The sequence below is a fragment of the Mercenaria mercenaria genome, chromosome 15 (genome assembly GCF_021730395.1).
Source record: "Mercenaria mercenaria strain notata chromosome 15, MADL_Memer_1, whole genome shotgun sequence".
Classification (NCBI taxonomy): Eukaryota; Metazoa; Mollusca; class Bivalvia; order Venerida; family Veneridae; genus Mercenaria; species Mercenaria mercenaria.
Window position 1 is genome coordinate 32,055,610 of NC_069375.1, and position 72,089 is coordinate 32,127,698.

Sequence of the window (72,089 nt, forward strand, 5' to 3'; positions counted from 1 at the left end):
TATGAAAGCAATATCTCAATGGACTTTGAAAATATTTGGGGTGGTACGCAAACTTTAACATTTATTCTAAGTTGAAAAGGGGCCATAATTCAGTCAAAATGCTTGGTAGAGTTGCCTTCTCCTTTTTATAGACTGGGGTCAAGATGGTAAACAAGTATGCAAAATATGAAAGCAATATCTCAATGGACTTTGAAAATATTTGGGGTGGTACGCAAACTTTAACATTTGTGTGACGCTCACGCTCACGCCGACGCCGGGGCGAGTAGGATAGCTCCCCTATTCTTCGAATAGTCGAGCTAAAAAAGTGTTGAATAGTAAAGTAAGACATTTTCAACAAGGTGTAAGTAAGAAACTGGCAAAATTACGCTCTACTGGTCCTAAACTTTTTAGGGTCTATTAAATAAATACTCAAGTGAAAAAAGATACTATTTCCAAAATTTCTAGTCAGGTATTTTATGAACATTTTGTGAAATTGAACCAAGACATTGATAATGCAGATGAGGTTGTCACTGGTGGTTTGGATATCGATTCTTTGCCTTGTAATAATGAAATGTTAAATGTTGATATTACTTTTGATGAAATCAACAAGATAGTTAAAAGCTTGAAAAGTAAATTAACAATATACTGAACGAGTACTTAAAATATGCGAATAACGAGAGATTTTTGTTTCTTGTATGCCAGTTGTTTAACATTGTATTGGATTCCGGAATTTTCCCTGATGTTTGGAGTCGTGGAGTTATTTTGCCAATATATAAAAATAAAGGTGACATTCATGATCCCAACCATTACAGAGGCATTACTAGCTGTTTTGGCAAATTGTTCACAAATATTTTAAATGAAAGACTTAATAGTTACTTAGAAGATTACAATTTACTTAGTGAAGAACAGACAGGCTTTCGAAAAAATATATGATACTTTTTCTCTAAAACTGTTGATTTTTATTTAGGGTTTGAGAGAAAGATGTACTGTGCCTTTGTTGATTATAGAAAAGCGTTTGACTCGAATGTTTGTTTGTGTTAGGTTTAACGCCGTTTTTCAACAGTATTTCAGTCATGTAACGGCGGGCAGTTAACCTAACCAGTGTTCTTGGAATCTGTACCAGTACAAACCTGTTCTCCGCAAGTAACTGTCAACTTCCTCACATGAATCAGAGGTGGAGGACGAATTATTTCAGACACAATGTCGTTTATCAAATCGTCACGGAGAACATACGCCTCGCCCGAGGATCGAACTCACGACCCCGCGATCCGTAGACCACCGCTCTACCTACTGAGCTAAGCGGGCGGGTGAATCGAATGTATCTTTGGCAAAAATTGTTATCGCATGATGTTGATGGAAAATGTATAAGAATTATTTATAACATGTACACCAAAGCCAAATCTTGTGTCAAAGTCAACAATGTGTTATCTAACTTTTTTTAGTAGTGAAACTGAAGTGCGTCAAGGTGAAAATTTATCGCCAATCTTGTTTTCAATATTTTTTAATAAACTCATTTTCAGTATATGTCAATAAAATTTGAGGGTCTGGCTTCAATGTTTATGGCTACTTTTGAGTGTCTTAGTGATGATGATATGGAATTTCTTGTTGCTATATGCTGATGATACAGTCTTACTGGCAGAAAGTCATATAGAGATACAGATAGCTTTAAATGCCATGCATGATTATTGTAGATTATGGGGGTTGCAAGTTAATGAGGATAAAACCAAAGTGATTGGTTTTAGTAAATCTAAATTGAAACGCATTCCGGACTTTTTCTATAATGACAAAAGACTGGAAATTGTTGAGGATTTTTCATATCTTGGTATACTTTTTAATTATAATATGGCAATTTTTCTAAAGCCAAAGCAAAACTTGCGGAACAGGCAAGACGAGCCATGTTTTCGATTATTCAGAAATCCCGTAAATTCAATCTTACTATATCTATGCAGTTACATTTATTTGATACCATTATTGAACCAATTTAGTTGTATGGAAGTGAGGTCTGGGGTGTTGAAAATCTTAAGGTTTTAAAACAGTTTCATTTAAAATTTTGTAAATTCATCTTGAACTTGAAACCATGCACGCCAAATTGTATGGTGTACGGTGAGTTAGGTATTATGTTATTGGAGCAAATTAATAGCGAGTGTAGCTCGCGAGCAATTGCGCGAAGCGCAATTGCGAGCGCGTAGCTCGCCTTACGGCAATGTGTAGGCGAATATAACAAAGGTGTGCCGAATGGGGCAAAGTGATGTAGCTGAAAAATTTTCCTCTCGTCTGGGCGCCGCCATTTTGGGTGCCGCCATTTTGTTCTACTTCCGTCAAAGTCGGGAAAATTGTTTTTTTTTTTTTTTTTAATTTTATATTTGAGTTACAATCTCTATGTTCATTAGGTGTCTTTATTTTTAAAAAAGTTATATTATGGAAATAATTTCAATTTTGCTTTTATTTACAAAGTGCGTGTCCCTAGAGGACAGGTGCTCAAAGGGAATGCTTTAATTGTTGGCAGTGAATACAGAACTTCATTTGATTGCTGAATATTATCCATCACTCAAAAATAATGCAAGAAAGATTTCCATTTGGTAGAAAAAAAAATATGATTTTCTTTTAAAAGATCAAGCATTGGCCAGAAAATGGGATAAAATGTCATAAATAAGCATAAAGGCATAAGAACGCCACAAACAGGTAATGACGTCACCGTGACACCGGCTTTCCATAAATTTTGCAACGTATGATATTCGCTGTTACAGGTATAATGACACTAAATTTTTGTTTCTTTTCAAGTGAAAAGGTTCTCGGAATTGTTTTAAGCAGTGAATAGTTTCTTTGCCGTTTAAGCTACGCTCGCTCAGAGGCTTTGCCTTTTTCATATTAGCGAGCTCGAAGAGCAGGCCCGAAGGGCCTGCTCGAGAATCGAGCTTTACGGTAACGCAAGTATACTTTCACACTTGGTGATGGATTTCAAAAGTTTCGTCGGAAGTTTTAAAAAAGCGCACCCTAGCGGACTGGTGCTCACAGGAAGTACTTCTTTCCGGAGTGAATACAGAACTTCATTCAATTGCTAAAAATTATTCATCACTCAACAATAATGAAAGAATGATTTCCAGTTGTTTGAAAAAAAATTATTTGCATTGAAAAGATCAAGCATCGGCCAGAAAATGGAAAAAATGTCATTAATAAGCAGAAAGAAACGGGAACGCGGCGGTAATGACGTCACCGTGACACCGGCTCCCATAAATTTTGCAACGTATGATATTCACTGTTATAGGCATGGTGACACTAAATGTAGACTTTTTCAAGTGAATAGGTTCTCCTGAATTCTTGTGACTAGTGAATAGTTTCTTTGTGACAAATAAATGATGCATAATATTTTTAGATAAATCCGATTTCTTTGAGCTCGCTTTGAGGCTTTGCCTTAGTTCATATTAAATGCTAAAGATAATAAAATTTGTAAAATATTGTATAAAACTATTCTGTACTTGCATAATAGCAATATACTTACTTCTCCTTGGATATCTTTTGTTAAGACTAATCCTGATGAGCTTGGTTTGTCTGAATATTTTATTAATCAAAATGTTGCAAATTTGAGACTAGATTGAAAGATCACTTTGTACAAAATTGGAATAACTCCGTTGACATTTCTCCTAATTGCCTTGTATATCGCATGTATAAAAACGTACATTGTTTTGAAAGCTAAATTTAGAACTATGAATCATTCTTTACCTACTTTTGTTGAGAAAGGGAGACATTAAAACATTGAACGATGTGAAAGAAAATGTGCACTTTGTGACAAAAATTTAATAGGGGATGAATTTCACTATCTATCTGAATGTGACTTTTTTTAGTGTCAGTAGAAAAAAAGTTCATGCTAAAATATTATTTTAACCGCATCCTAGTTCATTCAAACTAGATGATCTTAATTATGAATTGCAAAATTAAGGCAAAAGTTATTAAACTAGCATTATTTTGTAAGATCATTTTGTCTCAGTTTAAATAATTTCATTATCCATAAAATATACTGATCTACTGGATGACATGTGTAACTTCTAGAAACAATAACATAATATACAGTTCTATTCTTAGATATACAGTATGCTGCATTGTTGTTTTGTACACTTAACATTGTCTTTATACTGGTTCAATATGTGTATCAATGTTTTCATTAAATGCATATTATATGCCCAGATGTGAAAAATCAACTTCAACTTCAACTGTCTGCTGCCGATAAATCGTTGACAGGCGCTGTCAGGAAACAGTGATTACGTGCAAAATAAAAAAAGATAAAAGACCCAATGTATACAGTTAAAAACAGTAGATTATAGTATTTAGAGAGAGTGCGCGTCCAGCCCGCTGACAAATGTCTGCAAACTGGAGCTGGACTTGATACGGGTTGGTATTACCGTAAACTCTACTGTTACTGTTCCATAGCCTGATAGTCCTGGGGAGAGGTAGATCTACAAATTCTAATGATTAAGAAGTTTAAATTTCGTGTCTGTGTGAGATGATTATGGTCCACAGCCACTAATTCATTTCTTATCTTATAGAAATAAGAAATATATTGAAGAAATATGCCACCATATTTTTTAACAGAAGTAAAAGCACTGTAGAAGGTCAACGTGACACCCGTGTGGAATGACTCATTGCAACTGTACTAGTTTATGAACTGGGACAGCCTAGAACTTCATTTACGGATTTGTCCGATCTTGCTCTCGGATATTTCCGGCTAACGCGACATGGTACACGGAAATGTCCGTGTATTTGGCGGAACAATGCGCGGTGCATTTCGTCGGCTATTTACGTCAATTCTTACTCCATTCCCTTGCTTCTCTAGTGTGGTCGCCATTTTTAGTTCATTTTCTACTGCGTAAATAAATGATTACTGCTCTGTCAACTGTATTTACTGTTATCTGCTTAAACAGACGGGGCCAACCGGCTTCCAGTGTCGAGGTCGAAGCGAAACAGTGAAGGACGGTGTGAGATCAAGGTCATGGCCGGAAGACAATGTAAACATGAAGGCAGTATTCAAAACAGAAAACCGTTCATCGTAGAGTGCAATTGTCTAATCTCAGTAAGTGTGTCATTAGGTATAAAAGGATTTTAATTAACATATAGAAATCTACAGTAATTCAACAGTTAACGAAACTTTGATGGCTGTTTTGAAGAGAACACTCGAATAGCAAAGCTTTTGTCACACCAATTTTTCTTTTTCGCAGATTATTAGCACAATGCTTGAAGGGGCTTCTGAAAAATGGATGATTACTCAAGGTGACAGAAAATTAATGCACCTTCCCTTGCTTTTCTTTTTTCAGAAATGTCAAATTCGAGTGATGTTGGGATATCTCCTGTGCTCCTTCAAGCTATAAGTCAATCACTGAGTTCCACAAGTAATAAACCAGGTGCTGCGATTGGCACTAAAATGGAGAGCTCAAATGGAACACCTGTCGGAAGTGGTGCTGCTGATCAGAACCTTGCAGACCGACTGCTGAAACAACAACAGGGGAATGCTGCCAGTGTGATACAGTCAACAAACGAATCCAGTATACCCATACAGACGGATACCATTAAGACTATGTTAAAGATAAAAATGGCAGCTAATGCATTAACTAAAAGTGCTTTGCAGAAAACACACAGTTCAGATTCTATTAAAAATGAAGAAAAAGAGACAGTCAGTAGCTCTGCATCAGATATTGCCATGGCTAATGTGCTAACAGCCCTTGCATCTCAGAGTGGTAAAACATTTATAACTCCTAACACCAACAGTGGTACTGCTTCGACAGTGGCTGGACAGAACGGTGGTGCATTACAGAGCCTTTCTAGTGTGTCAAAAGAAGCAGAGTTCAGAGCAGTCCAAGTTGGTGATAGAAAAATACTTATCAGAACTAAGCCCGGCGCTGGAGGATCTGATATTGCTCCACAAGTTGTAACTTCCTCTGAAAACAATAATTCCGGGGCTAGTGCTAATGAAACAGTTTTCACAGTGATCAAACCAGAACCAGATGTAGTAGAAAATGTCGAACATGATCAAGTTCAGCCAGATGAATCAGATGTTCTAGTAACTGACTCAAATTTGAATACCAGTATTACAATAGACCATACTAATGAGACAATTGTTACTGGCAAGTCTAACATAGTAGACAACAGTTTATTACTCTCTGACACACAATCAACAGCAGTCGTTACAAGTCCTGAAACAGGGGCGGGTACTCAGCTTGTGTTTTCATTCAACCCAAATCCCAGTACTTCAGAAATGGCCATGGATGGAAGGCTGAAGGTAATTGAACATGAAGGAAAACGTTATATCTTACAAACACATGACTATGACTCGACGCAGGTGGCTGTCACCCAGCCAGACGAGCCTCAGTCGTACACTGTTCAAATTGGTACAGATGATGGTGTGACATACACGAGTGTAGCTGAACAGGAAGTTGTTACAGTCGGTCAGCAACAAGAAGAAGCTGGTAATGTGTCAGGATTCAAGAGTCCAATGTCTGGAAGCCCTTGTCCTATCTGTGGGGATAATGTTTCAGGTTAGTATTTATTATACCCCCACCAAACATGTTTGAGGGGGGTATATAGGAGTCAGTTTTGTCGCGTCCAGTCGCGTCCCGTCCCGTCCCCAAAATCTATTATCTCAGTTATTACCAAATGGATTTGATTCAAACTTAAAATACATGTTCCACCTTATCACCCACATCATGTGACACAAGGTGCATAACTCTTGACACCAAGTTTTCATGAATTATGTCCCCTTTTACTTAGAATTTAAGGTTAATTTTGTTGTATTTTCACTATATCTCAGTTATTACTAAATGGATTTGATTCAAACTTAAAATAGATGTTCAACCTCATCACCCACATCATGTGACATAAGGTGCATAACTCTGACACCATTTTTTTTTTATGAATTATGCCCCTTTTTACTTAGAATTTAAGGTTGATTTTGATGCATTTTCACTTTATCTCAGTTACTACTGAATGGATTTGATTCAAACTTAAAATAGATGTTCCACCTCATCACCCACATCATGTGCCCACGTCATGTGACACAAGGTGCATAACTCTTACACCAAGTTTTCATGGATTATGTCCCCTTTTACTTAGAATTTAAGGTTAATTTTGTTGTATTTTCACTATATCTCAGTTATTACTAAATGGATTTGATTCAAACTTAAAATAGTTGTTCCACCTCATCACCCAGATGATGTGACATAAGATGCTTAACTCTGACATAAATTTTTTATGTATTATGTCCCCTTTTACTTTAAATTTAAGGTTGACTTTGATGTATTTTCACTATATCTCAATTATTACAAAATGGATTTGATTCAAACTTAAAGTAGATGTTCCACCTCATCACCGACATCATGTGACACAAGGTGCATAACTCTGACACCAATTTTTCATGAATTATGCCCCTTTTTACTTAGAATTTAAGGTTAATTTTGATGTATTTTCACTATATCTCAATTACTACTGAATGGATTTGATTCAGACTTAAAATAGATGTTCCACCTCATCACCCACATCATGTGACGCAAGGTGCATAACTCTGACACTATTTTTCTTGAATTGTGTCCCCTTTTACCTAGAATTTAAGGTTAATTTTGATGTATTTTCACTATATCTCATTCTGATTGGCTTAGAGCCAAAGGGAAGTAACCTTTTTTTAACCTTTGTACTGAGTTTCTTCCCCTTAAATTCCAGGAATTAGTCTATTTTTAGAAATCCTATTTTTAGATTTTCAATATTTTAGGTATTTTTCTAACTTTTTTATTATAAGTCCTATGTAAAAATAAAAACATTTTTCCATGGTAACATGGGTCGGTAAGACACTTTTTTGTATTCACTTTTAGTGTATCTCTAATATTAGAGATTTAATATATTTACTAGTATTACTATACTAGTATTATACTAGTATTACTTATACGTGGAAGCCCAGGATGAAGTACTCCAAAGTATTTTTAAGATTTCTTATGGTTGCCATTCTTCTGTGACAAGACCGTATGGTGGGGGTATGAGTCACTCCTGTGACAGTTCTAGTTTATACTGTAAAGCAGATTTACCTGTCTGTAGTTTTAATATTTCAGTGTGATTTTTAATAGAAACTGTTTATTAACATGGATAAATTACAGTTGTTTTTTTTATACAGTATTTGTGGTATTGCGACAGTAATATTCATAAATTCAAACTATTTTCATGTAACATACATACTTAACCCTGAAACGACTTACTGCAAAGGGTACCATAAATTTATATGAAAATTATCTGACCCTTTGTAGATTTTATAAAGCTAAAAATATTACCGGTAGGCAACTTGAGAAAGTGCTATGTTAATGTTCTTATTTTATGTAAAGAGATACCAGGAGATTATATATTATATTGTACACACTTAGTCTAGTCTATTTTTATGCCCCCGAAGGGAGGCATATAGTTTTTGAACCGTCTGTCAGTCTGTCCGCAATTTTCGTGTCCGGTCCATATCTTTGTCATCGATGGATGGATTTTCAAATAACTTGGCATGAATGTGTACCACAGTAAGACGACATGTCGCGCGCAAGACCCAGGTCCGTAGCTCAAAGGTCAAGGTCACACTTAGACATTAAAGGATAGTGCATTGATGGGCGTGTCCGGTCCATATCTTTGTCATCGATTGATGGATTTTCAAATAACTTGGCATGAATGTGTACCACAGTAAGACGACGTGTCGCGCGCAAGACCCAGGTCTGTAGCTCAAAGGTCAAGGTCACACTTAGACATTAAAGGATAGTGCATTGATGGGCGTGTCCGGTCAATATCTTTGTCATCGATGGATGGATTTTCAAATAACTTGGCATGAATGTGTACCACAGTAAGACGACGTGTCGCGCGCAAGACCCAGGTCCGTAGCTCAAAGGTCAAGGTCACACTTAGACATTAAAGGATAGTGCATTGATTGGCGTGTCCGGTCCATATCTTTGTCAACCATGGATGGATTTTCAAATAACTTGGCATGAATGTGTACCACAGTAAGACGACGTGTCGCGTGCAAGACCCAGGTCTGTAGCTCAAACGTCAAGGTCAAACTTAGACGTTAAAGGTCATTTTTCATGATAGTGCATTGATGGGCGTGTCCGGTCCATATCTTTGTCATTCATGCATGGATTTTAAAATAACTACGCATGAATGTGTGACACAGTAAGACGACGTGTCGCGCGCAAGACCCAGCTCCGTAGGTCAAAGGTCCTAAACTCTAACATTGGCCATAACTACTCATTCAAAGTGCCATCGGGGGCATATGTCATCCTATGGAGACAGCTCTTGTTTTTTGCATGTCTTTTTCCAAAGCAAAATAAGGTAATGATGGTGAATAAAATTTGCAAGATCTTTGGAAGCATGTAATGCAACCAAGCAAAATAATGAAATGAGCCGTGCCATGAGAAAACCAACATAGTGGCTTTGCGACCAGCATGGATCCAGACCAGCCTGCGCATCCGCGCAGTCTGGTCAGGATCCATGCTGTTCGCTAACAGTTTCTCCAATTCCAATAGGCTTTAAAAGCGAACAGCATGGAGCCTGACCAGACTGCGTGGATGCGCAGGCTGGTCTGGATCCTTGCTGGTCGCATACCCACTATGTTGGTTTTCTCATGGCACGGCTCAAATGTCCTTTTTGGCTGCAACTGCTAAAAGTAAAGTAATGCTTCACTTGCAGAAACTCTATTTATATCATTGCAGGATTCCACTATGGTATATATACATGTGAAAGCTGTAAGGGATTTTTCAAGCGTACTGTTCAGAATAAGAAGACGTTTGTTTGCCCAAGAAATGGAGAGTGTGAAATAGTGTTAGAAAACAGGAAAAAATGTCCGGCATGTAGATTTGCCAAATGTCTTGTGATGGGAATGAAACTTGAAGGTATGGTTATTTATAATATATACATGTATGCATATATTGTAGAATAGCAGTATTATTCAAAATTGGTCTGCAAAAGATTATATAAAAAAAATTCTTGTGCATAAAATAGACAAATATGCATCTTAATACGGAGTACAAATACAAAATTAATGTTTGATTTAAGGACGCTCGCTACAGTTTCAGAATTTTTTTCTCAAAATAGATTTTGATGAAATGTTTTGTATTTAAAGATCATGTTATGATGTATTGAAAAATGAAATAAAAATACTAGGTCACCAGCTTTGTTTCAATTTAATTTGCCCCTAGATATGGTGCTATTTTAAACATTTTTTAAAATTTCTGTAAACCTAAAATATCTTTCAGTAAAGTACAATAATCAGCATAAATTTGATTATCTAAGCATTTTTATAACGGAAAACAATATATCTATTTGAAACATGCTCAGAGAAATCAAAAGAACATGATTTTGTAAAGAAAGGAATACTTGTTCAGCAGACCCAAGGGCTATTTTTGGATATTTTTGTCAGTTTTAAGTTGGTACTTCTGCTATTTTATCGAGTTTCACATAATAGAATTTAATCAAACTCTGCACATACCTTTGGTTATGTCTACCTAATCTAAAACAAAAAGAAAATTGATAGGTCACCATATTAGATTTCACTTAAATCAGATTACAACGAGGTGGGGTGTGGCAGGCATTTATACAACGCAGGTTGGTACGAAATACACTTGTAGTGTTTGAGCAAATGACTTAGAAATATATATATAAAATTATCAAACGGCAGATTTCTTAATAAGCGGATTTTAGGGTGTTTCTGAAGCATTTTGATGGCATAGAACGATGAAAGTTTCGCCCTTTTTTTTAACAAAACCTATAGTTTACGAAAGTACGGTACAGGATTGAAGCAATTTGAACTAAAAGTACTTTAAATGTATATATTTTGTAACCGTGGTGACCATGGTGATACTTACCCTAACCGTTAGTCAGTATATTATACATTTTGTACATTAAATGCATGCAAACATACAATAATTTGCGAATTTTTGCCGTACGCGACATTAGATAATCACTTTCGGGCATGCGCAGAAGACCGCACCAAGTCTGCAGTGAGCAACATCGATTAGAAACACAACCAAATTAACACGGTGTTGGGGTAAATATTGACCCATCCGGAAAAACTGTAGCGAGTGCCTTTAGGAAGTTTCAGAGTCAGACTTATTCAGTGTTTTTCCCAAAAAGACTTTCTTAACTTATAAAGGCATATGTGAGCTTAAATGTACATGATGAATGGCTAAAATATCTTTAAAAGTGTTTTACGTTCGTCTTGCCGCATATTTGATAATTTTGCTGCTGTTTGAATGGCAGTGATTTAAATTTCAAGCTAACAAAAAATATTATTATATCATAGGTCTTGTTCTGCAAGTGGTTCACTTTGTAATTTGTTTGAGTTGGGCTTCAGAATTGAATGTTGCTCAGTTGATATATAAACACTTGGTAATTATGGTAATATAAACCATTTTAAAGTTACTTCATTTTAGAGTTTTACATTTTAACATTGAATTCATTCTGCATAGAAGATATTTGAATAATTTGTAAATAATCTGCAGTTTTACTTGAAGAAGGTTTGAGCTAGGACATATAAAAGACACTCCATAAACAAACCAGTTTTTATAAATAAGAACATTTAAATAATGTCGTAGACTAGTGTGCTCCTCAGAAAATGCCTTTGTCTTCTGTTAGGTGTATAAGTAAACAAACTGACTATTATAAATAAGCAAGACTTCAGAAAAAGAAACATTTACATATTACTGTTTGATGTAAGACTATCACACAGTTTGCCTTCACAACCTTGAGCCTTCGTTTTACTAACATCCATGTTGAAGCTCTTTACACATGAAGTACGGCACTGACTGAGGAAACTTTAGAATAAACAGCAATTTCTTAAAATCCTAATGGGAGAACAGCAGGCAAACATTTATAGATTTAATAACCTAATTAATTGTTCTTTTCGTATTTATTGCAGCAATCAGGCAAGACAGAACGAGAGGAGGAAGAAGTAGTTATGGGGGAAGTTCTCCATTTGAAGAGAAAAAGAGACGACCAATCAAAATAGTTCCTCGACGAACAAGTTATCAAAGTGAAAGTGCTCTTGCTTCAGTTTTGAACGCTGGTGCGGTGCGTCCGGAGAAACCGTATGTCCCTCAGATATTGACTGATATAATGAACTTGGAGTCTTTGTTGTGTGATGATGATATTCCGTCAAGTATCTCTGCAGAAGATTTCTCAATATCAAATCCAAATGTGTTCCTTACATTACTGCAATTGTGTGAATTGAAATTGTACAAAATTGTACGATGGGCTCGTAATTTACCGTACTTCGCAAATATTTCGGTAAGTATATATAAACTGCAGATTCTGTATGACTATCAGTTTAAATTAAACATTTAATCCCACTTTTCGAATACAGAACAAATTGTGCTTTCAGGTGCGAAGCAAAATGGGATGTCTCTCCAAGGCTAATTTTAAAAATTAATCATTAGGAAATGTACAAATATCTGAGTTTTGGAGAAAAATAAAACTATTTTGTGAAGTTTAACACAAATACCGGTAATCTGAAATTGTAAATCAGAAATACCTCAGTTAAGTACGGTTTTATGAGATATATGACTTTGACCTGTCTGAAAGTTTTGTTTGTGCTTTTTATGAATGAAAATGGTCTTAATTAAGAATTGACAGCAACTGTTGGAAAAGTTAATAGTTTGAAATATATGGTTATGAAATGACATTTAAATGATTTTTATGAGGCATTATGTTAAACTGAAATAGACATTGTTTTTAGAAACCACACGTTTGTGCTGTATTATAATTACAGACCATTATTTATTTGAAGCTTTAGCTACATGTGCCTTTGGAGAAGTCGGTGAGGCCGTGAGGCCACCTAGTGTAAAGGGCATTAATGGGAAATAGTGATTTTTTAAAACATGTTCACAGTTGAAATTGTAACAAAACACGTTTAATTTTGGCGATCAGTGCTCTGGCCTTTTTAAGAAGCTGTAAGGTATTTGCTAACCGTGTGCCAGGCAAGATGGGTGGGTTCTGGTCCTGACTGTAGGTCTGTAGAATCAGCAACCTTTTAATCCTTACCCTGCTAGCTGTTTTAAAAATTCTGTTGTTTATTTTCCAGACAGATGATCAGATCTTGCTGCTGCAGAATTGTTGGTGTGAGTTACTGGCCCTGACATTGTGTTGGAAATCTCTGCAATTATCAAATGAAATAATATTCTTTCATGGACAAGCAATAGATCTGGAGAAAGCATGTTCATTAGATCTTGGAGAAATGTTTACGAAAATGTCGGCAGTTGTTGAACAGTTCAAGCGGCTGAAAGTGGACCAGTATGAATGTGTTGCATTAAAAGTCATCATACTTATTTGTCCAGGTAAATACAGTTTTGGTCAATATATGATTATCTTTAAAAAAAATATTAAATTTACTTTGGCAGCATAGTGTTAGGTGTCAGTTAATTATGTCTCCCCCAGGAGACATATTGTTTTTGCCCTGTCCGTCCGTACGTACGTCACACTTCATTTCCGAGCAATAACTGGAGAACCATTTGACCTAGAACCTTCAAACTTCATAGGGTTGTAGGGCTGCTGGAGTAGACGACCCCTTTTGTTTTTGGGGTCACTCCGTTAAAGGTCAAGGTCACAGGGGCCTGAACATTGAAAACCATTTCCGATCAATAACTAGAGAACCACTTGACCCAGAATGTTGAAACTTCATAGGATGATTGGTCATGAAGAGTAGATGACCCCTATTGATTTTGGGGTCACTCCGTCAAAGGTCAAGGTCACAGGGGCCTGAACATTGAAAACCATTTCTGATCAATAACTAGAGAACCACTTGACCCAGAATGTTGAAACTTCATAGGATGATTGGTCATGAAGAGTAGATGACCCCTATTGATTTTGGGGTCACTCCGTCAAAGATCAAGGTCACAGGGGCCTGAACATTGAAAACCATTTCCGATCAATAACTAGAGAACCACTTGACCAAGAATGTTGAAACTTCATAGGATGATTGGTTATGAAGAGTAGATGACCCCTATTGATTTTGGGGTCACTCCGTCAAAGGTCAAGGTCACAGGGGCCTGAACATTGAAAACCATTTCCGATCAATAACTAGAGAACCACTTGACCCAGAATGTTGAAACTTCATAGGATGATTGGTCATGAAGAGTAATTGACCCCTATTGATTTTGGGGTCACTCCATCAAAGGTCAAGGTCACAGGGGCCTGAACATGGAAAACCATTTCCGATAAATAACTAGAGAACCACTTGACCCAGAATGTTGAAACTTCATAGGATGATTGTACATGCAAAGTAGATGACCCCTATCGATTTTGGGGTCACTCCATTAAAGGTCAAGGTCACAGGGGCCTGAACATGGAAAACCATTTCCGATAAATAACTAGAGAACCACTTGACCCAGAATGTTGAAACTTCATAGGATGATTGTACATGCAAAGTAGATGACCCCTAACGATTATGGGGTCACTCTGTGAAAGGTCAATGCCACAGGGGCCCGTACATTGAAAACCATTTCCGGTCAGTAACTTGAGAACCACTTGACCCAGAATGATGAAACTTCATAGGATGATTGGTCATGCAGAGTAGATGACCCCTAACAATTTTAGGGTCACTCTGTTAAAGGTCAAGGCCACAGGGGCCTGAACATGGAAAACCATTTCCAATCAATAACTTGAGAACCTCTCGACCCAGAATGCTGAAACTTCATAGGATGATTGTTCATGCAGAGTAAATGACCCCTATTGTTTTTGGGGCCGCTCCGTTAAAGGTCAAGGTCACAGGGGCCTGAACATTGATAACCAGTTCTGATCAATAACTTGAGAACCACTTGACCCGGAATATTGAAACTTCGTAGGATGATTGAACATGCAGAGTAGATAACCCCTATTGATTTTGGGGTCAGTCTGTTAAAGGTCAAGGTCACAGTGGTCTGTTCATGTAAAATCATTTTTTGGAAATAACTTGAGAACCACTTGACCTACAATGTTGAAACTTAATAGGATGATTGGACATGCAGAGTAGATGATCCCTATTTATTTTGAGGTCACTTAAATCAAAGGTCAACGTCACAGGAGCCTGAACAGTGACTGGAGAACCACTAGGCCAAGAGTGTTGAAATTTAGCGGGATGACTGGACATGCCAAGTAGGTGATCCCTATTGCAGCCAACCATCAGTGTCTCTTTGATTTTTGCTCCTGACCCCTATTGACTTCTTGCCTATAGGACTTTGCATTGGGGGAGACATGCGCTTTTTTACAAAAGCATTTTCTAGTTAATATTATATTTTAGCTTACCAGTCAGACTACAAATTGCTCATGGTGAGCTTTAAGGACCATTGGATGTCTGTCATCTGGACATCATTGGAGATTTTTAGCGCCAGAATTTATTTTTTGTCACATTTGGCTCCGTTTGCGACCAACAGCGGGAACCTTGCATATCCTACTAAATTAAACATGGGGTAATTCATCATAATCTTGGTTGTCCATGCAGAATTCTAGTTGCCAAAAATGAAAATCTTCAAAAATTGTTATATAGCATGTAAAGTTGTGCACTGTGTTTTCTCTTTGGGACTTCACTCAGCTAGGTCAGAGTTAAGGTCATTCAGTTAGTGAAAATTTGAATGTTTGTGTTGCATATATCTTAGAACATATTCCATCTAGAGCCATGAAACCATGTATAGTTGAGGGGGAGGGGTGCACCTGTGGCTGTGTGTCCATTGAATGAACACGTATCTAGTTTAACTTAATGAAAATAGCATCAAAGTGGTGTAATTTGTTTTGATTATTTTTAGCATAATTTGTTTTTATGGCAACAAAAAAGACAATATACTACTGGTAAAAGATTAAGAAAATAATCTAGCTTGAAATGAGAAAGGTAAAAGTGCATTTTTTTAGCTCACCTGAGCACAAAGTGCTCAAAGGTGAGCTTCAGTGATCGCCCTGTGTCCGTCGTCAACAATTTGACTGTTAACACTCTAGAGGTCACAATTTTGGCCCAAACTTAATGAAACTTGGTCAGATTGTTACCCTCAATAAAATCTTGGACGAGTTCGATATTGGGTCATCTGGGGTCAAAAACTAGGTCACCAGGTCAAATCAAAGGAAAAGCTTGTTAACACTCTAGATAGGCATAGGAAATAGAGATCAATATAATTGTACCTTACTAATCCTACCAGGTGTTCTGTATTACAAAAGTGATTCTATTGTGACATTTTGATACAAGCAAAACTGTATTATCTGCACTATAAAATACTTACAAGTATTTCATTTTATTATCGGCTTGTTAAAAGTTATTTTTTCACCATAAGTAAGTTGACAAAATCATAGGAACCCTGTTTTGAGGGGTAAATCAATACAATGAAAAATCCAAAATGTTTTTTTTTGTGAAAAAAAGTATCATATTTTTTTAAAAAAACCTTTTCTTTCCCCACCGTGTGAAAATTGAAAGGGAAGTAACTAATAGATACTCGTTAAAGTTACCCAAAGGCAAGATTTTGTCTTTCTTTTGGATCACAACTTTAAAAAATTTTAAACTTCTGAAAATGATATTAAAAAATTTCATAAATTTCACTTTTGTGAAATCTTTTTGGGGTTATTTCAAGGACTTGGAAATAAATTTCTAAACTTTTTTAAGGTTTTTCTATCCTAAAAATTTTAGGGTCTATCGGTCACAATTTTGGGCCCCAGTCTTCTGAAAATTGTAGATGTTACCCTTAATAAAATCTTGACGATTTGATTTTGGGGTCTCGGGGTTTTTAAAAAAACTAGGTCCCAGATAAAATAAAAGGAAAAGCTTGTTAAAAAACTTAGAGGTACTTTTTTGGGCCCCATCTTAATGAAATTTGGGCGGGGTTTTTTCTAGCTAATTTGGGAAACAAAAGCCTATACCCCCAAAATTTGGGGAAATTTTGACGTAAAATGTTCCAAAAATTGGGGAATTTATTTATTTCCATGGATATAGAAAGGGATGTGTTTAAGCACTTTCTCATACACTTTTTCACTTTGCAACCTCTTTAAATAATTCCAGTAAAAAATTGTCCAAAATTTTGGTCAATTTTGGCTTTTTGGATGAAATTTTTTCAGGATGAGTTTGGGGGAATTTTTTTGTACTCTTTTTGGGGGGAAAAAATAATTTTTTGGGCTTTGGGGAATTACCGAAAAAGGGCAAAAAAAAAAGGGCCCGATAAAAACCCTGCTGGTCAAATTTTTACCTTCAATAAAATCTTGGCAAATTTGTTTTGGGTCATCTGGGGTAAAAAAAACCAGGTCACCAGGTAAAATTGGGAAAAGCTTTTTAAACACTCTAGGGCCCAAAATTTTTTGGCCCAATTTTAAATAAAACTTGGCCAAATGTTACCCTTAATAAAACTTGGAGGTTTTTGTTTTGATCTAGGGCAAAAACAAGGTCACCAGGTCAAATCAAAGGAAAATCTTTTTAAACACTGGGAGGCCCAAATTTTTATATATACCTTCAAAACAGGGCCAAAATTTTAAATTTTATGATTTTAAAGGGCCCAGTTTGAATCTGGGCAGTAGGTAAAAAAACTAGTCACCGGGGTCAAATCAAGGAAAAGCTTTTTACACTGTAGAGGCCCATTTAGACACATCTTAAAAAATTGGGCGAATGTAATCTTGATGTCTATAGGTCGTTAAATCGGGGTCAGGGGGGGTCAAAAACTGGTCATAGGTCAAATCAAAGGAAAAGCTTGTTAACTCTAAGCCACATTATGATGTTCTTCATGAAACTAGCAAAATTTAATTTTGGTTTCTTTAGGTCAAGTTCAAATGGTCATGTGGGGGTCAAAAAAGGCCCGGGGTCAAAAAAGGAAAAGCTTTTTTAACACGTAGGCCCACTTTATACTGTGTCTTCATGAAACTTAGTAAAATGTTATCTTGTGATTTTTAGGTAAAGGTCAAACTGGGTCATGTCGGGTCAAAACTAGGTCCCCGGGTCAAATCAGAGAAAAGCATTAAACTTTTTAGAGGCCACATTTACGACAATTTTAATAAACTTGGTCAAATGTTAACATGGTGATCTTTAGGCGGTAGTCAGGGGACGATACGGGGCCTTCAGGGCCCTCTTGTTTAATAAATTTTGCGGAAAATCATCAAGATTAACGTTATTTGAGGAAAGGACATTTTTCCTTTGAAAAATTTATGCGAAAAATTTGGCTGAAAAAGTTCCAAAACGAAAAATTAAAATCAGACATACTTTTAACTTTACAAAATCGGGATTAAAATTCGACGGGTTATCAAACACCCAAAAAGAGTGAGCAGGGGCCGGGAAACTTACACAGTAGTCAAAAAGTCAAAGTCCCATAAATACGGCAAAAATTTCCCCCCGCCCCCGGGAATTTTCGTTTCTGTATGCTCAAAGAACTCTCATGATTTGGGGATCCCCCGAAATAAAACATCCTGTGGTTTATTGTAGACTGCTAAAAGGTGAAATATAAAAATTTTTAGTGTAAATCTGTCTGGGGAAAAATTTTGGGGAAAAATCAGCAGATTTATCTGATACACGTAAACTCTTCATGAGAGGTTTTTTCATGTATAAAACTGGACTGGGTGAGGGAAATCACCACCCCCCGGGAAAATTTATGAATGCTTAAAAGGTAAAATGTAAAAGTTTGGGTTCAAAGTTTACGAAATTATGAAGTTTTTGTTTATACAAGCACGGGAAAAGAAAATTATTCTTGGCTGCTTAAACAATGTTTTTAAAATCCTTTGGGAATGTTTTGGGGGAGGGGGGAGTTCGACTTGAACACCTTCACGTTGCTTAAATGAAGTGGACAACAGTAATGTACATAAAAAGAAATCAACTAGTAGTATTACAAATGTCAAAATTAAATTTTAAAGGTGAAATTTTTTTGTGTGAGCAATGGTAAGACGATGCTTTTTGGTTGGGGGATTTATCCCGCTACCAAAGTTTTTTTTCGCAATCATGTGTTTTTTTTTTTGTTTCCAATCACACCCAAAGGAAAAGGGTTTTCAGTGCAAAGTAGTCCCTTTCAGGGAAATGGGGGTGAATTTTAAATGATCAAGTAGTTCTTTTCACCTCTATCTATTCAACGGGCCATTTAGATTATATAAGTTTTAAAATTTAGGTATTCCAGCCTAGGGTTACATTCTGACTTCCAGGTTCATGTAAGGTCAGGGGTTTAAACTTAGATATGAGGCACTTTAGTATTTGTTTTTTTTATACATGTTATTTATATTTTTCATTTTAAATGAAAAAATTCTAGCAAAACCCGCACCACCAAATCTAAAGGTTTTTGATTTAAAAATTTATTATTCCCTTTTTAAAATTTACTCCCAGATTTTTGTAAAATGAATAACACCTAGAATAAACTCCCATCCAGCTAAATTTTACTTTTACTGGAAAAAGTGCTTTAAATTTTTTGAAAAAAATTTTGATATAAGTCTGGAGACGTCCCATTAAATATTTTAACTTGAATCTCCATTTTAATAGTCCCAATAGTTTAGATGAGTCTTGAAAGGTGAAAACCAGTTCTTCAAGGCTCACGGGTAAAAAAAAAATTCCGGGGCTGTTTAGTGTTTTTATTTTTAAAAGGAGACAGTGAAAAAAAACCCTTCCTAATACAGACTCCTCATTTTTCTCCCCATTCATTAAAAAACAAGTATACCTGTTGTTCAAATCAAATTTTACATTCTATGGTTACAGAAAATAATCATGTATGGTTAATTGCACAAGTAAAAGTGAAAATGAAATTTTTTTTCAAAAAAGGTGCTGTTCAATAGACTACTAAAATATACTATAGATTATATTTAGATGTAATTACATGAACAACAATATTTGGTTTCTTTTGGAAAAATCCCTTTTCCCAAAAACAACTTATAAGCCCAAGTTTTTTTCTGTGTTTTGTAAATACTCGTGAGATTTTGTTTACTGGTTACCCAAATTTTTAGTCGGGCCTTGTGCAGTTTTGATTTAGTTAAACTTTATGAATACGAGGTACATGTACAGGAATACATTCCATTTAGGCTATCCTTAAGAAGTAGATGTTTGCTGAGCTCAGACACTTGTACATGAAGCTAACTTTCTTATACTGTTGAAAGTTTATTGTTCTACAAAATAGCACATATTCTGTAATTCCCTGTTTGAGTCATAATTACTGTAATCCATTGAAGTAAGGAATTAACATTTAAAACAAGACCTGTATTGTAACTAGCTAAAAAAAGTGTCTTCAGTTTGTTATTTAGCCTTTTCCCGAAAAAAAAAAATGGGAAAAAAAATCTTTCTCTGAAAAATTTGTGTTTAGTAAAGCAAAAAAGACTTTTTTTAAGGGTGGGCTTATGTTTGGTTTTTTAAAGGGTCTGTGCGAACTTACTTTACAAAATTACAAATGTCATGTACACAGTTGAAAAATTTTTGTTTTCTGTATCCTGGGATTTAGCGCTGTTTGGGTTGATAAATCTTCATAGTATGTTTATTTGTTGTTTTTTAGAGTGTAAAATTTGTTCATATTGTGAAAATTCTGCTAAAGTGAAGTCACAAAAGTGTTACTTTATCTGAAGTATTATTTTAAATTTTCCCCTGTAAAGCGTTCCTTGATGTGTTCATTTTTAAAGTAATGACTGTGTTTTTTTGCTTGGTAAAAGGTTGTGTTTTTTTTTCCAAGGATTTTTCACAGATTCTATTTTTTACTGGTACCTTTTTTAAAAGAACGTTTTTTTATTTTTATTTTTCCTAACTAGATGCAAAAACAGTATTTATATTTTGTTCTAGATTTAATTGGGGAAAATGAAAAATTTTTTCCATACCATATTTTAATAAAAACCCGTTTTGCTGCAGATTAATGTAAGTTTGAACTCTTATTTATTTATACATTACAACTTTATAAAAAGGTTGGTGAATTATCCCCCCCCAAACATGTTTGAGGGGTAATAGGGGCTTTTTCGCGTGCGTCCCCAAATTATTATCTCAGTTTTTTACCAAGGTTTATTCAAAAATTAAAAAAATGTTCCACCCTTTTTACCCACATCATGTGACACAAGGTGCATAACTCTTGACACCAAAATTTTTTTAATTTGTCCCCCTTTTTTAGAATTTAAGTTAATTTTGTTTTTTTTCCTATATCTCATTATTACTAATGGGTTTGATTCAACTTTTATAGAGTTCCCCCCCATCACCCACATCCTTTCACAAGGTGCAAACTCTGACACCATTTTTTTATGAATTATGCCCCTTTTTTCTAAGAATTTTAAAGGGTTATTTTGATGTATTTTCATGATCTCAGTTACTACTGAAAGGATTTGATTCAAACTTATGTTCCACCTCATCACCCACTCATGTGCCCCATCATGTGCACAGGTGCAAAATCTGCACCCTTTTTTTATGAATTTGCCCCCTTTTTTTCTAAGATTTAGGTTTATTTTGATGTATTTTCACTGTTCTCGTTACTACTGAATGGATTTGATTCAAACTTAAATAGATGTTCCCCCTCTCACCCACATATGTGCCCCCCATCATTACACAAGGGCATAAATCGACCCAATTTTCATAATTATTCCCCTTTTTCTTTGATTTAAGGTTTAATTTTTTTGTATTTCACTATATCTCAGTTATTATAAATGGGTTTGATTCAAACTTAAAAAAAGTTGTTCCCCCTCATCACCAATGAGTGACTAAAGGGGATAACTTGACCCATTTTTCATGAAATTTTGCCCCCCTTTTATTAAAAAATTTTAAAGGTTTTTTGATGTATTTTCACTATTCTCAGTTACTACTGAATGGATTTTATTAGACTTAAAAAAGTGTTCCACCTCATCACCCACCTCATGTGACCAAGGTCTAAATCCAACCCAATTATTCTCCCCCCCGGACAATGTTTTTGCCCGTCCGTCCGCCGTCCGTACTCCACTTTATTTCCCAGCAATACTGGAGAACCCTTGACCTGAAATTCAAACTTATAGGGTTGTGGGGCTGGAGTAGACGACCCCCATTGTTTTTTGGGGGCACCCCTCAAAGGTCAAGGGCACAGGGGCCCCAACATTGAAAAACCATTTTCGATCAATAAAAAGAGACCCCTTGACCCAAAAATTTTAAAATTCATGAAGATTGTACATGCAAGTAATGACCCTACGATTTTGGGGTCACTCCCTTTTAAAAGGCAAAGGTCCAGGGGCCTGAAAAATTGAAAACCATTTCCGGTCTTTAAATTGAGAACCCTTGACCCGAAGTTGAAATTCATAGGATATTGGGCTGAAAGTAATGACCCCCATTGATTTGGGGTCCTCTTTTAAAGGGCAAGGGCACAGGGGCCTAACAGGAAAACCATTTCCATCATAAAAGAACCACTTTTACCCGAATGTTTAAATTTCATAGGATGATTGGTCATGAAGAGTAGATGACCCCCGATTTTGGGTCAATTTTCAAAGGGCAAGGTCACAGGGCTGAACAGGGAAAAACCCTTTCCCATCAATAACTAAAAACCCCTTACCCCGAAGTTGAAACTTCATAGGGTGTTGGCAGCAGATAATGACCCCACGATTTTGGGGGCACTCTGTCAAAGGTCAAGGTCACGGGGCCTGAACATGGAAAAAATTTCCGCATAAATTGAGAAACCCCTTGACCCACATTTTGAAACTTAAAAGGATGATTGGTCATGCAGAAGAACCCCCATCGATTTTTTGGGGCACTCCATTAAAAGGGCAAAGTCACAGGGGGCCCGAATTTAAAAACCCTTTTCCGGGCGTAAATTAGAACCCCTTGACCCGAATGTTGAACTTAATAGGGTGATTGGTCTGCAGAGTACATGTAGATGACTCCTAACGATTTGGGTCACTCTGTGAAAGGTCAGGTCACAGGGGCCTGAACATTGAAAACCATTTCCGGTCAGTAACTTGAGAACCATTTGACCCAGAATGATGAAATTTCATAGGATGATTGGTCATACAGAGAAGATGACCCCTAATGATTTTAGGGTCACTCTGTTAAAGGTCAAGGCCACAGGGGCCTGAACATGGAAAACCATTTCCGATCAATAACTTGAGAACCTCTTGACCCAGAATGTTGAAACTTCATATGATGATTGTTCATGCAGAGTAAATGACCCCTAATGATTTTGGGGTCACTCTGTTAAAGGTCAAGGTCACAGGGGCCTGAACATTGACAACCAGTTCCGATCAATAGCTTGAGAACCTCTCGACCCAGAATGTTGAAACTTCATAGGATGATTGAATATGCAGAGTAGATGACCCCTATTGTTTTTGGGGTCACTCCGTTAAAGGTCAAGGTCACAGGGGCCTGAACATTGATAACCAGTTCCGATCAATAACTTGAGAACCACTTGACCCAGAATGTTGAAACTTCATAGGATGATTGAACATGCAGAGTAGATGACCCCTATTGATTTTGGGGTCAGTCTATTAAATGTCAAGGCCACAGTGGCCTGTTCATGTAAAATCATTTTTTGGAAATGACTTGAGAACCACTTGACCTACAATGTTGAAACTTAATAGGATGATTGGACTTGCAGAGTAGATGACCCCTATTTATTTTGAGGTCACTTGATCAAAGGTCAAGGTCACAGAAGCCTGAACAGTGACTTGAGAACCACTAGGCCAGGAGTGTTGAAATTTAGCGGGATGATTGGACATGCCAAGTAGATGATCCCTATTGCAGCCAACCATCAGTGTCTCTTTGACTTTTGCTCCTAACCCCTATTGACTTCTTGCCTATAGGACTTTGCAAAAGCATTTTTTTACAAAAGCATTTTCTAGTTTTTCTTGAATTGTGTCCCCTTTTACCTAGAATTTAAGGTTAATTTTGATGTATTTTCACTATATCTCATTCTGATTGGCTTAGAGCCAAAGGGAAGTAACCTTTTTTAGCTCACCTGTCACAAAGTGACAAGGTGAGCTTTTGTGATCGCGTGGCGTCCGTCGTCCGTGCGTGCGTCCGTCAGTCCGTGCGTAAACTTTTGCTTGTGACCACTCTAGAGGTCACATTTTTCATGGGATCTTTATGAAAGTTGGTCAGAATGTTCATAATGATGATATCTCGGTCAATTTTTGAAATTTTGGGTCACAAGTGGTCAAAAACTGGGTTTCCGAAAGGTTTTAAAAAGGGGAAAAACCCTTGGGACTCTCAAGGGGCCCCAATTTTTTTCCATGGTTTTTTCTAAAAATTTTGTCAAAATTTGTTCACCTTGATGTTTAATAGGTCAAGTTCGAAACGGGGGTCCAGGGGTAAAAAATGGGTCAGTAGGTCTAAAAATAAAAAAACCCTTTTGACCTCTCTGGGGCCCATATTTGTAGGGGGATCTTCATAAAAAATTTGGTCAAATTTTAACCTTTTTTGATACTAGGTACGTTTGAAACTGGGCCCACGGGGGTTTCAAAAACTAGGCCCAGGGGGTTTAAAAAAAAAAAACCTTGTAAACCTCTTTTGAGGCCAATTTCCAAGGGATTTTCCCCCATAAAAAAAATTGGGGTTTTTAATTGTTCCCTTGATGATATCAGGTCAAGTTCGAAACTGGGCACTTTCGGTTCAAAACTGGGTTCAGTAGGTCTAAAATTTAAAAAACTTTTTTGCCCTCTTTTGGGGCCCATTTTTTTTCATGGGGTTTTTAAAAAAAATTAGTCAATGTCAACTTGAGGGATTTTTGGGGAAAATTTTTTAAACTGGGTCTTTGTGGGTCAAAAACTAGGTCAGTAATCTAAAAATGGGAAAAACCTTTTGTGACCTCTCTAGGGGTTTTTTTTTTTAAAGAGATCTTCATAAAAATTGTTTTAAATGTTTCTTGATGAAAATCTAGGTCAATTCGAAACTGGGTCAGTGGGGTAAAAAAACTGGGTCGGGTAGGTCAAAAAATAGAAAAACCCTTGTGCTTTCTAGAGGCCATTTTTCTAAATGGATTTTCCTAAAAATTTGGGGGAGAGTGTTCATTTGGGATGATTCAGGTAAAGTTCGAAAGGGAGTTTTGTGCGGCCCAAAAACTGGGGCAGGGGGGTCGAAAAATAAAAAAAACCTTTGGGGGCCCTCTCTAGGGGCCCAAAAATTTTTTCTAAACCTTCATAAAAATTTGGGGTGAAAATTGTTCCCCTTTTTTGATGATTCTGGGTTCAAGTTCAAAGGGGGGTCACATGAGCTCAAAAACTGGGTCGTTAGGTAAAATTAATAGAAAACCTTGTGACCTCTAGGGGTTTTTTATTTTTAAATTGGATTTCATAAAAAATCGGTCAAAATTTTTTTTATCTTGTTAAATATCTGGGTCACTTGTGCCAAAACTAGGTCTATGAAAAAATTTAATAGAAAAAACGAACGTTTACTCGTTCAACACGGGGTCTTTGGGGGTTTTGAGGGAGCGTTTTCAGGCCATAAAGGGGTCCTCTTGTTTAACTTTTGTACTGATTTTTTCCCCCTTTAAAATTTCCGGGAAATTAGTCTTTTTTTTAAAAAACCCTTTATTTTTGTTTTTCAATATTTTGGGTTTTTTTTTTTCTTTTTTATTAGAATCCTAGTAAAAATTAAAACCTTTTTCTTTTGGTTTTCAGGTTCGGTTAAGCCCTTTTTTGTATTCATTTTTTAGTGTGTCTCTAATATTAAGATTTTAATATTTTTAAAGGGTATTACTATACTAGTTTTTATACTATTTTAAATTTATATGTGGAAGCCCAGGATAAAATACCTAAAGTATTTTTAAGTTTTCTTAAGGGTTTTCCCAAAATTCTTCTTTTACTGCCCGTTTTAAAATTGGGGTATGAGTCACTCCTGTGACAGTTCTATTTTTTTCCAAACCAAATTAATCAAAAAATTATGTTGTTTTTTCCAGATTTATTTTTTTTTAAAAAGATGTATCCATTTTTAAACTGAAATGATCGGGTATATTTTAAACAAGTTCACCTTGGGACAGGCTTTAAATGAGGCTAAAGTTTTAAAATTTAAAAATTTTTTAAATTAACAAATTACATTTTTTAAACCCAAAGCAACACGGTTTAAAAAAGAAAAAAATTTGTGGGCCCAAATCTAAAATATTAAAAGTTAGATTGGAAGGGGCCAAAATTTTTTTACCCAACCCCAATTGTGTTGTTGTTGTTTTTCAACTTTTGTTGTAATTTTGTTAAAATTTGGTTTTCCCAGTTTTAATAAAAATTTGGGTCAAAGGGTTGAAACATAAAGGTCAGTGAATTAGCCCTTTTTTTATGCTCAGTTTATGTATGACTTAAAAGCGTTGTGTCTTTTGGGTCAGTCTGTCACCCCTTTTTCTGGCTATTTTTTTTCCCAAAAAGCCTTGCCTAAAATTTAATCTAGTGATACATTTATTTCATTATCAGTGGCTGTTTTTAAAGGGGTATCATGTCTATCGTCACCTTCCTTGTAAAAAACAAATCTTTGGGCTTTTCATTTCCCTGTATGAAAAAGGGTTTCTAGGAGAGGCTGGGGGGGGGGGGGGGGGGGGGGGGAAGGGGATCAATAAACCCTTTTTTTTTTTGCATCAGAAAAAGCTTCTAGGGTTTTCAATTCCCCCTTTTATCATGCGCCTGAAAGGGAAATCAGTCGCCTCCCCCTGTTTTAAATTACTACACCTAAAAGTTTTGGGGCAAATTCTTTGTTTGGGCCGTTTTTTCTTTGATATAATTCAAAAAAACTTGGTTGAAATTTTCACAAAAAAAGACTTGCGTAAAAATAAAGGGGACAAACAAAAAAAGGGGTCAAGGCCCGCTTTTAAAATGACAAAATTCGAAAGTAATTTTTTTTGGCGCCCATTTTTACTTTTTTAATGCGTAGTTGGAACGGAAAAAAAACAGGGAAATTTCTCCAAAATCAATAAAAATTTTTTTGTGTCTAATAACAAATTTCTCCAACTTCATACCTTTTTTTAAAGGAGGATATTTTTTGTTTTCGTTCACTCCCCCTTAATTTGCTGGGGATTTTTTGCATTTCTTGACTTTTCCCCCCTTTTTTTTTTTCGGCTCTAGTCATTTAAAGGTTTGAAATTTTGGGTTTTTTTAAAAATTTTTTTCTTCAAATTTTTAAAAATGTTTAAAAGGTTTTCTATAATTATATTGAACTTTTTTGATTTTGAGTCCAAAATTGCCTTGCAAAAATTTTTCCAGGGGGCAAATTGCCTACTAAAATTTTTTTTTACTTACAATTATTTAAAAATTTGTTAAAGTTAGATGTTTCAAAAGCTGTTTTTAAAAGGCTTAAAACCTTATCAGTTAAAACCTTTTTTGAAAATGAAATTTTCAGACTGATTTCCAAAATAAAAGCCATTTGGGGAGAGGGAAGCTTTAAAGATAGGGGGTTTTTTAAAATTTTCTCTGCACTCAAATTAAAAAAGCTTTTGGGGGGTTTTTTTCCTTTAAATTTGTTTTTTTCTCAAACTTAAATTCTTTTATAACCCTATTAGATTTGGAAACTTCAGACAATCTCCATCTCAAAATTTTTTTCTTAACCACTAAGATGTGAAAGACTGGTTGTCTTTGCTTTACTTTTTTACGGGGGTACCTCCCGGGTTTGATCCCATTATTAACAGGGTCCCTCTTTTTCTTTCTGTACTTTGTTGTAAAAATAAATCTTTTCTTATCATTTTTCAGATTATGTACTATTCATATGCATTTGTCTTTAAAACATCATTATACACTGTAAAATAAATTGTAAATTTTTGTTGTTGTATTGTATATACTGCGTATAGTCCTTTTCAGTGCTGAGGAAAAAAAAAAAATATCTCAAACCAGTTTTTTATTTTATTAGTTCCCTACGGGTTCAAAAAACCAGTTTGGGGGGACTATAGGTTGCGCTTTTCATCCGTCATTGCCGTCCCGTTTTTTCCCTTTGTCCGGTTCCATAATTTTGCCAAATTCATCAAGGGTTTTTAAATTTTCCCTTGGCAAAATGTTTCCCCATGATGGAAAAACTGTCATGCGAAAATTTTCCGGGGGTTGCGTTTCATAAAGAATCTGAAGTCTTTTTCCCCAAGTGAAAATTTTGGATGGAAAAAAGATTCCCCCTATGTGCGTTTCAAAAAAAATTGAAATCTCTGTACATGGGAAAACCTAATTTTTGGATTTGGGGGACATTTTAATCACAGTGCCCACAGTCTGGGGTGACCGAAACCTTTTTTGGGAAAAAACGTAAAAAAAAAACAACAAATTTAACCCCCGCATAATCGGAAAATTTTGCAATTATCCACCTTCTTTTTTGACTTGAAAACAAATCTTTATTTTTAAATTTGGGACAGAATTGATCCTAGTTTGTTTTTTTTTTTTTCAAAAATAGTCTGAAAAAACACGCTTAATTTTTTGAATACCGGAAAAAAATATGGCTTAAGAGTGTCATAGTTTTTCGTCTATGTACCTTTTTTAATCGGGTCCAAAAAAATTTTTAAAAATTTTTTTCTATAGCTCTTGATCGATCGAACTTTTTCCCGCATTCGATTACGTTCAATGTATTCAAAAGTTTAAAATTTAAAGCTAAAATTGACAAATTATTGTGATTTTTTGCTGACAAACTAAGAAAAGAGCTATTCCCCCTCACCCACGGGCCCTCGGCGTAAAACCTGGTTTTAAATTTTTCGTACCCGTCCAAATTTTTTACCCAAAATCTTTTTAGGGTAAAACTTTTTAAACTTTTTAAAAACTTTTTTTTCCCTCATCATGGGCCCGTTATAGGCAAGAGCACAAAAAATCCATCAAGGATTTTTTGGGTTTAATTAGGGCCCCTTTTTTTTGTTTAAAACATGGTTAAGTTTTTTTGTACCCCTTCAATTTTGACAAAAATTTTTTTAAAATAAAACTTTTTAAAATTTCAAAACCCCTTTTTACCAAACACCATGGCCGTTATAGGCAAGTGTACATTTTCTCCATTTTGGATTTTGGCTGAATTTTGGGCCCCTTTCGACTTAGAAAAAACGGGGTTAAATTTTTTTTTACCAAATTCATATTTTGACAAAGTCCTTTTGGGGGATAAAACTTTTAAACTTTCAAAAAACTTGTTTACCATCCCCGTCCATTTATAGGCAAGGAGCAAATAACTCCATCAAGGATTTTGGGTGAAAATGGCCCTTTTTTTACTTTAAAAAATCTGGGTTAAAAATTTTTGTACCAGTTTTATATTTACCAAAGTCTTTTTAGATAAAGCTTTTTAAAAATTTTGGGGCACTTGTTTCCATCCCATGTCCATTTTAAGGGAAGAGCACTTTAAATCCTTTAAGGTTTTTGGGGGAGAATTTGGGGCCCCTTTTTTTCTTAGAAATCGGGGGTTTAAATTCCGTACCAGTTTTTATTTTGACAAGTCTTTTGAATTAAAACTTTGGAAAAATTTTAAAAACCCTTTTACCCTCACCCGGGGCCCGTTTTTAGGGAAGGTACAAACTCCCTCAAAATTTTTGGCCCCGAATTATGGCCCCTTTTTACTTAGAAATCTTTGGGTAAGGGCTTGTTAAACCCCGTTTAATTTTTTGTAAAGTGTTTGACATGTGGCTTTGAAACTTTTTTCACTTGTTTTTGTATAATATTCTTAAAAACTGTAGGAAAAAGAAAAAAACTCTGGAAACTATTTTTTTTCCCGAATTTTTGGCCCCTTTTTGGGCTTTGAAATTGGGGTTTTGTTTTTTTACAAAAAACCTTTTTTTTGTCAAAACATTTGACTTTTGGCTTTTTTAAAATTTGAAACTTGGGTTTATCATTAAAATTTTCCCTCTGTAGGCAAAAGTACATTAAAATTTTTTGACGAATTATGGGCCCTTTTTTTGGGCTTGGGAAAATTTTCATACAGTTCATTTAAATTTCAAAATTTCGAAATCAAAGAAATTCAGGAACATTGTTTGTTAATCTATTTATTTTTTTTGTTTTGAATTTTTCCCTGGGAAAAATTTTGACCCCCTTCTTCAAAACAAAGCCCTTTGAATAAACGAAAGGGGAAACTGCATCAGGGGCAGCTCTTGTTTTATAGGGGGGTTTTCTTGTTTGGGTTTTTTTGGAGATGTGGCACAATTGTAGAACTACTTTGAATTTTTTTTTGTGTTGTAAAAACTTTAATTTGGCCTATATACATTTTGACGATAGGGGAAATTTTAGCGTCCCGATGTTTTTGGTTTAGACAATCCTTAGCAGTTATCAGGGACTACCTCTTTCCCCTTTTTGTAAGAAAAAGATACTGAATAAAAAATTATATTAATATTCTTTGTTATCAAATTTTAATTTTTTCCCTTAAATCAAATTTTTGGGGTTTCTTATAGGGTTTTAGGTTACACGTGAGATCTTTACTTGTTTTGAAATATGATATACTAAACTATTTGCGGATAAAATTTGGAGTTTGGGGGTAAAAATTTAAATTCCCGATCACTTAAAAAAGAAATAGAAGTATCAGTTTAAAAAGTGTTGCAAGATTTAAAAAAAAAACCACAACTTAAAGATTTCTCCCCCCCCCCCCCCCTTTCCCTTTTTAAGGATTTTTGTTTTGGACACCAGAACGTATTCCCCAAATTTTTTAACCCCGCGGAAATATGTGCTTTTTAGTAGTGTATTAAAAAGTGGGAAATTTATTAAATTTTTAACTTTTAAAATTTTTAGAACCAAAAGATTTTTGTTGTTTTAAACCAAAAAATATTACTGCAAAAGCGGGTGGAATTATATCTTACTTGGAGCATGACGAAGTCCACCGGGTCAAACTTTTTACTAAAAAATCAAAGATTTTTATATGGATAATGGGTTCCTTTTAATGTTTTTTTAGGGCCCAAAAAGACTAGGACCCGACATTGGGGGGACTTTTTTTTTTTATAATTTTCAACCCCTCAAAATTGAAATACTTTATTTTGCTATTGTCTTTAAAAACTGAATTTTTGCTCAACACTAGGGAAAAAAAGCTGCTAAAAATGAAAAGAATTTTTTTCTTTTTAAAAAATCCCTTTTCTCATGTAAGCTCTCATTGGTTTTTGTGAACCCAAGGGAGCAACTATATCCCCTGCCTGGGATGGGGGAGGTAAGGGTTGAGGTACTTATGGAAGCATTGGGCGTTGTTTTCGTTTATTTTTAAAAATTTAACCCCTATTTTGTTTGAAATCAAGTTTCCCCGCGATATGGCTGAAAGATTCAGAAATAAATTTAAAAAAAAAAGGAAAACATGAAAAAACAAATTTCAGCCCAAACATAATAATTTTCATTTGCCCAAAATTTTTTTCCATTGAAAAAATTTTGGGGGGGCGTTATTTTTTATGAAATTGGGAAAAAGGGAAAAGGGGCAAAAGTTACATCATCGCGCTTAGTTTTAACCGCCCCCTGTTTTTACAAAATCCAAATTTTAATTTCCCGAAGGGAAAATTCCTTTATTAGTTGGGGCCACGGGGAAAACCCAAAATAGTGCTTTGTGACCACTGGGGTCCAGACCAAGGGGGGCATCCAAGCAATTGGTCAGGGGTCCATTCTATTCACTTTCCCAAAACCCCTTTCAATTAAAAAAAACGTTAGTGAAAAGCATGGATCCTGACCAGACTGCTTGGATGGGCAAAGGGTGGGGCAAACGCACTTTGGGTTTGGGTTTTTTCATTTGGCCCCGGGTCAATTTTGACGTCGGGAGTTGTTGTCTGGTGAAAAACCCCTGGCTGGGGAACTAATTTTAATGTTAAATGCCTCAAAATTTTGCAGTTTATAATATTTTCTTGTTTACAAATTTATAAGAAAATAATTTTAAAATAAGAAGGAAAATATTTTTTTTCGGTGTTCATTGGGGAAATAAAGGGCGAAAGGTTTTCAAATCCTGAATTATGCTAATTTATTTTCATTTTCCCAATTTTAAAACCTTCAAAGGGGTTTAAGGGGGATACAAAGGCGGACACAAAATGGAAGTCTCAAACTTTACACCTCAAGTTGTGACTGACTTGAGCCGACGTGGCTGACTCACTGAGTTCTGCACATCGTCTTGATGGGGTGATCATTTGACCTAAGTTTATGAAAACCCTTCAAGGGGTTTAAGTTATATGGAGCAGACACAATTGTTACAGGCAGACGTAGACCATTCCTATAACCCCCCACCATTCATGGCAGTGGATCAAATAACAAAGTTAAAAATTCTAATAAGCCTCTCAAATTTATAAACAAATTTTATTTCCATATTGTTGGTACAAGGAAAATAACCAGTGTATTCAAGTCGTATTCAAGTCGATGGCTTTGCAGAGCTGAGCAGACCTGAAAGACAAAAAAAGTGTAATTATTTTCCAGCATGTATACAAAACAAGTGGGCCATGATGGCCCTATATCGCTCACCTGAGTTTAGTTGCTTGTGGGGATGGGGGTAAAGGTGGGGTAAGACATTGGGGAAGGATGTGATAAGACAATATCAAACATGAAGATTTTTTTAAGTTTCCACTACATAAATAAGGGGTAAAGTCACCACATCTAGTGGCAATGCTTTTTGAGGAAACAGAATAATTTGTACAATCTTCGTAAAGGGTCACCCAAGAATCATTTGTTATCTAAAAATTGGACCTGCTGTTTCTGACAAGAATGTTTTATGTTTCCGATATAAACATGTAAGGAAAAATGGTTACACCTCCTGGCAGCCATGTTTTTTGACAAATCAAAATAATTTTAACAACCTTTGTAGAGTGTTACACAAGGTCCATGTTCGTGAAATTATTTTCAAATCGGGTCAGCAGTTTCATACAAGAAGATTTTTTTAAGTTTCCACCATACACATATTCATCAACTTCCACCAAAAGGTATCAGAGGAGATGTGTTTAGTGTAGATGGACGGACTGACGCCGGACAATGATTGATCATAATAGCTCAACCCGAGCACTTTGTGCTCAGGTGAGCTAAGAATGCTAGTAGAAATTAAAGACTTAACCAAATATTGCTAAGCATCATAACTTTGTAAATCACCATAAAGATTAATACTATGAAGTTCCATTCATATCCTGGCTTGGTCAAATTTTATTAAAGTAACATTATGCCCCAGTCAAAATAAGAAAAGTCATATTTGGAATGTTATTATTTTGACTGGTAAAAATGAAAAGTTTAGTATATTGGGTTAAAAGCTATAATTTCCAACACCCATTTTACACAAACATCTATTTCAGCTGGATTTTTACTTGAAATAAATGGGTATAATTCCACTTTAATCACTTAACCTTAAGGGCTAACACCTTAATGAACTAGAACTACCACTAACTGCGATAAATAGCCCCACACAAACCTTCCCAGTGGATGTACAGAGAACACAAACCTTCCCAGTGGATATACAGTGCACACTAAGTTAAACTATTCTTCATGTCTAAGTGCTTAACTGTTCAGGGTCATTGTGGCCTTTGACCCACTGACCTCAAAATCAAATTTGTCCTGTATTTTATGATGTTATACCTGTGTACCAAAATTTATGATCCTATGCCTAAGAATTCTCAAATTATCATTTGGAAACCATTTAACTGCTCCGAGTCATTTTGACCTTGACCTTTGACCAACTGACCTCAAAGTCAAATTTCACCTGTATTTTTTAATGTTACACCTGTGTACCAAACACTATTTAAATCTGCTAAGCCTTTCATGAGTTATTGTCTAGAAACCATGAAAACCAACAGACTGACAGACCAACCAACCAACAAGCTCACTCCTATATACCCCCAAACTTCATTTGGTGGTGGTAAAATGATGCCATAATTGTATAATAGTCATGTCCCTTGAAAGTGCTTGACAGAATAATAAATAAATTCCACAACAGTGCTATAACTCCAGAAAGAAGAGGACAGGAGTTGTAAACATAATAGATGTCAAATATATATAGATGTAAAATTTCAAAGTCCGAAAGAAGGGCCATAACTCAAACAAGAGGGCCATCATGGCCCTATATCGCTCACCTGAATACCATTGCTCTTAATAAGATCAAGTTTTGACATAGATCACATAGGCATTCACTTTAAATATCATCAGGATAAATATTTTCTTTTAACAGTCCCTTTTGACCTATGGCTATGGCTTATGTACTAGTCATAGTCAATCTCCATACCAAGTTTCAGGGTCCTAGGCTCAAATGCTGCATTTTTGTACTAGCATGACTATTCCTTACCCTGGAAGACTTAAATAACATTTAAACCAATCTCATTAGATGCTGCTGAGATATATTCATTTACATAAAATAAAGGGAGGTAATTAGTCATAAATTCAGTCAAAAGTTATCTACCCTGATTGTCCGAGTCCATCTGATGGCAAAAATGACATTTCAAATCAGTATCTTCATTGGTTACTGAGATACAATCATTTTAATTTGAAACAAAGGGAGGTAATCTGATATAAAATCAGTCCATAGTTATCTACCCTGATTGTCTCAGTCTAACTAATGAAATTTCAAATGAGTCTTATAAATACGTACTGAGATAAATCCTTTTTTGTTAAAATCAGGGGAGGTAATCATGCATTGGTATATGCATGTAGAAGATACAGAGTAAAACCCTTTACAACAATATATTAGAAAAGTAACTAAAAGTAGAAATTTATTACCACTGAAGACATAAATAATGTTTCAAACCAATCTCATTAAATGCTGCTAGGTATATCCATTTACATAACAAGAGGGCCATGATGGCCCTATATTGCTCATCTGTTATCATTGCCCTTGAGGACAAGAAGGTCCTCAGTAAAATATCAAAGTCCAAAGGACAGGAACAACAAAGGGAACAAATTTAACCAAAAAGAAAAAAAAAATCTTACAAGGTAAAGATATGTCAAAATACACCTAAAAATTGGAGGTACCATCCATGTTGTACCACAGAAAAGTGGTCTCAGTTTTTCCCCTACGGCCGATAATTAAAAAGTTACTAAAAATAAGCTATTTATAGTAATGTAAAAGGGAAGTAATTAAAAAAATAAATATTGTAAGTGAACAAAAGAAGGATCTGCCAAATAAATCTGTTGACATAAATGAAATTTCAGATCAGTATCTTCATTAGTTATGGAGATATACCCATTTTAATTTGAAATAAAGGGAGGTAATTTGACATAAAACCAGTCCATAGTTATCTACCCTGATTTCTACATACTGGAATGGAATTGCAGCATGAAAGCTCATCCTTTTAATTTGGTGTGTGCATGCTTGTATAATTTGGTGTGTGCATGCATGTAAAGTTCCAATGTGCATATTAATTGTCTGCAGCCATATATCATGTATATACAGTAACACTGCTAATACTGAACACAAACACTTTAATAACATCATCACAAGCAAAATGAGAATTGAAACAGCTATGTTCATCATAAAAATAAAAATTCAAAGCCAAATATATCTTTTCACTTCATCAATTACAGGAATGATGACAGTTTTGGTGACAGTCACAACCCTTCTTTTACCTGAAAAAGTTATAATAAGCACTGTAAATGGACACATTTTTCACATTTCCTTGCATATAAAAAAGTGCAACATTTAATGAAATATTTTGTAATTTTTAAACTTATTAAAGAATCCACTTTAATTTATTGAGTGGTGGATGAGGGAACACCATTATGCCCACTGGTAAAAAAAGACTGAACATAAGACATTTTCCTTTCTGTTTGATTATATTTTTGTATTGCAACTAACAGAAACATAAAACTACATAAAATGTATGGCAATAATATACAGAATGTGTCTAATCAGTACCAATCATTCTCATTTAAGAATGTCACTGTCCTACTTATGAGACTTTCAACTATGAACTAGGGATGAAATTAGCTAATGGACCTTGATTAAGACATATCATACACCCACAAATGATTTTTTATTAAAATTTTGGAAGTGTTTTTGAAGTAGGTTAACTTTGAAATGTCTATTTACCATTTGGTTTTCCTTGTTTTGATCGATTAACACTGGCCTGTTTCTTTCTTTTAACTGTCTGTTTCCTCTTAGCTGTTTGTTGTTTAGACTGAGATGTTATTTTTCTTCTAACAACCACCTGAAAAGTTACAAATAGCTGACTTAAAACAATATATAAACTGAATGAGGACATGATGATCCCATTGTGCTCATTTATGTATCACAGCTCAAATAACTAGACTATTGCCCAGTAAATAAAGTTCCCTTTGGCAATTAAGTGCCAACTGAACTAAATGATAGTTTACTTTTACAGAAGGTCTCTTTATCAAATATGATGCTTTCACAATTCAAACACAACATGTAAAGAAATGCAGACTGTCTTTAAAAAGCTGTCAATCATCAAGAGTTAAACCGCTTTGATTAGTTACTGTGCAAACAAATCACATTATTCTTGGCAAAGCATAGTTATTGAGGAAAAGTAACATCAAAGTGTTGATTTTGTCATCCTATATTAGATGTCCTTTGTACGTTTTTGACTTTAATGTTGGGATACGGACCATAATACTTTGAGTATAATGCACCTGGCTGCCACTTCATGGAAGCCCAGTCTGGCTCAAACCTAAAATGCCTGCCTGATAAATGCGGATGTTTTCCCAGCCCCAAGTACAACGGGATAAATCTCTGGCTAGAAATTGGTTTTCTATTTAATGGAAACCATGTCTCATACAAGCAGGCATGCGAGGTCCTTATATACTTCATATTATCTTCAGTATATGTTTCATAAAATTCTTTTTATTTTTAAAGTAATGGCAGAATCAAAAATTCTTAGACTAATATGACAGACTAATAAAATAGCATGCATTTTCTCTACAATCACTTCACCATTTTAGTATCTATCTGTGTGTCAACTTTTTTTAACTCTGGTACTTCATGAGCTTGCTTTAAACCGAAAAAGCAACAGACAGGCTGATGGACCAAACCATTGAACAATTAACATAAAATCAAAAAGTATCTTCCTCAAATGGTACCTCATTATTGTGTTATTTAAAAAAAAAAATCAACTGGAACCTTAAAGGGGCCAGTCATTGTGTAAATTTACAAAACTCAGTGTATGGAAACTATTACATTTAAGTCATAAAAAGCATAACACTTTTCATGTGGACACTAGCAGAATAACACCATACAGTTTATGATACATCCTGGGTTTTCAAAACTGCCTAAAACAAGGAAAAATTCCAAAAAAAAAAAAACATACCTGAGGTACTGTTGTCTCTTTGGAGATTATATCTTTCAAGTGACTAGGTATATTTGTCTCTTCTATAGTAGGAATATCTCCTTGCCTGGGTAATTCGTCCAAAATCCAACTTGACTTGGTATTTGTCTGGTATTGTCTTTGATGGCTTTATAAAATTGATTCCAAAAATCAAATGAATTCTCATTCTTAAATAACCGTTTCAGTTGTTCTACTTGTTTTATATTTCTATCAACTTTTATTCTGGTATAGTCTGGTGTTAAGTTCATGGGTTTCCCAGGTGGTTTCCTTGGTAAAATACTATCCTCCATCTGTATCCAATCGGTGTAGTGTGGGCCTTTATAGAATATATTCACTTTGTCTTGATTTCTTTCAAATTTATAATTCAATGGAAAAGATATTTTTTCTAAACTGGACAGGTATGGCTGCATCCATTGTTTTACATCATACACCTTGCCTATAGGTTCTGGTTCGGGTAATATGTCAAAAAGTTCTGGTAATGTCTCAACATCCACACACTTTAGTTTTTGCGAAACCTTACTAAATGCTGCATCTACATCTTCATGTATGTGGCCTACGTAAAGAAATGACAGGTGAATCTGAAAAAAGCATGAATCAGCATTAATTTCGTATTACTGAAGTAGAGATTCTTTTTCAACAAAAGCTCGAAGAACATGATATGCCCCGCCCCCTTGATGCATTTAGAAATAACACAAGGAACAGAAATTATTTGGTCAGTGTGCACAATAGTTCCACTGTTCATGAACTATAAATCAAGAGTAACAATTTCACAGAAAATCACTGAATCTAAACATTTTATTGATAACAAGGTACTTGACCTAGAATTCATAAAGACAAACATTCTACAAAGTTTGGTGAAGATGAAAAAGAAAATTTGACATAACTGTGGCTCATAGAATTGTAAAAAGCTTTTCCTTGGATATGAGTGGGAGACCTAGCTTCTTACTCCTTATGACCTAGCTTCAAGCTTTGCTGGGACTCATCAAGATCAACATTCTGACCAAGTTTCATGAAGATAGGGTAATAAATGTGGCCTCTTTAGTGTAAAGAAGCTATTCCCTTGATTTGACCAGGTGACCTAGTTTTTAACCCCAATTGACCCAGATTCAACATTGACCAATATTTAAGGTTCTTTCTTCATTTAGATCTAGCACCATCCAAAATAAGTGACCACTGTATACCAAACATGCATACAGCAGATCAACGAAATTGTTCATGAAATTTCCATACTTTTTGCATTTAGTAGTCATTTAAAAACTAGAAATGTGTCCATGGGACACAGATGCCCCCACTACATGACATTAAAATGACAATTTTTTCTAAGGTCAGGGGCCAGAACTTCTACAATACTGAATGAATCCAGATGCAAAACCCCAGGTGCACAACTGCACATGCTGACCAACATTCCTGTAAACTTTGGTGACTCTAGGTCAAATACTTTTGGAGCTACGCACGACACAACATTAAAATGACCCGTTTTTAACTAAGTCAGTGGCTATAACTCCTACATGACTGAATGAATCCGGACACAAAACCCCAGGTGCACAACTGCATATGCTGACCAACATTCCTGTAAACTTTGGTGATTCTAGGTCAAATACTTTTGGAGCTATGCGCGACACAACATTAAAATGACCAATTTTTTACTAAGTCAGGGGCCATAACTCCTACATGACTGGATGAATCCAGATGCAAAACCCCAGGTGCACAACTGCACATGCTGACCAACATTCCTGTAAACTTTGGTGACTCTAGGTCAAATACTTTTGGAGCTATGCGCGACACAACATTAAAAAGACCAATTTTTTACTAAGTCAGGGGCCATAACTCCTACATGACTGGATGAATCCGGACCCGAAACCCCAGGTGCACAACTACACATGCTGACCAACATGCCTGTAAAGTTTTGTGACTCTAGGTCATATACTTTTGGAGCTAGGCGCGACACAACACTAAAATGACCAATTTTTACAGTCAGGGGCCATAACTTCTACATGACTAAATGAATCCGGAAGCGAAACCCCAGGTGCACAACTACACATGCTGACCAACATTCCTATAAAGTTTTGTGACTCTACGTCAAATACTACGCGCGGCACAACATTTTCGGAAGGACGGACGGACGGACGGACAAGAGCAAATCTATATGCTCCCCCAAACTTGACAGGACTATACAAAGGTGCTTTTGACAGTGGTGATCATACATCAAGGCAGATGCTGTTTTCATTTTTTACTGTTGTCTGCTAAGGCAGTTTTTCAGTGCTGCACAACTGCCGACACAATTTGACATAACTAGATATCACATTTTTATGATTTATTATTCCTTGTACAGTTTAACCTGTACCTTAACTGTCCGGGGGTTAAATATAAAAGAACGGATCATATCGTAATAGATCATATTTCACTAAATTCAGGTGTCAGTAGTCATTCTGTTGGAGATGAAACCCTTTCATTCAGTTTTCAACCAATCAGATTACAGAATTTGTAATTTTATCCACAGTGGTTTTGCTTTTGGTCTCTAGGACAGTTACCAGACTGTACTAGAAAACATATAACTTGTTCATCTTTTAGCTTAATCATAAACTTTGAATATTTCAGATAAAGAAGGCAGGGCAAGAAATGGCTGTCCACACTCTGGACAAAAAATGAGCATGCTTTAATGGAACATCATTTAGTTCCCAGGTAAATTATGTCACTTTGAACAAAATGCATTCTTAATTTATAAATTCATCTCAAACTCACACACACTATTTCGCAACTCTTCTTAACATTATTTCAACAGTTTAAACCAGAATGTGAAAAAGTTATGTAAATTTAATTCTGATGCATGTAATATTTCTTAAAGAAACTAACTGAATGGCTTGCTAGACAATGAAGTCAGAAGTGTTGCTCTCATCCCTTTAGGCCAAAGGGCAATAGTTTTCAATGTTACATGACTCCTTAAATATAAATTGCTACTACAAAACTGTAACCCGACTTTATTATTCATCATGTGTACTAGGCTGATAAGTCCAAAATTTAGAAATAAAACTGAATATTATATACCCTTCTCTCAAATGCGCTCATTTGATTGGTCAAAATGAGTGCACACGCGGGTCCACAAAAAGTGGCTCGGTAAATATAACTCTTTTCAAAATGTCAATAATTGTTTTATTACTGGTTAAATGGTTGCTATGAAAATTTGCATTTAAGCTTGAACCCGGGGTCATGATTTGAACAAACTTGGTAGAGATCCACTAGGCAATGCTACATACCAAATATCTAGGCCTTCTAGTTTATTTATAGACATTTTTTGGAAGATTTTTTTATGTACAATCAAAAAACCCCTTGGGCGGGACCAATTTGAAACCGGGGGTCAAGATTGAACAAAATTTTGTAGAGGTCCTCTAGGCAATGCTACATGTCAAATATCTAAGCTCTAGGCCTTCTGGTTTATTTTTAGAAATTTTTTGAAGATTTTCCGATGTACAATTAAGTTACCACTGGGGCGGGGTCAATTTTACCCTGGGGGTCATGATTTGAACAAAGTTTGTAGAAGTCTACTAGGCAATGTTACATATCAAATATCTAAGATCTAGGCCTTATGGTTTATTTTTAGCAAATTTATGAAGATTTCCCTGTTTACAATTAAGCAACCCCTGGGGCTGGGTCAATTTGACCCTGGGGGGGGTCAAGTTTGAACAAATTTTGTAGAGGTCCACTAGGCAATGCTACAGGTCAAATATCTAAACTCTAGGCCTTCTGGTTTATTTTTAGAAAATTTTGAAGATTTTTCTATGTACAATCAAGTAACCCCATGGGGTGGGGTCAATTTGACCCTGGGGGTCATGATTTGAACGAATCTTGTAGAAGTCTACTAGGCAATGCTACATGTCAAATATCTAAGATCTAGGCCTTCTGGTTTATTTTTAGAAAATGTTTGAAGAATTTCCTATGTAAAATCAAGTGACCCCTGGGGCGGGGTCAATTTTGACCATGGGGGTCATGATTTGAACAAATTTTGTAGAAGTCCACTAGGCAATGCTACATGTTAAATATCTAAGCTCTAGTCCTTCTAGTTTTTTTTAGAAAAGTTCTGAAGATTTTCCTATGTAAAATCAAGTGACCCCTGGGGCAGGGTCAATTTTGACCCTAGGGGTCATCATTTAAAACAAATTTTGTAGAGGTCCACTAGGCAATGCTACATGTCAAATATCTAAGCTCTAGGCCTTCTGGTTTATTATGTCTCCCACCACACAGTGGTGTGGGAGACATATTGATTTACTCCAGTCTGTGTGTGTGTGTGTCTGTCACAAAGCTTATCCGCACTTTAAGTCAAACATTTCTCATCCGATTTTCACCAAACTTGAACATAATGTGTTTGACTATAAGACCTCGGCCAAGTTCGATAACTAGCCGAATCGTTCCAGGCGTCTTAGAGTTATGGCCCTTGAATTACCAAAAATCGGTCTTTTTACTCTTGTCCACACTCTTAATTCGTATACTTCTCATCCAATCTTCACCAAACTTAAATAAAATGTGTCTGACCATAAGACCTCGGCCAAGTTTGATAATTAGCCAAATCGATCCAGGCATTTTGGAGTTACAGCTCTTGAATTATCGAAAAACTGGCCTTTTTACTCTTGTCCGCACTCTTAGTCAAACATTTCTCATCCGATCTTCACCAAACTTGAACAAAATGTGTTTGACCATGAGACCTCGGCCGAGTTCGATAACTAGCCAAATCGGTCCAGGCATTTTGGAGTTACGGCCCTTGAATTATCGAAAAATCGGCCTTTTTACTCTTGTCCACACTCTAAGTCGAACATTTCTCATCCCATCTTCACCAAACTTGAACAAAATATGTTTGACCATGAGACCTCAGCCAAGTTCGATAACTAGCCAAATCGGTACAGGCATTTTAGAGTTACAGCCCTTGAATTACCAAAAAAATCCGTCTGTTTACTCTTGTCCGCTCTCTAAGTCGAACATTTCTCATCCGATCTTCACCAAACTTGAACAAAATGTGTTTGGCCATAAGACCTTACCCAGGTTCGATAACTAGCCAAATCCGCCCAGAAACTTTCGATTTACGGCCCTTGAATTACTGATTGGATCCACTCATCCAGACCATCTAACTGGATCCACTCGTCTAAAACATCTAGAGAAACTAACATTTTGCATAGGGGCAGTTGTGGGAGACATGCGCTTTTCTCAAAAGCATCTCTAGTTTTTTTTAATTTTTTGAAGATTTTCCTATAGAAATCTATGTAAAATCAAGTGACCCCTGGGGCTGTGTCAATTTAGACCCCGGGGTCATGATTTGATCCACTTTAGTAGTGGTCCACTAGGCAATGCTACATGTCAAATATCTAAGCTCTAGGTCTTCTGGTTTTTGAGAAGAAGATGTTTTAAGATTTTCCTATGTAAAATCATATGACCCCTGGGGCAGGGGTCATGATTTGAACAAACTTGGTAGAGGTCCACTAGGCAATGCTTCATACCAAATATCTAAGCTCTAGGGCTTCTGGTTTTTGAGAAGATTTTTGGCTACCAGAGTTCTGCATGAAATTCAATTCTTTGAACAATTTTTGTAGAGCTTCACCCAAGGAACATTCCTGTGAAGTTTGGATGAAATTGGCCTAGCGGTTTATCGTTTAAAGTAAAAGTTTACGGACGACAGACGACAGACTATGGACGACAGACCCCTCACGGTGAGTGATCATAATAGCTCACCCTGAGCCTTTGGCTCAGGTGAGCTAAAAAAAGTACAAGATACAGTAATGGTCATACTTTTAATTGGTTTTACATGCTAGATATAATATCCACTAACTGGACCTCAAATGAAAGACTGTCTGTCTTATAATGTTAGCTTGTGGAGTAGGGTATCCATCCATAAAAATACATGTAAAAAACAAACTTCTACAGACTGATGATACTGTATACATCTGTCATATCATGTTATCAATTATTTACTGATATATAGAGGTTGTGTAAAATCCTTAATGCACTTAAAACCATTTTACAGTATTCACTGTAAACCTATTACACAGTGTTCCCACTGGCATTTAAAGTTGGGGTGAAAACTGGGTTTTCCTTGCCATTTTGCACCCCCTCACTAAGAGATATATAATAGCTGTCTCCAAAACTGGGGGTGCAAAGTACCATTCTGAGGGTGAAAAACCCCTATTTGGGGGTTTCTGGGAACACTGTATTACAGCACTCACTGTAAAATACATAATAAAAATGTTCCAACCAGGTTTTCAGCAAGAATTGCTAAATTTTGCATTAATCAAAAGTTGATCAATACATTAATTTATAATATTCAACTTGAAAGAAGACTAAACATCCCTATATATCAAATCATGTACTTAAGTAGCTCGTACAAATATAATAGGGTTATTATAGATAATAGTATCTAATAGTAGCTCAATCTGGGATGCTGTATTCGGCTCGAGTGGATATTGCTAGATCGGATCTCACGAAGCACACAAGTGCAGAGTGTGATCCATCCATGCAAAATCCACAAGAGCCGAATACAAATTCTCAGATCTAGCTAATGTTGTAATGACCCTATTATATCATACCTCAACTTTTTTGTTTGTTGTTTTGCTATCGAATAAAATCTTAAATGTTTGTGGATGTTAAAATAGAAACAAGTTAAGTTTTTGTGTGGGTTATTTATAGACCTGTGTCAGGTCATGCATACTGAATATTGAATAAAAGAAGTTATACAACATACACTACAAAAGGTACAATACAGTTTTCTCTATCTGTCTGTCCATATTTACTTGTGAAATACAAGCCTTATACTTGACAGAATTTAGATAGGTATATAATAAAGTAATATTGTCTTAAGCAATCAATGATTGGCCTACCAAAGTTTTGTCTGAAATTGTTAAGTGAAAGATGGACAGCTCCGTACATTTGCAAAAGGAAGTGGCACTGCTTTAACATTTTCATCTGTGACCTTCAGTGGAGCCAAAGTAAATGTCTTAAATGTTAAAAGATGTGAAAAATGTATGACTATTCTAAATCATTCAAGATAAGAGTTAAGTTTCTTGTGTTGAAATCTGATTGCCATCTATCAATATCATTCTGTCAAGTCACATCAAACTCCTTTCAGTGGAAGCAACCTTTATCCTGCTGGCAGCAACTGATTCTGCCTTTGAGACCAGTGCAGACCATGATCAGCCTTCAGTAATTTTTCAGTGAACACCCCTTTGATAAAGAAATGGTTCTGCCGAAATTAAATGATGAACCAAACCATTATAGAAATTTAGCAGGGTAAGGATTAATGTTTCAGGACTGAAGTCGATGGACCTGACAAAATGATCCAAAAGCATACTCAACAGTCCGAGGCCAGATTGACACATTTATTTCCTGTTGCAGCAACAGCCTTCTCTCTAAAAGTTAAAACAGGAAGAGAGTGAATGTGTACCAAGATTAACTAAGTTCAAAGGGGCTATAATTCATGGACTATTTCTACAAGAGTAAAGCAATTTGTGTCATAAGATGCTGCTGATAATGTGAAAGAACTATTTTTACATTTGAATCAAATCTATTTAGTAATAACTACAACTAAGACAGAATAAAAGTGCATCAAAAGTTTAACTTGAAATTCAAAGTAAAAAGAGGCACAGTTTGTGAAATACAAGTGCCTGAGTTGTGGTACTTTCAAACTTGACCTAGATATCATCAAGGTGAACATTCAGACCAACTTTCATACAGATCCCATGAAAAATATGGCCTCTAGAGAGGTCACAAGGTTTTTCTATTATTTGACCTACTGACCTAGTTTTTGATGGCATGTGACCCACTTTCAAACCTGACCTAGATATCATCAAGGTGAACATTCTGACCAATTTTCATGAAAATCTCATGAAATATATGGCCTCTAGAGAGGTCACAAGGTTTTTCTATTTTTCGACCTACTGACCTAGTTTTTGACCGCACATTCTGACCAACTTTCATAAAGATCCCATGAAAAATGTGACCTCTAGAGTGGTCATAAGCAAAAGTTTACGGACGCACGGACGGACAGACGACGGACACCGCACGATCACAAAAGCTCACCTTGTCACTTTGTGACAGGTGAGCTAAAAATGAAGGCCAGTGTTATGAACCTTGTATTACGTTATGTGGATGATGATGTAGAAGATCTATTTTAGGTTTGAATAACATCCATTACATTAAAAAAATATATATAGTGAAATCACATCAACATTAACCTGAAATTCTAAGTAAAGACGGTGCATAATTCATAAACTATTTGTGCCAGAGTTACGAACATTAAGTAATATGATGTGGGTGATGATGTGGAACAACTATTTTAAGTTTGAACCATATCCGTTTAGTAACAAGGATATTATAATAATGAAACTTCATTAAAATTAACCTTGAATTCTAATTAAAATGGGGAATTAATTAATGAAAAATGGTGCCAGTGTTATGAACCTTGTGCCACCTGATGTGGATGACGATTAGGAATCAATACTTTTCGTTCGAAGTAAATCAATCAAGTAATAACAGAGGTAATGTAAAAAGAGTGTCTTAACTTTAACCAAGGTGCAGGTGCAGAAGCCAGTGAGAGTAGGACAGCTCTCCAAATTCTTTATATAGTCATACTAAAAATATATTCAAAAGGCTATAGAACTGTGATTTGAATCAAAAATTAGATGTTTAAAATAACTTTTTCCATAAGAAAACTTTACATTTACTAACACTTATTACCAATTATCATTAATGCATTTGGTTGGTCTTTCTTTTTTAAATCGAGTTACCTCCCTTTGATTGTAAAATTTGTAACTTGTTTTATGCAGCTTGATTAGTAGTACGATATAAATGATCTGTTTACTTAATAAATGTTTTCTACCCAAAAAGGTTTCCTCACATACTATGTACCATAAAGACATGCATCTCTTCATTTCTGAAGTCCATAGTTTAAAGCCAAAACTAAATATATGATATGAATAAAAAGTCTGACTGATTACTGATGTAGTTCATACTTGAACAGAAATTTAAAACCATAGCTTGTTTTTGAAATTAATGTTTAAGTGAACATTTGTGCAAATGAGCTATCACAGGACAGCAACACTAAATTATTCAACTACTGACATACCAGCTTATATATAAAAAACTTAAACAAAAATCACAAAATCGAAACAGGGCACAAATCTGTAAAGGTCATATAGCTGGGGACAGGGTTCATGCAAGCGGGGGAATTTTGCATGATTTAAAAAGAACTCTTTGGAGGGGGAATTTCAAATGCAAAAAGAAATGAAAACAAACAAAAACATTCTTTTCAACTTCTTCAGGACGTTCTTGCCAACTAGAAATTTTCGGAGCAACATTTATTTTTTGTAGCAAAATGGCTGTAGTTGATCGACAGCGTAAACCTACATGATATTTTTACCGAACAACTTGCGCTTAACTCTGTCTGGATCGGACTGCGGTATGTATAAAGTGCCATAACAGTCGATGATATCCCTTTTTTTTTTTTGGGGGGGGGGGGGGGGGGGGGGTTTTTTTTAAATGGGGGGGACCACATTATTTGGAGGGGGAATGGGGCCGAATACCCAATATTTTGTCAAACGAGAGCCCTGAATGGTGTAGTTGAAAAAAATCCTTAATAAACAGATCCTTATTTTTCCAATATTAGAGTAACTTTGGGTAAATCTGACAGAAAAACTGTTGTATATATTCAACACCTTGAATTAATATCTGCATGGAAAAACCCATAATGTCCTCGATTATTTTTTCCTAAGTAATTTATATGACGTCTTATTTATATATGACATCATTAGAACATCTTGATCACACAGGCACTCTTTCCTTTTCCGATACGCTCATCTAGTATCTTCGACAGTCAAATTCATTTTGAGCGAAAACTGCAGTTACAGTTTTCTATAAGAATGGTCAGCGAAGCTAAGGTATGTAAAACTATTCTTACAATTGCATTTTGACTTTATTTAATTGAAATATAAACAGAACTATATTTGATGTTGATATTTAGAAACAAATAATATTCCCCCGTTTCCAAGCATGACCTTGGCTAGGGATGACGAATTTGCAAGACAAGATATAACATATGGGCAGCGGTTACCACCAAAATTAGTAAATATACAATCCATTCATAAACAAGTCAGTCAGTGCAGTGCATTTCAATGCCGTGTAGTCTAAATAATTAATTATAACCGATGAATAATTGCTTTCGCATACAAAATGGTGCGTGGAGAATGCGTTACTTCCGGTAAAAGAGATCTCATTCAGTTGTCACGGGATGTTGCCGAGATTTGCTCTATATGCCTTTCAAGTTGCCGATCTATTTATTTTTATAGCTCTTTGAATATACTAATAAAGGAAATTGTTCTTTGTTTCATATGAAATCTGATATTTAATTTTAAACAGTTACTGCGATCCTTTGATGGTAAGAAACGTATACTCTGTGTCTTAAGACTGTTTCACATAAAACTAATGTTGTTTTAGAAGCTAACATGTATTTTAAATGTAGCTTTAAAGGTACAAATTGTAACTCCATGCTCGCCGACGTTTGTTTTTACTAAGATAACACCGATTCACAATCTGACACGAGATCATGCGAGTTTACAGCCAGTTGCCTTTCTGTGTATTTTATACTTCTTTGGTATATACTGTTGCCTGTACTAATAGAGCGTCTTCTGGCTAGTTTCATGAGCGTCTACCTACTGAGACTAATTTTCGGCTTCAAAAAAGAAAAATGCACACAAAACATTAAAATATATCAGTTTTTTAAACATTCCTTAGAAACTCCTTAATAAAATCGTAAAATTGCATGATACACCTACTGTCAAAAATAAACTAAAAGAACTTGACTTTTTTGTTACAAAATGTGTGCAAATGGCGGAGACGTAAAAAGGGGAGGTAATTAATACATAGGTTATATTTCCAGAAAAATTGCACTGCTTGAATGAATCTTTTCAGAAAACTTCGCTTTATCACGATAACTTTTTAAAGTATCGATTCAGGTAACATTTTTTTGACGGATTTGATATTGAAGATAAAAAGCGTCGAAGACAGGAAAACGAGAGCTTTCCTCATCACAAAGCGTCTGCCACATATTTTCAATACTTTCTTCTAACTCTTTGCCCAAATTCCAGTGTTTACGTTACTTAAACATTTGCATTCGTTCTCTTGTCTTGTTAATATCAGTCAAGCTGGAACTACTGATACGTATTAGACCTTCCTGAGTCAAGTAATAGAGAAATTATAAGCATTATCTGAATCGTGCCGAATTGGCCACCCTGAAATAACTTGTGCTCTGTGCCAAGAAGTTTATCTTTTTACATGTGAGTAGCAAAAACTGCAGAGCACGTAAACCACTTGTGTCATACAAGATACAAGATTCAAGATTATTTTGGGTCGGTTTTTTTAAACATGTAACATTAGCATTGCTATTTTCCGACTATAAAACTAAAGACATGTTTTAAGACTATAGAGTCTCATTAGACATTTATTAAGTTAGCTATGCCCGTGCAGTTTTATATGCAGAAGGTGAAGACTTCTGTATAACTTGTCTTTCATTCTTATCTTTCCTTAGTTGCTTTGTAAGGATGACATATGTACTGATGTTAATAAGGCGTAAAAAAAATTTGTTTGTTTCCGGTATCCCGACCTACCCTAAATTTTTGGCCCGACCATAAATGTTTTTATGGCCTTGGAGAATTTTTTTTTTCAACTTTTTAACAAAAAGATGCAAAACTGCACTTTTTATCCTTTAAACATAGCCAGTGATGTTAGAAATCAACTTACTGATGCTCTAAAGGCATAACCCCCTTATTTGTAATCATTTTTTGACAAAAAAAAAAACAATTTCCGAAAAGTCCCCCTTAATAAAAAAATTTCCAAACAAAAAAAAACAAAAAACATTCCGACCTACCTACCCTAATTTTTTTCAGCATGTTACCGATAACAAAGAATTTTTTTTAGGCCTAAATGTGTTTCGGTACACAAAAAAGGTGAAGGTAAAGGTAAGCTTTATATTACGTCGCATATACTCCAACATAAAACACAGGCTACAAAGTTCTTGCGCTACAAACTAGATATCCAGTAACAGATACGTATCTGCGCTTATTTTACCTACTGGTACTACCCTTTCAATGCCAAGGCCCCAGACCTCCCGCACTCAAAGCGGACACTCTACCACTAGGCTGTTGAGGCGGTATACACCTGTAGGACAATCGAAACGTCGATGCACCGATCACATGATCGGGATAGTCCGATGTTGTTTAAATCGAGCCAATCTAATTTGTGGGATGTGACGAATTCTTGTGATATCCTGTAGCATAAGCATTTTCGGTTTTCGAAAATCCACCCGGGTGTATACTGTTCCGAGTGCGGTAACTGTCATACATGCAGGCTTAGTTTGTTTTCTCTCAAGAAACAATCTTTTTGAAATACAAAATCTATTTTATTGCATCAACCTTGTCTTAACTCTGAAGTAACGGTATGTTACGCATTTTCACGTGTTTTTCGTGGGTTGTAGTTATATTTATGAGTTGGATAGATATTAAAGCAGCATGCCTCCAGATTTGGCTAAAAATAATCTTTCTTTCAAATTGAACTTTGATCATATTATGAACATTAGAATATGAATTTTTGTTTCTAACATATCTTAAAAGTTCCAAATCAAGAAAAAAAGATGACCGCGTCTAGTCGGGAATCGAACCCCGGACCAAAGGTTTTAGCCTTCCATTTTGTGTCCGCTGTGTATCTTCTAAATCCCTCGAAGAAATTCTATAAAACTTGGGTCAAATGATCACCTCATCAATACAATGTGCAGAACCCATGAGTCAGCTATGCCGGCTCAAGGTCAAGGTCACAACTTAGGGTTAAAGGTTTGAGTCTTCCATTTTGTGTTCGCTCTGTATCTCCTAAACCCCTTGAATGATTTTCATCAAACTTGGGTCAAATGATCACCTCATCAAGGCAATATGCAGAACTTATGAGTCAGCCATGTTGGCTCAAGGTCAAGTCACAACTCGGAGTCAAAAGTTTGAGCCTTCCATTTTGTGTCCGCTCTGTATCTCCTTATCCCCTTGAAGGAGTCGTATGAAACTTGGGTCTAATGATCACCTTAACAAGACAATGTACAGAACGCATGAGTCGGCCATGTTGGCTCAAGGTCAAGGTCACAACTCAATGTCAGAAGTTTTAGCCTTTCCATTTCGTGTCCGCTCTTTATCTCCTAAATCCTAAATAGAAATGGTCTCCGTCCGTCCTTCCGTCCGTCAGTCCGTAACACTTCGTGTCCGCTCCATATCTCCTAAACCCCTTGAAGAATTTTCATGAAACTTGGGTCAAATGATCACCTCATCAAGAAATGTGAAGAACTTATGAGTCTGCCTGGTCGGCTTAAGGTCAAGGTCACAACTCATGGTCAAAGGTTTTAGCCTTCCATTTTGTGTCCGCTCTGTATCTTCTAAACCCCTCGAAGGAATTTTATGAAACTTAGGTCAAATGATCACCTCATCAAGACCATGTGCAGAACTTATTAGTCAGCCATGCCGACTCAAGGTCAAGTCACAACTTAGGGTCAAAGGTTTGAGCCTTCCATCTTGTGTCCACTCTGTATCTCCTAAACTCCTTGAAGGATTTTCATCAAATGCTCACCTAATCAAGAACTCATGAGTCAGCCATGTCAACTCAAGGTAAAGGTCACAACTCAAGGTCAAAGGTTTGAGTTATGTATCTTTTATCGCCATCCTGTCGTGCTGATCGAAACATGTCTCTGTTAAGGTCGCTGACTTTGAATCACTTGCCCCTCGCCGATGTGCGTTTCGGGCCTCGCTAAGGGCGTTGAATTATTCATGTGAGGAATCCAACCAGCTAGTCTGTGGTTCTACCCAGGTGTCCTGTCATGATGAAATAATGTTTGGAGGATTATTCTAATCAATAGATTCTTTTGATTTTTTTATCAATCTGAGGCTTTTCAAGTCAGGCAAACTGAAAATCTGAAGGCTATTTTGAAATTAAGCACGTTACAACCGACAAAAGTTCTATTTGTGGAGGGAAAAATAAAATACCTATATTACATTTACTTATTCTCTGCCTGGAGTTTATTTTTAATGTACAGAGAGATGTAAAATTTCAGCAACGACTAGCTTTTTTAAAGAACACACATGCGCACAATGACGTGTGTAACTTTATTTGTCATTCTACAAAAAAAAAAAGAAATATGTACAAAATTATAAATCTATCTATTTGTAGATATTCTTAGATAATCTCTAACTGTCCATTGTTCCTCGTGTTTCGTGCAGTTACGTTGAGAACGGGAGAATTACAAGGCTAACTCCATTTTCATTCGACGTTTCGACTATTTATTAAGTCTTCATCAGGAAGTCAACAAATATGATATGAAACAAGCAATGTCATGCAGTTACGTTGGTGTTTCTACATTTACCTAAGAGAAGTATCATTGAAACTATTCATTGTTGGTGTCCGTGCAATTCCTAAACTATATAGAGGATTTTCAGTTTACTTAAAAAAATATTTTAAGGAAAGACACGTTACGGAATGTCTACGCACAGAAGGTGGATTAGTTTGTATTCCCCCCCCCCCCCCCCCCACCCCCCACCCCTACACACTAGCGATCTGTAAGTGGTTTACAGGACCAGTAGGTAATTATTATTATGACGTAGTGACTGAAGTTTTATTTTGACCTAGTATACAGCTTTCAAAAGGAATCCGAACTGGACAAAACTTAATATACAATACACTTACTGTGATTTTAAGTGTTACATTTTAAGTGTTACATTGTATGGTATGAGTATTATATTTATCTAGTCCCTTGTAATTCTATATAGAATGGCCATTTACTTGTATGATATGTGTAATTTCTATGTTTGTATATGTGTATAAAATGTAATAGACTCAAATAAATAAATAAATAAATACTAAATAGTATGCTAGTGTACCTTTTTTCTGAAAACACAAAATACAACAAAGTGTGTGACAAATATAGCATAATTGTCAATTCTGACCGCGGGCTAAACTGTTCATTCAATCAAGGATCTATTATGAAATATATAATCAGAGTACTAACTGTATTCAACGCAATCATGTTGTATTGCTGTCTGATGCGTGTCCAGGTGGTCCACCCCGTTCTCTTTGGAGGCCCGTCTATGCGAGAATCGTATTTCGGAATAAAATTTGAATGCAGACAGTAACTCAATGAATAAAAGTAAAATTACTAGTTTCACAACGGAAGTGATTAAATCATTTATTTAAAACTTTTGCTAATAAATCTCACCCAATCTACGATGGTTACACCCTTATATTTATGATTCTTTATACCATATCTTATAAATAACATTGAACTATATTCATTGAATAGTCAGTTCCAGTTACACTCAAACGGATGGCAAAAACTAGAAAGAGTATGTTTGCATTGCCCACATGCTTGTGTTGCAATACGCTTGAATACAACACTACATTGCATGCCAAAAGTGCTGATTCCCTCCCTTTGATCTGGAAATCTATTTTAGTTACAGCGATACCAGAAAGTATGAAAACCACTTTGGAAGAATTATATAGATACAGAGGCCTGTAAGCACATACATCCTTAAAATTGCTAAAATGTGAAATCTATTTTAGTTACAGCGATACCAGAAAGTATGAAAACCACTTTGGAAGCATTATATAGATACAGAGGCCTGTAAGCACATACATCCTTAAAATTGCTAAAATGTGAAAATAAAATATACAAAGAAATATTAAGACTATGCAGTTTTCCGAACTAGCTCATTCACAAAAATACGATTTCATTGGTAATTCAGTTTGAAAAAGACCCAGTGCATGCAAATGTTTCTCTGTGGTACAAGCACATGTTAAAAGACGAGCGATGCAGTAAAATTGGTCCCGACGTGACAGTTGCTGCACATTCGCTATTCCCGTGACTCCCGTGGTCTTTATCATTGTATGTTCTGAAAAAGAAAGTTATTTTATGACGGAAAATTTTGAATAACATTGTCAAAAAACATAACTTCTTTAATTTGCCTAGAAATATGATATGGAGTAAATAAGAAATGCTTGGCAAAACGGACCGTCGGAAATGTCTGGCGAATTTCAAATCATGGAGAAATTATAAGAAGGAAAACGGTAAGTAAAATGCAAGTCGTGGTCACAACCAAGACTGCTGATTTTTTTTTTTGTACTAAGGCGGTAATAAAAACATATCTTAGTTAACAGTATCAACCGTGTACCCGATATTTAGTTCAATGTATTCCATGTGCAAGTATATCCCAGAACAGTCAATCATATAGTGCTGGGGAAAAATGTGTGTTTTCTTTTGCGATCAAGATTGCCGATCTCCGCTACTGCATGTTGTTGATGACCATTACAATGCTGGTCACATGGCGACTTTCCAGCTTAAAGGTGAAAGGAGGCGACTTTCCAGCTTAAAGGTGAAAGGAATGTCTAGGCGCTGGGATGGAGGATCGGGGTTAGTACCACCAATATGCCACACAACATAACTGGATAGGTCGGCTGCAAACAGTAGGTCGCATTAATATGACTAAACATTCTGTGAAACATAACTCAGTATCCTGTCAGCTATTGACAGCATCCCGTCAGATGTATGTAGAAACCCCTGAATCTGAAATATAAGTACACAATTAACCGGCTCTTTCTATATTTTCAGTTAAAACTAAACTCGAAAAATACTTCGATCCGGGCCTCACATGTCCAGTATAAAAGCACGTTTTTCCCGCGCCGACTTTCACACTTTGTGTTCAGTTCTAATCGATCATTTGCTTGTATACTTACAGGTACACGATGGCGCTTAGACGAGTTTTTGGTTTTGTGAGTGTTGTGTTGGCGAAGATGCGACTGTGGTTTGGTTCTGGAGTGGCGGCAGAGGCAGCGGAGGTAGCAGCGGAGGCCGGGGACCTTGCGGGAGGGGGTAAGTTATGTTTTTTATCATTAATTTATAGGCAGCAATTTTGATAATAAAAAGGTCAAAATTGCTGCCTATAACACCTATGTCCGCCCTCAACTTGAGTACTGTTCAAGCGTCTGGCATCCTTGGCAAAAAACCCTCACTAGCAAAGTCGAAAATGTCCAAAGGTCAGCTGCTAGGTACGTCATGTATGACTACAGTTACACCAGTAGTGTTACACAAATGCTGAAAACCTTAGAATGGAATACACTCCAATATAGAAGGTTACACAATTCATTAGTAATGTTTTATAAAATAAGGACCCAGGCAGTTGCAGTCGACCAATCTCATCTTATTCCAACTAGAAACCTAAATTACTTAATCCCCATGTCTCACACTCAGTACTTTTCTAACTCCTACTTCCCTAGGACCATCCGACTCTGGAACTCTCTACCAACTTATGTTAAATCTAGCCCCAGTCTCAGTATCTTTAGAGAGAGGCTGGCGGTGGTCAGTATGTAATTCTGTTGCCTCTGTCCCATTTTAACTGTAGCATACTGTCTTTTTTAGCTTTTATTCTTTTAACATTGTTACATATCAGTTCTTTAACAACTGTTTCTCTGACAGCGCCGCCCAGTGATAGTCGGAAATCGACGGTTGGGTGAAAGATGTAGATGTAGATGTAGAATTTCATGCATGTTTTTACAGGGTATTTCAGTGAAATTGACCTCTAATGAGAAAAAAAAATGAAATTAACTGTGTGTAACTCTTTCGTCAGAGTGTACCAGTTATTATGTGTACTAATGGCTCATTGTCAAAGGGGAGAAAAGAACTTCAAAATCACTTTTTGGTATTTTTTCACAGAAAGATTATCATTGGAATAAATTTAATGATGTGCCTCATGAACCTGTACTGTGCCTCTAGATACGTTATTTCGTGGGTGTTAAATGTACCACTTTACTTATGGAGTAAATAGAGAAAAATTTTAATGATAACAATTATTGATTTTGATAACCATCAGGGGGGCCTCCATGGCCGAGTGGTTAAGGTCGCTGACTTCAAATCACTTGCCCCTCATCGATGTGGGTTTGAGCCTCACTCAGGGCGTTGAATTCTTCATGTGAGGAAGCCATCCAGCTGGCTTACGGAAGGCCGGTGGTTCTACCCAGGTGCCCGCTCGTGATGAAATAAAGGACGGAGGGGCACCTGGGGTCTTCCTCCACCATTAAAGCTGGAAAGTCGCCATATGACCTCTCATGTGTCGGTGCGACGTTAAATCTAACAAAAAAAAAAAAAAATATATATATATATATATATATATATATATATATATATGATAACCATCAGATTCTGAGGTATTTGCAATCTTTATTTTTTAGTGGGAGGTTAGCCAGGGATGGATAAATTAATCTAAAATACTTTGCTTATTAATCTTAATAGCAGGAATTATTCTTATCCAACATAATGAAAAACTAAGAAAAAAGTAGCCATTTGTAAAAATTAATTCTATATGCAAATTTCTGTGAGACTGCAGAATGATAAAGCATATCATGCTTAAGGTAGTTCTGCACATTTGAAACACTGGGATGATGGTGTAAGGTCATTTATTTAAGTAAAACAGAATATGTAAAACCTGATCACACACACAGAAACAAAAAATCATTTTATGGAATAATGGCAAACTATTCAGTAATCCGTTAAAATGGCAATGTAGGTATAATCTTTCTGGAGATAAGATATGATATAAAGAAGGTTTACACATTAAATTGTTCTTATAAATAGCTTAAAATATGTGAATTTCTTTAGGTATGGGTAAATATCTACATGTTACATCTACATGTTACTTCCAACAATCATTAGCGATTATGACTGGAATATATCAAAAACAAGCACACAGATCTAAACAGTTTCATTTATCATATTATAGACCATGTATTTTTTACAACTGTGGAAATTTCATTGAAATATATATACATGTATATTGTACTAGATTTTCTACAAATGAAAATGTTAACAAATTTGTAATTTTTCTATAGACTCACATTATGAAAACTTGTATTAGGTCCAATTTTCAGCTCATCTGATTTTTTGAAAAAAAAAAGATGAGTTATTGTCATCACTTGATCGGCGTCTGCATCTGGGTCAGCGTTGCCTGGTTAAGTTTAATGTTTAGGTCAGCTTTTCTCCTAAAGGCATACACGCACTAAATAGAAAAATGGCACAAAAAAAATGGTAGTCGCAATAATGGCAGATACAAATAGTCCTCAGTTTTTTTGCTCTGTAGAGCTATTTTCCTTATTTTCTTTGCATTATTTTGCTAAAACCACATGACAGATCTATGCTTGACAATCATGTAGGTAGCATTTTCATAATGAAATAACATGACAAAATTTTTCATGGAAACTTAGATCATACACCACCAGTATAATTAAAGCTGGGGTCTCATTTTTTAGCTGATTTTGCAGTTTTTGTGTTTGACTGAAATTATTTTTCTTGCATCAAACATGACCCCCACTTTTCTTCTGATTTTTATTTAGCACTAACAATATTCAAATATATTCAAATAAAGAAAATGTAGGTTACAGACATTTAAAATGGGTCCTGATGTGTGTTGCGGCCAGTGGAAATAGGTCAGTTTTATATAGAATAAAGAACAACAACTATTTAGTGTGTTATAACCTATAAGATGACATTGGTGAAAATTGAAATCTGACCAGATGATGGTGGACATGGGCTGCTTTGATTTAAGAATTTGATAGAAAATGACAAATTTATTGCAATTTTGTTGAAAATGAGGATAAAACCCAAAAATATCACATTTTCACTGTTTTGAGTGTATTTTTTTTCAAAAACTACAGATTTATAGTATGATGATTGCTAATTTATGGCCATCAGAGGTAAAAATGAACATATTTAATGGTTTAAATGTGTAATTTGTTTGTAGATCAGAGTAGAAAATGTCAAAACAGGGCAAAACAAGGCTGCATTTAGGGTAACTGCTTCAAAATTATGTTGCAACAGATATTTTTGACAAAATCTGATGCTTTTTCTTCTGGTACTGAAAATGCCATAAAACCTTAGAAACTGTTGATATCAAGCTAAAACCTTGTATTTTGTCATGCATTTAGATTTCTTGCACATTTCAAATGAAACTGGCACAGTGTCAGAGAAAAAAAAATTCTTATAAACTATCAAAGCTATTGCTTTAAAACTTGCAACATTTGTTCACCATCACTAGCTGACTCTTTACAGCAAGAAACATAACTCCATCCAGCTTATTATGGAAGAATTATGGCCCCTTTGGACTTAGAAAATATCAGATTTCTTGGGTAAGTTTTATGTTTAGGTCAATTTTTCTCCTAAACTATCAAAGCTATTGATTTAAAACTTGCAACACCTGTTTAACATCAAAAGCTGACTCTGTACAGCAAGAAACATAACTCCATCCTGCTTTTTGCAAGAATTATGGCCCTTTTGGACTTAGGAAATATCAGATTTCTTGGTTAAGATTTGCGTTTAGGTCAACTTTTCTCCTTTATGGTCAAAGCTATTGCTTTAAAACTTGGAGCAATTATTTGCCATTAAAAGCTGACACTGCACAGCAAGTACTGTTTTGCATTGCATTTTGCATTGAATTATGGACCCTTTTGGAATGGTCTAGCTATTCTACTCAACCTGGTGTCGGCATCGGTGTCTGCGTCACACCTTGGTTGAAGTTTTGCATGCAAGTACATACAGCTATCATTTAAAGGCATATAGATTTGAAACTTATTTTTTCATTTTCTAGATTAATTACCATCCTCACTGGATCAAGTCCCATAACTCTGACATCTATTTTGGGCAAATTATGTCCCTTTTTGGACTTAGAAAATTCTGTTTAAAGTTTTGTGTGCAAGTTACTATCTGCAAAACAAATGCAGATATTAAGTTGAACCGTCACATGTGTCTTCGGGGTTATAAAACTAGTTGAAAGCATCAAGTCTCATAACTCTGACATGCATTTTGGTCAAATTATGTCTCCTTTTGAACTTAAAACTCTTTAGATATTTTAACATTTTGGGTAATATTTTTCTGCTTCTGAGACAATACTTCGAATAGTCGAGCATTGGCTGTCTTATGGACAGCTCTTGTTTTGTTTAGGTCCTCCTTTTCTCAAAATCTATGGGCTACAGCTTTGAAATTTTGCACACTTATATGTCATCATCAGATGACTTAGTAGGCCAAGAACCATAACTTTGGTTTGCATTTTGTAAACATTATGGCCTATTTTGTACTTAGAAAATTTGAGTTTCTTGGTTAAATTTTTTGTTTATATATATCTATAGGTCCACCTTTCTCAAAAACTATAAGAGCTACAACTTTGAAACTTTGCACACTTGATTATCATCATTAGTAGACTATGTAGGCCAAGAACTATAACTCTAACCTGCATTTTGTTTGATTTAAGGTCCTTTTTGTACTTAGAAATTCTGAACTAGAACTCTTTTCTTAAATACTGACCAGCACTTGCAGACGAGTGATGGCACCTGTAGGCGGTGTTCTTGTTTTCATTACATGTAAAATTGTTTTTGATATAAACTCATCTTAATTAAGATATGGTTGATTACATTTGAAACACATTCATGTCCTTTGAGTGTTTGGCATGGCTCATGTGCTTCTAACACGCCCATGTAATTCCTACCAAAATGGAAATTACTAAGCCGCTATTGATATCCATGTTTAAACTGATTCAGTATTGAATACTTTCGACCTAATACTTTTTAATCACAAAACTGTCAACTTGTGGCAATGCAAAAATCTTTCCATAGCACTGATTCATTTCAAATCCAATGTTGAAAATGCTGTAGTTAATTTTGACTTGCATTTTGCAGTTTTTAGCTTGACTATTTAAAGATAAGGAGAGCTAATACTCAGCCTGGCGTTGGTGTCAACGTTAGCATAGGATCGTCACATTTTGATTAAAATTTTTCGTACTAATCCAAATTTTGACAAAACCTGTTGACACATAGTTTTGAAACTTTCAACACTTGTGTGCCATCACCATGTCCAGTTTTAGGTAAGAGTTCATGATTCCATAAGGATTTTGTCTGCATTATGGCCCCTTTTAACCTACATATTTCGTATTAGTCAAGGCAACTTTTGTTTTCTTTGTTACTATTGCTTATATCTTACTGTAACTTCAAAGAAACATTGTCCAGCATACAAACAAAGCATATGCAGGGGCTGGGCTCATGTTACATAAGATCAAGGTCACCATGGTATTATACTTTGGTCATTTTTAAAGCAACCTTTATTTTTCTGTCATATCATTGTTGCTATTGCTTATATCTTACTGAAAGTCCACAGAAACATTGTCCAGCATACAAACAAAGTATGTGCAAGGGCTGGGCTCATTATACCCAAGGTCAAGGTCACCAAGATGTTAATAATACCTAGGTTATTTTTTAAGGCATCCTTTGTTTTTCTATAATATCTTTGTTGCTTTTGCTTATATCTTACTGTAAGTTCACATAAATATTGTCCAGTATACAAACAAAGTATATGCAGGGGCTGGACCCATTTTACATAAGATCAAGGTCAAGGTCACCAAGGTGTTGTACTTGGGCTATTTTTAAGATTAAAGTTTTTCGGCAACCTCTGTTTTTCTGTCATATCTTTGTTACTATTGCTTATATATTACTGTAGTTCACATAAACATTGTCCATTATACAAACAAAGTATATGCAGGGACTGGGCCCATTATACCCAAGGTCAAGGTCACCAAGATGTTATACTTGGAATTAATTTTATGTTAAATTTTTTCGAAAGCTTTGTTTATAGACATATCTTTGGTACTTTAAAAGATAATGACTTGCAATTAAATATATTTCTTTATAATCATCATCTGCATGTGTGGTTACAATCCCCATATAGCCAATTGTATTATTGACAGAATTACCGGTATGCCACTTTCATACTTAAAGCTTTTTGGAAATCTTCGCTTTCTTGATATAACTTTAGTACAATATAAGATTAAGACTTGAAACTTAAAGTGTATCTTTATCATCATCATTTGCAGTTTGGTTACAATCCCTATAACTCTAATTTGTATTTTTACTAAATTATGCCCCTTTCATACTTGAATTATTTGACAAATTTCGTTTTCTGGATATATCATATGTACTGTATAAGATAATGACTTGAAACTCAAAATATATCTTTACCATCATCATCTGCATGTGTGGTAACAATCCCAAAAACTCTGATTGGTGTTTTTGATAGAATTATGAAAGAAATATGCCGCTTGGAGTATCTTCCTTTTAACTCTTACTGAGACATATGTTCATATTCCTGTCAAATCGCCAAATAGTGGAGCGCGCTGTCTTATGGACAGTCCTTGTTTTGTTGAATTTACAGATTTTATTATATACGTATTTGATATTATAGTCATATTTGTAATATTATATCATTACAATAATTGGTACAAATGAAAAAAAAAATCTTGTTTCATATTTACTTTTGTGAACTTTTTTCAAAGAAAAATACCCATAGTGAAGAATTTTTTTTTCTTATTTTGATAAAACTGTTTCATAGACTTTTTTCCCTGTTTCTGGCTTGACTATTCAAAGAATAGTCTAACTATTCTACTTACCTTATTTATTCTTTTTCTAGGTCAATTACCAACCTCACTGGGTCAAGTTCCATAACTCTAACATGTATTTTGAGCAAATTATGCCCCCTTTCGGACTTAGAAAATTTTGGTTAAAGTTTTACATGCAAGTTACTATCTCCAAAACTAATGCAGATATTGAATTGAAACTTCACATGTCTTCAGGGTTATAAAACTAGTTGATAGCACCAAGTCCCATAACTCTGACCTTCATTTTGGCCAAATTATGCCCCCTTTTGGACTTAGAAAATTCTGGTTAAAGTTTTGCGTGCAAGTACATACAGCTATTACTAAAAGGCATATAGATTTGAAACTTATTTTTTCTTTTTCTAGATCAATTACCTACCTCACTGGATCAAGTCCCATAACTCTGACATGTATTTTGGGCAAATTATGCCCCCTTTTGGACTTAGAAAATTCTGGTTAAAGTTTTACATGCAAGTTACTATCTCCAAAACTAATGCAGATATTGAATTGAAACTTCACATGTGTCTTCGGGGTTATAAAACTAGTTTATAGCACCAAGTCCCATAACTCTGACCTTCATTTTGGCCAAATTATGCCCCCTTTTGGACTTAGAAAATTCTGGTTAAAGTTTTGCGTGCAAGTACATACAGCTATTACTAAAAGGCATATAGATTTGAAACTTATTTTTTCTTTTTCTAGATCAATTACCTACCTCACTGGGTCAAGTCCCATAACTCTGACATGTATTTTGGGCAAATTATGCCCCCTTTTGGACTTTAGAAAATCCTGGTTAAAGTTTTACATGCAAGTTACTATCTCCAAAACTAATGCAGATATTGAATTGAAACTTTACATGTGTCTTTGGGGTTATAAAACTAGTTTATAGCACCAAGTCCCATAACTCTGACCTTTATTTTGGCCAAATTATGCCCCCTTTTGGACTTAGAAAATTCTGGTTAAAGTTTTGCATGCAAGTACATACAGCTATTACTAAAAGACATATAGATTTGAAACTTATTTTTTCTTTCTCTAGATCAATTACCTACCTCACTGGGTCAAGTCCCATAACTCTGACATGTATTTTGGGCAAATTATGCCCCCTTTTGTACTTAGAAAATTCAGGTTAAAGTTTTGCGTGCAAGTACATACAGCTATTACCAAAAGGCATATAGCTTTGAATCTTATTTATTCCTTTTCTAGGTCAATTACCAGCCTCACTAGGTCAAGTTCCATAACTCTTAACATGTATTTTGAACAAATTATGCCCCCTTTTGGACTTAGAAAATTCTGGTTAAAGTTTACATGCAAGTTACTATCTCCAAAACTAATACAGATATTGAATTGAAACCTAACATGTTTCTTCGGGGTTATAAAACTAGTTGATAGCATCAAGTCCCATAACTCTGATATGTATTTTGGTCAAATTATGTCCCCTTTCAAACTTAAAACTCTTTTGATATTTAACATTTTGGGTAATAATTTCCTGCTTCTGTGACAATATTTCGAATAGTCGAGCTTGGCTGTCTTATGGACAGCTCTTGTTCTTGGGTATAATTAACTTTATTGTGAACATAAAAATGGCTGAAAATGGGTGGGTCACCAGGCTACATTTTATGTTAAGATTGCTTGAATACAACACCTGTTCAGACGAAAAGTGGCACGAACCTGACCAAACTGATTAGATGTAATCTGCTTAAAGTTAAAAAAAGTTTAAAAATTCTTAATTCTTTCTATAACTGAATACTAAATAATCTAAAAGGAGATATTGTTTTATCAATACAAAGTTAATTGTCTATGATTATATAAACAACACTGTCTTTGTAATTAAATGCGCTGTCAAAACACAGCCAAAAAAATGGCATGATTCCATGTCAATACAACATAAACCAGTATCAACATTCAATTACTGATAAAACTTATTAAAATTGTTATTCTATTCAAGATTCCTCATATTTAAGATTGTCTCTCATATGTTTCAACAAATGCTGACTTCACTTCAATTTCACATATAGTGCCGGCTGCGCAGAAAGATTGCGCATAAAAAAGTATAGAAATTCCCTTTAAAGGTCCAAAATTTGCTATTTTGGCTTTTGCCATATAGAGACTTCATTAATGGTTTTATTTGATACAAACTTGCAAAATAACTTCAACAACAATAAATCTTGGATTCCATGACGAATCTGTCAGATCCAATCATAGGTTCCTGAGTTATTTTATATCTGATTACCTCCCCTGATTGCAATCAAAATGGATTTATATCAGTAAGTACTTATAGGACTCATTTGAAATTTCATTATTTTCATTAGCTGGACTGAGACAATCAGGGAAGATAACTATGGACTCATTTTATGTCAAATTACCTCCCTTTATTTCAAATTATAATGGGTATATCTCCGTAACTAATGAAGATACTGATCTGAAATTTCATTTGTGTCAACAGATGGACTTGGACAATCAGTGAAGATACATATTGACTGAATTTAAAACAAATTACCTTCCTTTAAATTTATCTAAATGAATACACCTTAGCAGCTTCTAATGAGATTGGTTTTAAACGTTATTTATGTCTTCCATGGTAAGAAATAGTCATGTTAGATAACACTTGATTGAACATTTATCTATATGAATACTTTTCTCATATATTGTTGTATAGGCTTGTACTTGTATCTTCCACATGCGAATACCAATGCATGATAACCTCCCTTGATTTTTAGCTCGACTATACGAAGTATAAGGAGAGCTCTCCTACTCGACCCGGCGTCGGCGTCTTTCCGCGTCCCCACCTTGGTAAAAGGTTTTTAACACTTTCTCTTTTTTCATCATATTTCTGTATTTACTAGATGGATTTGATTCAAACTTGAAATACTTATTCCTCATCATCGTCCACATCATCTGACATAAGGGCCATAATTCTGGCACCAATATTTCATGAATTATCCCCCCTTCTCACTTAGATTTTCAGGTTAAAGTTTTGATGCACTTTCACTCTATCTCTGTTTTTACTGAATGGATTTGATTCAGACTTAAAATAGTTGTTCAACATCATCACCCACATCAAATGACACAAGGTGCATAACTCTGGCACCATTTTTATGCCCCCAAAGGGAGGCATATAGTTTTTGAACCGTCTGTCCGTCTGTCCGTCTGTCGGTCCGTTGGTCTGTCAGTCTGTCAGTCTGTCGGTCTGTCAGTCTGTCCGCAATTTTCGTGTCCGGTCCATATCTTTGTCATCGATAGATGGATTTTCAAATAACTTGGCATGAATGTGTACCACAGTAAGACGACGTGTCGCGCGCAAGACCCAGGTCCGTAGCTCAAAGGTCAAGGTCACACTTAGACATTAAAGGATAGTGCATTGATGGGCGTGTCCGGTCCATATCTTTGTCATCCATGGATGGATTTTCAAATAACTTGGCATGAATGTGTACTACAGTAAGACGACGTGTCGTGCGCAAGACCCAGGTCTGTAGCTCAAAGGTCAAGTTCACACTTAGACTTTAAAGGATAGTGCATTGATGGGCGTGTCCGGTCCATATCTTTGTCATCCATGGATGGATTTTCAAATAACTTGGCATGAATGTGTACCACAGTAAGACGATGTGTCGCGCGCAAGACCCAGGTCTGTAGCTCAAAGGTCAAGGTCACACTTAGACGTTAAAGGATAGTGCATTGATGGGCGTGTCCGGTCCATATCTTTGTCATCCATGGATGGATTTTCAAATAACTTGGCATGAATGTGTACCACAGTAAGACGACGTGTCGCGCGCAAGACCCAGGTCCGTAGCTCAAAGGTCAAGGTCACACTTAGACATTAAAGGATAGTGCATTGATGGGCGTGTCCGGTCCATATCTTTGTCATCCATGGATGGATTTTCAAATAACTTGGCATGAATGTGTACTACAGTAAGACGACGTGTCGTGCGCAAGACCCAGGTCTGTAGCTCAAAGGTCAAGTTCACACTTAGACTTTAAAGGATAGTGCATTGATGGGCGTGTCCGGTCCATATCTTTGTCATCCATGGATGGATTTTCAAATAACTTGGCATGAATGTGTACCACAGTAAGACGATGTGTCGCGCGCAAGACCCAGGTCTGTAGCTCAAAGGTCAAGGTCACACTTAGCCGTTAAAGGATAGTGCATTGATGGGCGTGTCCGGTCCATATCTTTGTCATCCATGGATGGATTTTCAAATAACTTGGCATGAATGTGTACCACAGTAAGACGACGTGTCATGCGCAAGACCCAGGTCCATAGCTCAAAGGTCAAGGTCACACTTAGACGTTAAAGGTCATTTTTCATGATAGTGCATTGATGGGCGTGTCCGGTCCATATCTTTGTCATTCATGCATGGATTTTAAAATAACTACGCATGAATGTGTGACACAGTAAGACGACGTGTCGCACGCAAGATCCAGCTCCGTAGGTCAAAGTCCTAAACTCTAACATCGGCCATAACTATTCATTCAAAGTGCCATCGGGGGCATGTGTCATCCTATGGAGACAGCTCTTGTTTCATGAATTATTCCCCCTTTTTACTTAAAATTTCAGGTTAAAGTTTTGGTGCACTTTCACACTACCTCTGTTATTACTGAATGGATTTGATTCAAACTTAAACAATTGTTCAACATCATTACCCTTTTCATATGACACAAGGTGCATAACTCTGGCACCAATTTTTCATTAATTATTCCCCCTTTTTACTTAGAATTTTAGGTTAAAGTTTTGATGCACTTTCACTCTGTCTCTGTTATTACTGAATGGATTTGATTCAAACTTAAAATAGTTGTTCAGCATCATCACCCACACCATATGACACAAGGTGCATAACTCTGGCACCAGTATTTAATGAATTATGCCCCTTTTTGCTTAGGATACACTTATATAGTGTTTTGATACATTTTATCTTTACCTCTCTTATTACTTTAAGTTGATATTTTTGACATAGACTCAGGCTTTTGTGCAATATCTTCATCCACAACTGGAGTCATTAAACACTCCAGTGACAGCTCTAGTTTCCTCAGATGTGCCCAGTTTCACTATCCAGCATCAAAATAGTCGAGCGCGCTGTCTCCTGTGACAGCTCTTGTAATAAAAATGGATTTATCTCGGTAAATATTTATAAATATTTATAGAACTCATTTGAAATTTCATTTTTGTCTTTAGTTTGACAGACGCAATCAGGGTAGATAGCTATGGACTGATTTTATGTCAAATTACCTCCCTTTGTTTCAAATTAAAATGGATGTATCTTAGTAACCAATGAAGATACTGATTTGAAATGTCTTTTATGCCATCAGATGGACTCAGTCAATCAGGGTAGATAACTTTTGACTGAATTTATGACAATTACCTCTCTTTATTTTAGGTAAATGAAAATATCTCAGCAGCATCTAATGAGATTGGTTTTAAATGTTATTTAAGTCTTCCTGGGTAAGGAATAGCCATGTTAGTACAAAAATGCAGCATTTGAGACTACAACCCTCAAACTTGGTATGGAAATTGGCCGTGACTAGGTCAAAAGGGAGTGTTACAAGAAAATATTTATCCTGATGATATTTAATGTGTATGCCTCTGACTTATGCTCTATGTCAAAACTTGATCATATCAATTTGAGCAATGGTACTCAGTTGAGCAATATAGGGTCATCATGGCCCTCTTGTTTGACTTTACAATATTATAACTATGTTTTTACATTGTAAGTTTTACTGTCATTCCAAGAGAAATTCTGACATATTTCTACTAGTATACATCGTCAACAATTGGACATGCACAGTATCCAGTGTCATGTCTGATTACTGTTTCTAATTTGAGTATTTGAAGAATACAGTATCCAAGAATAAAATCATTAAATAAGCTGTGTCAGGTATCCAGAGGGGTTGAAAGGCCATTAATTTAAAATGTAGGAGAAGAAATCAAATAATATATAAAATATAAAGGAATAATCTTAACAAGATAAACCAAACAATAAAGTCAGTGGAAAAAGCAAGCTGTGTTAACTCCAGTGTGCCAGTACAAGGGTGTGTACATATATTTCAAAAAAAAATAAATTAATGTCTGACAGTAAATCTGTCGGGGGTTTTAATGAAATAAAGTGATTTTGTATGTGTAGGCAGTACTTAAAGCAAACTTTTTAATGTTCTTTTTTCTACTTTCAGGTGTGGAGGACTTGTTTCCTGCTGAGGTCTTCAGGGGTGAGCCACAGGCCCGTGGCGAGGAGGTCGTGATGGTTGTAGATGAGACTGAGTCATTGGACAAGGTCAGGTCTGTCAACCAGGTGCCAGAGGTGGACCCTGTGGTACCAGCCCATAGGACTGTTCTTGGGGAAAGGGAAGATCCTCAGTTTGCTGAGTTGGCTCAGCCTGAGGCAGGACCAGTGGAGGTTCCTGTACCAGAGATGGCGCTGGTTCTTCCTGAAGTGGGACCTGTTTTTCCAGTTGTTGATCTGGTTCTCCCGGATCTGCATCATGGTCATGATGAAGAGGTTATCCCTACTGATGTTGTACCGGCACCAGCTCCTCGCCTGTTTTCCCATAGGACACGCCGACCTCCTGAACGCCTTCAGGTAATTTGGGGTACCAAGAGGTATTAGAATTTCCCTTCTTCATTAAAACTTGAATCATTTAAAGGGGCTCTTGGTACATTTTTCTTTTATTAGGTTTTTTTTGCCCTTCCTTAAGGTCCTTAATTTTTTTCAAGTTTTTTAGAGGTCCAGGCCTCCAAGGTTTTAAAAATATTATTTGTAATAGTGTGGTTAAGTGTGAAATAAAACAGGTGGACACCAATATGAAGATAAGTCAATTCAGTTACGTGTGGTGGTAACCAGTAAAAGATATTTGATATATATATTTTAAAAATGTACGACAGTAACCAGAACAGGCATTTCAGTTATCTATGATGGTAACCATAACAGTCATTTCCATTACGTATGACTGTAACCAGAACATGTATGACGGTAACCAGACCAGTTATGTCAATTATGTATAATGGTAACCAGAACAGTCATTTCCATTATGTATAATGGTTACCAGAACAGTCAGTTCAATTATGTATGACAGTAACTAGAACAGTCATTTCAGTTACCTTTGTTGGTAACCAGATCAGCCATTTCAACTATGTATAATGGTAACCAGAACTGTAGTTTCAGTTATGTATAATGGTTACCAGAACAGTAATTTCAATTATGTATGATGGTAACAAAAACAGTCATTTTCATTATGTATGACAGTAACCAGAACAGTCATTTCAATTATGTATGACAGTAACTAGAACAGTCAGTTCAATTATGTATGACTGTTACCAGAACAGACAGTTTAGTTATGTATTACAGTAACTAGAACAGTTATTTTGAATATGTATAATGGTTACCAGAACAGTCATTTCAGTTATGTATAATGGTTACCAGAACAGTCATTTTAATTATGTATGACAGTAGCCAGAACAGTCATTTCAATTATGTATGACAGTAGCCAGAACTGCCATTTCAATTACGTTGATGGTAACCAGAACAGTTGTTTCCATTACGTATAATGGTTACCAGAACAGTTAGTTCAATTATGTATGACAGTAACCAGAACAGTCATTTCAGTTATGTATAATGGTTACCAGAACAGTCATTTCAATTACATATGACAGTAACCAGAACATGAATGATGGTAACAGTCATTTCAATTATGAATGAAGGTAACCAGAACATGTATGACAGTAACCAGAATAGTCATTTTAAATATGTATGACGGTAACCAGAACAGTCATTTCAATTATGTATGATGGTAACAACCATACATAACTAAAATAACTCATCTTCTGATTGGTGTCCATAATAATCAGAACAGTCATGTATGACAGTTACCAGAACAGTTATTTCAGTTATATACGATGGTAACCAGAATATGTATGACGATAACCAGACCAGTTATTTCAGTTATGTATGATGATAACCAGAACAGTTATTTCAGATATGTATGATGGTAACCAGAACATGTATAAAGGAAACCAGAACATGTATGACAGTAACCAGAACAGTTATTTCAGTTATATACGATGGTAACCAGAATATGTATGACGATAACCAGAACAGTTATTTCAGTTATGTATGATGATAACCAGAACAGTTATTTCAGTTATGTATGACAGTAACCAGAACATGTATAAAGGAAACCAGAACATGTATGACAGTACCCAGAACAGTTATTTCAGTTATGTATGACAGTAACCAGAACCTGTAAGATGGTATCCAGAACAGTTATTTCAGTTACGTAACTATGGTGGTATTTAACCAGTTCAAGAGATTTTTCATGTTGTTATATAACTTGTTGTAACATAACAATAAAATATGAGTAATGTACCATTGTACAATTTGTATTAATTCTTTTAACTTTTTTATGTATTTCAGCATGTTGCTTTTAACAGATCACTGTATTCTCGGATTCCGCTCGTGTCGTCTTCCTGCCCTCGTTTTCGTGTAATTTACCGGATGTTACCAACGGGTTCGCGTGTTTTTGTGTGTGTTTGTTTTAAGAAAGCTGTGATATCAGCAACAGCAAATAAGCTGTTTCAACTAATAAGCTGCGAAATCAGCAACAGCAAATATGCTGTTACAACTAATAAGCTGCGAAATCAGCAACAGCAAATAAGCTGTTACAACTAGTAAGCTGCCAAATCAGCAACAGCAAGTATGCTGTTACAACTAATAAGGTAAATAAGATAGAATACTGTTTACTGTTATGCATTATTTGTTGCCCAAGTTGAAATTTGTGATATTTTACCAAATTGTCGGGTATATTATATTGTTCCCCTACTGTAGATACATACATTATATGTTTTTATATACTTGTTTCATTTTTTTGTTTGTAAATATTTTTATTGTTACAGTTATAACTAAAGGTAAAGAGTTCAGTTGTCAGCTGTGGAACTACTAAAATTGGCTTCAAAGAATGTGTTACATCACTTGGCAGCAATGGCGGACAGAGCAAAGAGGGCAATAGCTACAAATACTGAAGTTTAGGTATGCATATAAGTCTTCTTTTTAGCTCGACTATTCATAGAATAGTAGAACTATTGGACTTGCCCGTGCGTCGGCGTCTGCATCGGCGTCCTGATTTGGTTAAATTTTTGTATGTAAGCTGGTATCTCAGTAACAACTAGTGGGAATTGATTGAAACTTCACACTCTTATTCACTGTGATAAAATGACTTACATTGCACAGGTTCCATAACTCTATTTTGCTTTTTTTCAAAATTATGCCCCATTTTTGACTTAGAAATTTTTGGTTAAGGTTTTGTATGTAAGCTGATATCTCAATATCCACTAATGGGAATGGATTGAAACTTCATACACTTGTTCACTGACATAATCTGACATGTACTGTGCAGGTCCCATAACTCTACTTTGTATTTTACAAAATTATGCCCCTTTTTACGACAGTTGTTTTTGGTTAAGTTTTTGTATGTAAGCTGGTATCTCGGTATCCACAAATGGGAATGGATTGAAACTTCACACACTTGTTCACTGTCATGATATGACATGCAGAGCAAAGGTTCAATAACTCTACTTGGCATTATGATGCCCCTTTTTAGCTCACATGTCACAAAGTGACACTGAGCTTTTGTGATAGCGCAGTGTCCGTCGTCCGTCCGTGCATCCGTAAACTTTTGTTTGTGACCACTCTAGAGGTCACATTTTTCATGGATCTTTATGAAAGTTGGTCAGAATGTTTATCTTGATGATATCTAGGTCAAGTTTGAAACTGGGTCACGTGCAGTCCAAAACTAGGTCAGTAGGTTTAAAAATAGAAAAACCTTGTGACCTCTCTAGAGGCCATACTTTTCAATGGATCTTCATGAAAATTGGTTAGAATGTTCACCTTGATGATATCTAGGTCAAGTTCGAAATTGGGTCACATGCTGTCAATAACTAGGTCAGTAGGTCAAATAATGAAAAAATATTGTGACCTCTCTAGAGGCCATACTTTTGAATTGATCTTCATGAAAATTGGTCAGACTGTTCACCTTGATGATATCTAGGTCAAGTTTGAAATTGGGTCACTTGCTTTCAATAACTAGGTCTGTAGGTCAAATAATAAAAAAAACCTTGTGACCTCTCTAGAGGCCATATTTTTCATGGGATCTGTATGAAAGTTGGTCTGAATATTCATCTTGATGATATATAGGCAAGCGTTGCTGTCCTCCGACAGCTCTTGTTTAAAATGTAATACTGATTCCTACCTTGGTGATAATTCTGTTGTGTGTTTTGCCCTTGTTTTCATATTTTTTTGTTAGTGTATACATAGGCTGGTTCCTTTCAATTGGAGTTTGGTGTATATTGTTCATTTTGAAATTTGTGTGTCAGCTTTGTTGTTGTCATTAATTTTCTGGTGATGGTGGTTTTAAATAACATACAAATATTTAAAGTTTGCTCACTGTCTGATATACTTTTAAATTGACTCTTGTCAAATGATTTACAACTTTAAATATACTTTAAAACAAGATGTTAAGACGTATTTAATTGATAAACATTTTCGTTAATTTCATGCTGATATGTCTAAATACTTTTTTTGTTGCTTTTTTCTTCTCATTTTTCTTCTCAGTTTTATGTATTCTTTGTTTGCTTTCAGTATGATCCACTTGTTAAATACAGTTTTTTGAGATCATATTGTAATTAAGATTGTTGTTGTCTTAATATGTAATCTATTATTATTATCATTATTATTATTATTACTATTATGACGTAAAGGAAGAACTGTTTTGGACCTGAAGCACATGAGGTTCAGGAAGAACATGTTACATCACTTATCAGCAATCATGGACAGAATAAAGTTGACAGATGCCACAAGCACTGAAGTTTAGGTATGCATATATATCTTCCTTTCCCAAAATTTTCTTTCGAGATACCAATATTTCAGCAGACTGAAGATGTAGATGAAGACTGAAGATGTAGATGAAGAATTACTACGGGATTTTACTTACAAAGTTAATTTTGAAGTAATAAATATTACAGTATCCAGTTTAACATTGTTAACAACACCCATTTGTTATTATTTTTTATGAATGTGTACTGTACTGTAATATTTTCTAAATTCTAAATATTTCAGAGAAATGCTGACCAGGAGGGATGATGATTCACCTGATTCCTTTGACAAAACAGGAGAAAATAGACAAAAAGATGACATGCTGTCATTTATGGTTTCAATGGCCGTGACAGTGATCCACTTTTGGCTTCAAAATTATTTGGACTTTTTGGCTTATACTCTAAGGAAATTGCGTACAGGTAAATTTTCTTAAATTATCAGGGAAATGTGGACGAGAGGGATTAACCGTGCAGGAGAGAATGGAATGGACAAACAGATGACATGCTGGTCATAATGAGGTTGACAGATGAAAAGCAAAGCAAGAACCATGAGATGGTAGGTATATATATTTGCTAGTTTATGGAGTACTATCAAACGTCTTGATATTTCAGGGAAATGTATATACAGGAGAGAATGGAATGGACAAACAGAGACATGCTGGTCAGATTGAGACTGACAGATGTAAAGTGTAAACTAGAACAAAGAGATGGTGAGTATTTAAAGTTGTGAATTAAGGGAGTGTTTTCTAATTTTTA

General features: G+C 35.6%; 1 protein-coding gene and 1 long non-coding RNA gene across 2 annotated transcripts; one reads left to right on the forward strand and one right to left on the reverse strand.

Annotated features, from left to right (window-relative positions):
* The first annotated feature begins 4,734 nt into the window (after positions 1 to 4,734).
* On the forward strand, positions 4,735 to 13,385 carry LOC123550397 (estrogen receptor-like). The gene is made up of 5 exons (XM_053524924.1): positions 4,735 to 5,044; positions 5,286 to 6,503; positions 9,690 to 9,869; positions 11,894 to 12,261; positions 13,055 to 13,385. Exons 2-5 carry the CDS (start codon positions 5,288 to 5,290, stop codon positions 13,373 to 13,375), a joined length of 2,085 nt encoding a protein of 694 aa, XP_053380899.1. The 5' UTR covers positions 4,735 to 5,044; positions 5,286 to 5,287; the 3' UTR covers positions 13,376 to 13,385.
* Positions 13,386 to 32,006: 18,621 nt separating this feature from the next.
* LOC123543945 (uncharacterized) lies at positions 32,007 to 47,847 on the reverse strand. The gene is made up of 4 exons (XR_008367413.1): positions 47,783 to 47,847; positions 36,960 to 37,555; positions 35,726 to 35,843; positions 32,007 to 35,262 (listed from the first exon to the last, which is right to left on the reverse strand). It is a non-coding gene; the product is annotated as an uncharacterized LOC123543945 (long non-coding RNA).
* Positions 47,848 to 72,089: the final 24,242 nt, after the last annotated feature.

Excerpts from the sequence above, each read along its gene's own strand:
- LOC123550397 (XM_053524924.1), top strand. The coding sequence starts at position 5,288 with ATGTCAAATTCGAGTGATGTTGGGATATCTCCTGTGCTCCTTCAAGCT. Across the intron at positions 6,504-9,689 it reads CTGTGGGGATAATGTTTCAG|GATTCCACTATGGTATATAT; the intron begins GTTAGTATTTAT and ends ATATCATTGCAG. Across the intron at positions 12,262-13,054 it reads CGTACTTCGCAAATATTTCG|ACAGATGATCAGATCTTGCT; the intron begins GTAAGTATATAT and ends TTTATTTTCCAG.